This window comes from Octopus sinensis, unplaced genomic scaffold (assembly GCF_006345805.1).
Source record: "Octopus sinensis unplaced genomic scaffold, ASM634580v1 Contig10331, whole genome shotgun sequence".
Taxonomy (NCBI): Eukaryota; Metazoa; Mollusca; class Cephalopoda; order Octopoda; family Octopodidae; genus Octopus; species Octopus sinensis.
Window position 1 is genome coordinate 250,184 of NW_021832120.1, and position 72,089 is coordinate 322,272.

Sequence of the window (72,089 nt, forward strand, 5' to 3'; positions counted from 1 at the left end):
AATTATTTAATTAAATCATTTATTTTTTTATTAAAGTGATACTTTATATAAGATTTTGTAGGAAAAATATTTTTTCAATGGATTTGCTTAGGACTTGAAAACAATGTGAAAAATCTCCAGAAGTGGCTGACCCAATTCCGCAAAAAACGTAAGATATATGCTCGTGTATTAAATCATCGAATGATATATTTATAGAGTTATTTCACAGGATTTCATAGAATTAATTTTCTTTGAATAATTCTGCTTTTAAATCGTTTTCTAGCTCATAAAATTCCTAAGAGCCTGTAAAAAATTTAAATTGTGAAATGCTAATCCAACAGTATCAAAAAACTAACAAAATAAACAAAAAATCAACAAATAAAAAAGCATTAAATTATATTAACAAACATAGAGTAAACGAGTTGGCTTTCCGCATGGATTGAAGCCTGCTTACATCGAGGATGCTCAGATGATTAATGGTCGGTTAACTTTTACTATGAAATTTCACTTTTTTATTTAATCAACAAGTAGGAAGAACTCTCCTAAGTCTGAAACTGTCCTTGCCTTCCACGCCAATTTTATATGTCCTTAAATTTTATTTTATTCTGCAAAAATTTGCTTGTGTTTTCAAAAAATAATTTGTTCTTTAAATGTTTGTTTCATTTTGTTAACATGTGAAAAGCTTAGAGTAATTACGTGTTTTCTAGATAAGACGGGATATTTTCACAAGTCGAAAAGCTACAAAAATGGAATATGGGTTCTCTTAGCTATGCAATAAACAGTTTGTAATTGTACAATTTAAATATTTTCAAATAAATGTTATTATTTGAAACATACTGTTATATAATATTGGCTTTATAGTCGTTTTTATTTATTTATTTTATTTATTCAAAGACCAAACACGGGTAAGCCAGTTAATTATTATAATCCCCGTGATCCCCGATTCAAGCGAGGGAGATCCTACTGAAAGGTTCAATCCTGCCTACATGAACGGCCTGAGACGACGATGTCCCAGGGTCAGAGTTCTAGAAGTCTTTTTTTCGGTCGTTTTTATGAAAAGAATATTATAAGTAAACTATTTTCTATGTTTATTTAAATTGATTTTTTCATGTAAAATGTAATGTTAGTAAATAAAATTAAAGTGAAACTTAGGATGGCAAAAAAGTATCGAATAAAAAAAAATTTCAAATTCAGGAATATTCTTCTAAATCAGGGGTTCTCAACCTTTTTAGCTCAAGGGCCAAATCGATAATTAAGATTAGCTTCGCGGGCCGCACAAAAAATATTTTATATATTTTTATATTTTCCATTTTACTAAATATTGATTCGCATAAATATGTAGATTCATATATGCATTGTGTGTTATATTTTTGAATTTGTCTTGAGGAATTAATTCGTAAAAATTAATAATGGACGCATTTTTGAACAATGTCGCCAGTTCTATATCATGTTGTAAATTAATGAGTTCTAGTTGAAACTTTGCAGGCGCATCCTTAATTTCCACGCTGAATGGAGTTGCGAATATTTTCATTAAAGGAAGGAATTCTTTAAAATTCTAAAAATTAAATTTATATAAATGTACCCCAAAACGTGCTTCAAATTGATTAATTAAATCACCAATTATGGATATGTTTAACCTTAAGAATGAATAATTAAATTTAAACATTATTAAAAAATTAAAAAAGTTAGTTACTCTAGAGGGGCCGCAAAAAAAATCCTGGGGGCCATATGCGGTCCCGGGGGCCGCATTTGAGAACCGCTGTTCTAAATTATTTAATCTAAATATGCATCTTCTTAGTTACCTACGAGTATGTTTGTATATATATTTACCATAGAAAGACATATAAAATACATTTTTGAGATAAAATTGACTTTAGTAAACTTAGCTTTGAGTTTTATTAAAAAAATACTGTTTTTTGTGACAGCCCGGAATTCACAAATACCTGACTTTTTAACGTGTGATCAGTATTTTAGACTGATTCTAGTACTCGGATATTTACACAAAAATATTTCCTTTTAATAAATAAAAGACATTTCTTTTTTTAATTGTTTTCTTGATCAAATGGATTACAAAGTGAAGTCATTTCTATTAACAAAAATACGATTAACAAAAATATTTTTAATGTGACAAATGCATATACGGTTGTGGTATAGGTCCTATATCGCGATATCGCCCACGTTGAGAACCACTGGTATAGGAAAAATTAGCGTATGGCGTTCTAAGTAAGAACTACATTAAAATAATTTACTTTCAGATAAAAAAAATTACCAAAAAAATGCACGGAAGCAACAACATTCAAAGGCGGGTCAAAGTGCAATGGATAGCCAACAGATAGCACATTTGCATAATTAATAACAAATATGCCCGACCAAATAAACGTTTGGGCAATGCACAAAATAAGATGGGTTTATATTCACAAAAAGATACCGGACATACAATTAAGGGGCAGTAGTAGGTCTTACACACTAAATTGTCCATGGCTATTTCTCTCTCTTGTCTAGAAACTTTTGAAACTGGGTTTCGAAAGTTTACTATCTATTTAAGGGTTTCTGCATCAATGTCACAATTTTCAAGATTTTCCAGAAAAGACAGAGTGACAGACACTGTCAAAAGCAGGTCGATAAAGCAGAATCTTGTGCCTTAGATACAATCGAATTCAGTCGATAAATGTAGTCAGCACAGGATCGTCCGGACGAAAAATTTTACTGATGATGAGAGAGTCAGTGATTCTTTTCTATATGCAGCACTAGGCTTCTATAGATGATTTTTTCCAAATTAAACTTATAGGTCTATAACTCAAGACTTCTTGTTTAGGTTTCTTAGGTTTTTGAATTATTCAAATCTAACTTTTTTTCCATGAGTGTTGCGTTGCGCTTGCAAAGTTTTGCGGTCGCTGGGTTATAAATGTTCTTTCAAGGCAAACTTTAAAAATAATCCCTAGAAGTATAACCTTTCTTTGCCAATCCCTTAGGAGATAGATATAACTAAATCAACAAAACGTATTGTTTTAAAATTAGCGACCCTAAATGTTTTCTTATTGTGCCTCCAGAGTTGTTAAAAATAATTTTATTTAAAAACAAAAAAACCAAGTTAAAAACAAAATTAGTCGTAATAATCATATAGTATTACTGTTTCTTCTTCATTTAAAAAGATTTCTATTAAGGAGTTCTCCTCCTCGAAACAATATAACGAATCAACTGTATAAAAGTTATCTATTTCTTTGTTCATCTTTAGATTAGTTTAAGTTTTAATGAGCGCCGATAAAGTATTTATACTAGTTAATTAGGGGTGGTTTACGTTCGCTGTTTGAGTTTTTTTCAATACTTCCTCTTTCTATCTTGTAAGCAATATTTTATGAAATACAATTGTGTAGTAATTAATGATTAATTTGTTATTTACGACTTGCCTCTTTTATTACTCTCAATTTGTAACTTTAAATAATTTACTATTTTCAAAAAATATTATTATACAAAACTAAAAGTTGTCGTTTATTGCTACTGTAAATCTATTCAAATAAATAATTTCAAAATATATTTTATAATCTGGTATGAAGATTGGAATCATTCTCGAATGGAATTAATATTGAATGTAAAACAGTCGTTGTAATTATGGAATCATATAATCTAGTTCCTTTTCTTAATTATGTAATTTGATCAGACAATAACCGAATTTGTTTATATTTATATCTTACAAACTATTTGATTTTTAAAAATTTTAGAATCTTAAAAAATGATTTTTGTGTCAATAAGTTGCACAGATCACAAAATTTACTTCATATTATTAAAAAAATAGAGCTTATGTTTCGGTTCATTTTCATGGTTATAAAACATTCGATTACGAGCATTTCAAAAATGATCGCAGGATTTAACCCCCAAAGGAGACCCTTTCTAGAATTTTCTTAAGAGAGGATTACTGGATATAAGAATGTATGCACTCATATATACGACTTGTAAGTATCGTATTTGGTGACCAAACATTTAAACTATTATTTAATTGAAATCACTTAATTAGAGTAAACTAAATTTTCTAATTAGGAGTCTAGACAAAAAAAAAATTTAAGCTTACATACATTGAACTCTGAAATAACTTTTCTTATGACCTCACTTTTTACGATAAATTAATGTCGACGACAAAGAAATTCAATTTTTTCTACGCCTCAGTAAGACGAGAATGGGTCTTCATCTTTGCAAACAGTCCGAAGGAATTACTATTTTTTCAATTTTTCCTTTAAATAAAGCTTTAGATTAAAAAAAATAATATTTATCATTTTTTAACAAAAATCAAAAGCTTATTCAGTCACTCTGCGTAGGCCCTGGTATTCATGTCCTCCGGTAATATCATTTCTTAATTTGATTGTATTCGGAATTTAATGATCAATAAAAAAATAAACTTTATTATATTCGAGAAAAGCGCCTCAGAACAGGTTACATCCCAGAGACTATTAAAAAAGATTTCAACTACAAAAAATCCGCGATTAACACGTTTGTGTTGTGATTTAGTATTAGGTCTTCGAAGAATACAACAAAATTAATAGGAAAGATATATTAGTGCAATTTTAATGATAATTTCTACACGCTGGTAAGTCGGTTTTTATCAAATAGAATGGGATAAAGAGAAATTGTGTGAAATCGATAGTAATATCATATATCCTATTATCCAGCATGACATTTCTTTCACATGTTTCAACTTTCTTTCTAAAGAAGGCCGTCATACTTTTCGAATTTTCTAATCTTCATTTATTTTAAATTTTAAGGGGATGTTATCCCTACTTGGATCTAAAAGATCCGATTCTTTTTTATGGAAATTTAACAAATCTGGTTTTTTATTTTCTAAATTATCCCTTTTAAAAATTTATCAACTTTTATTTTGACCGATGTATTTACTAGCATGGAGTTGAATAAATTTCTTTTTGCACTTATATTTAATTTGAGATATTCAATAACATTGTTGTGTAACATTGAATTCCCAATAACCAACACTTTGGGAATTTAATCAAATTAAAATCTGCTTGTTTGTTAGAACAGGCCAAATAAAATTCATTTGTCAAATTAGCTTATAGTTATTTCCCGATTCTTCTGTACACGTGTAAACTTTTGATTGTGATGAATTGATCCTTTTTTGTTTTATAATTAAAAAAGTCACACTTCCTAACAACTTCCTCAAAAGTCAATTTTTAGGAAATATTACAAAAAATTCAATCGATTTTTACAGTGAACTTATTTTTCTGATAAAAGTACAATTTGAATTTATTTTAAAATTTAATTCAAGATCACCAGTCTAGAGAATTTGACACGTTAGAAGCAACAAGTTGATATAAATCACATAAAACTGAAGCTCTACTCCACGAGTCATAATTGTCAAACTCCAAACCGAGAAGCTTTCTCGCCATCTCCCTTAATGTCATCTTATTACTGCCAGTCTTTCTCATCATTGCGATTAATTCAGGACACAAATAAGTGTCAAAACAGTTAAAATAGGCAATGTTTAACTCCAGAGCAACAAAAAATTGACCAAGGTCATGACCAATTACAAGTTTATCCTACGAATATAAATCAAAAATATTATCACTTTTAAGATTTCTTCTATAATTGCACTAGCTTTGTGAAAAGAGATTGATTTATACAAATCTTGAGGACAGATTCCTCCATAATGAGTCCGAAAGTTTGTCACTGGTTGGTCCGGCAAAATAAAGTCTTCGAATAAAATATTTAAGTCTGGGTCAACGATAAGACAGTACGCTATAATTTATTTGAATAAACAGTAAGATACCTAGAGCAGATTTCCTGAGATATACTTCCACAAATTTCCAACAAACAGCAACGTACATCGATAACTTTAATTTTTTACTTCCTATACATACTATTGCTATGTAGGCTAACCAATTAATAATATTTAACTAATTTTTTTATAAATATATTATCAATGTTAATATTAACATATTAATTGTATAATTTATCTACATGGGGTATTTCCAATACCAAACTAAGGAATCTTGACTCCTTTCACAGAAAAAAGCTTCGTATCTTAAATGTTTTCCAACATGGAAAAAACCTTAAACAACTAAGATGACTTGGACAAACTCCGGAGGCCCAAAACTCGGAAGGTGTAATAAAATGGTTAAGAAAGTCGTATCGTGTGTGGCACGTGTGGGAATATGACTTATTCTGTTCATACGGGAAGTGCTATAATAATATTGACATAGTAATTGTAAAAGCGACAAATAAATTTTTTCTTAGAAATATAGTAGAGGAGTTACTGATGGGACCTATGTCTTGACCGCGGAATTCATCTTTCAGAATTTAAGCGACCAACATTTTACAATATGGTTTTACAAGGAGATAAAAGAATCATATAAATATAATTTTTTGTGTTTTTTCTTTGCTTAATATAATTCTGTGACGACCTAGGCCTTCACTTCATTCATATTTTTTTGGTTATTTTATTTTCCAGCTGATTTGATTTTTTAACATTTGGAAAAATTTTCAAGACGGCCAACAATAAATCTCAAAAAAATTTGCATTCCAAAAAACAAAATAATGTACGTTTATAAACAATCTTTAAATGGAAGAGTCTTTTTCCAACTAACAGGATGCATTATGTTAAAAAATGAAATAAATTTAAATTCAAATCATAAATAAATATTTTATTCATGTCGATTGCTGTGGTTTGTTCAAGTAATCAAAATAGGAGCATGGAAGCCCACGCTTTCTTAAAGCAAGTGCACTTTATTTTAAATTCCAGAAATAAAGGATACAAAGTGAGTTCATTTGGGACCGGAAAAAGAGTACGACTGCCAGGACCTTCAATCGACCAGCCAAATGTTTATAGCTTCGAAGTATCCTACGACAGCATATACAAAGACCTTATCTCCAAGGATAAAACTCTCTACACTCAAAATGGCCTTCTCAGAATGTTGGACAGAAATCGGCAAATAAAACAAACTCCCCAACGTTTTCAGGACTGTTTAGAAAAATTTGATTACATAATCACATGTGATGACGTTGTTTTTGATCAAGTGATTGAAGGTCGTCAAAATTTGTACTAAAAACAGATCTCCTTTCCCGGGAGTTTGATCTCAAGTCGACGAAATGTTACGTAATCAATGTTCCAATAACTGACAATCACGAGGATTCTACTTTGGGGTCATTCGATATTGCCGAATTGTGCGATATGGTCGATTTTTATTTTTATGATTAGGTTTTTTCGAGTGTTGATTTTGATGCTCATGTTGATGGAATTATGGACGATTTGAGAGTTAGGACTAAGCGAAATATTATTTATGTAACTTGTTTTTATTAGTTTTTGAATTTTAGTTTTACTGTTAAAAATATATTTATGTAGTTTTTTGATTTGTTTTTACATACGGTGCCCGACAAAGGTTGTACGCATTCAGAAATGATAATTTTGTTATGGCTAAAATGGCAGCTTGGGCTGAGTGCAAATGTGGTTGTTTATTTATTTAGACATAATTGATTCGTTTTTCGAAAAAGGTATTTTTGAGAGTGGTTTCAATTGGTCTGTAAGAGTGACGATGATGTGTTCTGAGGATATTGAGAGTATATGAAATTGAGGGTCTTACAGGTGATCGAGGATCCAAATGTTGGGTTTCTTGTTCTGGATATCAATCGAGGTGTGTATTCGAGAATCCGCCTTAATTCACGGTAATTGATACATAAAAATTCAAAAAATACTTAACTAAAACAATACATTTTTTGAATGCGTTTGATATTTCTAATTAGGTTAGTTCTCAGCTTGTAGGACGGCTGTACATGCATTAAAATATTTTATCTGTGGACCCATCATCAATAGCGTGCATTTATTGACTGTTAATTGCTTTATTATTTGTTTAGAATAAAGTTTTTACTTTATTAGTTTATGATAAATGTTTAAAGTTATTACTAATAATTTTTTAATGTTACATTACTTTCAAAATGTACATCTGTTGTAGTAACAGGCAACTAAGAAAACTCAATTTTATGGTGTGATGAATCATTCGGAAAACGAAGACAGTTATCAGACGTCGTGGGTTCAAATCCACAAAGGAGTATAACATTAATATTAATTCTTTGTTTTTTTTTTGATTCCGAAATGTATTAATAATTGAATATAAAAATAAAGTGTAACCATAAAATGTAACCAAACCTTCTCTAGCCATTAATATGTCGTCAATACATCCCTAATATATCCCCAAAGTCCATCAGATCATTCCACCTTTTACTGTCCGAGGAGAAAGGACACAATTCTCCCATATTCGTAGATGAGGACATATATTATTTATATATAAAAAACAATAATTATTACTTTATTGTGACAATATCACCTCTAGTTGTCGTTCTCACCCACACCAACACAAATACAGTGCTTTGAATTTCTATAATATGTGTATTCTAACACTATTTCTGTGATTTTACCGACAAGACTGTGATTCCCTAATCAAGACTGTCATGTTGGAGGACGTCAAATTTCACCAGTGTGTCTCCTTGGCTGATTTGAAGAGACAGTTGTTGTGTTGTTGTAGTGGACAGGCTAGTAATAGGAATAATATTGCTGGAAAATGGTTAAAATACTGCTTCCAGTGTCTTCCGATATTTGTGTGCCCCAGATTAAGGTCAGTAGAGGCACGGATCAGTACAATCCCAACCAGAACTGCCTTGTATGGACTTTTGGTTAACTTCTTTTTACTATTATTATATTTTTGAATATGCAGAAAATGATAAAATAGAAATTCTTCAATATCCAACGGATCAAAAATATCTGTCCTTTCTATTGGTATACTATCTTCTGATTTATTTTTCACTTTATCATTATTTAGAATTCCGGAACAATTTGAAATGATATGTTGCAATACATCTTCCTATGCCATTTTAACAAATATCTGAAACAACCCGACTTTGCTAGTGCTTAGGCCTATGTGTCAAAAAAAACTGACCTTTAAACTCTCGACTAATAGATTTTGAATTATGTATACGGTTTCAAAGCCAGTTCAGATAATATGTGTTTAAATCTTTTAATTAATAATTAATTAAATTAATTAATATTTTTAAGAATGCACCTATAACATTATAAATTATAGTATCTTAAGTCCACGCTGCTTTTTTTTGTTGTGGTCAGTTTATTTATTTGTTTTCTTATTTCTATTATTATTTGAGGTAATGGAATAATCTGTCACCAATTCATTAATATTTTATAAATGAATTGTTGATTTTTGTATTATATGGTTATACTCCATGACTCTCTGATACACATTTATATTTCTTTATTTAAAAAATATTTCTCTGTTAACGGATTTCTTTTTTCAAGGGGAAATTTTTTCCTAATTCTTTTTATCTACTAATCATTTCCTAAAATTATACTGCAACTCGCTCCAGACTTTTTGCCAAAAAGAGACACATTCTTCATCATCAAATCCATACTGCGTCATTTCCTCTTTCATTGTTAATTCTTGATAGAATCTTGTTTGATTTAATTCGAAGCACTGATTTTAATGATTTCCAATTCTGCAGATAATTTTGAAATTTTCTTTTCAATATTTTCTACCCATTTGCTCTGTGGTTTGTTTCTTGTGGTTAGAGATAAATATGCACATTGAGCAGCATATTGAATATCAGAAATGCTATTGATATCATAAGGATGATTATCTTTCGTAATATAATATATCGCCGAATTCAATCCTGTCAATATATCAGTTTTCAAGTATTTATTTTGAATTTTTGGAGTTGGTTTGCGTGAATCCCTTGGAATCGATTCAATATTCTTATATGTGTTTAAAATCCAGTCATACCACCAAATAATGTGTTTTTGTTAATTAATGTCACCGGTTGAGAGTGATAGTAGGCTGAGAACGATATTAAGAAAAATTCATTTAAAGAAAAACAAGTCTTTTAATTGCTTCCTAAACTGGCCAAGTCTCTGCTATCTTCTTGACTTACATAGCCATATTCAGACTTCATTATCATACCAGTAGGTGAGAATCCTTTGACATAATATATTCTCGTATCCATATGTTCATTGAGCATATAATAGAGTGGCTTGATGCATAAAGTCTTAATTGTCTTTTAGTTTGATTCCTGACAAGATGTCACTGGTTATGTTTATGCATGTTGGGACATTGTGAGAATACGGAAAATAACAGCCATTACTGATCCGTGTACAAAGAAACCTGTGCACTGCGGTTCCTGTCCTCTTAGGAGCTTTAGTGAAAATATCCTGAGTTTAGTTTTGTCTTTGCTAATCCAGTAACTCTTTTTTTAACATTCTCGAGAATTGTCTCCAACACTTTTTGTTTTTGTACATAATTCATTTGAAAAAGAGTTCTTCAGAATAGCTAATTAAGTGTCAGCAGTGGCTGCACCTCGGATTGCAAGCGAGTTACCTCGCAAGATTGCGATCGATATCCTCTGGTACAGCCAGCCGATTTGGCGGTGGTCCTTCGTGCACTTGTGGATGCACTTCCCAATTTCGGTCAGAAGCGACACTCCGGCCGTCCCTATCACTCCACTTGTCTCCACAGCAATCGGGACAAAGTGGTAATTTGGTGGGAGAGAGGCGTATTTCTTCCGCTTCGTCTCCTCAGCCCGACGGGAAGCGAAGCCGGGGGAGGACGCAGACTGAACAACGGTCCCGGGGGCAAAGGTGTCCGCGCAGGTAACATCCCAAACGAGACATTTCCCCTCCGAGAATGGAAAGACCGTCATTCCGTCTGGGCGCTTGCCGTCGCCACGGTCGAGGCCGGCAGGCTCCAGAACAGAAGGGAAGCCTGCGGCATTGAGGGCCTGTTTAACGACGTGGTTCAGGCCAGCGTGTCTCGGGATACGCCCGGTGCTTAAGCGGCACGAAAGGGGGTGGAGACCATCGGGGTCAATCATGTGGCCGCACTTGCACCGGTGAGGGTGGCAAAGGGGAATTCCCAGACGAAGACAGGTCCCGATTCGAGTCGATTCATCATCCAAGAGGAGGCCAGCGGTGGACAGAGGGATGGCTTTCAACCAGTCTCCAGAATGCGGGTGACAGGCTGCATTCAACGAGGCGAGTTTAACATGATCGGCGCTTCCTTTAAGGGACTTTGCCACTTCTTTGCAGCGGATGGAGTCCTAACTCCTCTGCAAGTGATCCCCCACACGGAAGGCAAAACCTGAGGCGGTCCAGGCAGCGAGGGCATAAGAAAATTCAGTCAGTTCAGAACGTTCAGGGGAGCGAAAAAGAACAGAACTGACAAAATTTCTTGATGCCGAGAGCGAAGATAGGTAGCATGGGTTAGAAATTTAAATTCAGTTTTGTTTGGTTTCTTGTGGTGTTTTCAATTTCTTTCATTGCATCTGTTTATCTCTTTCTTATCCTTCTATCTCTCTTATCCTTCTTCTCCATCCCTCTCTTTCCCTTTTTTTTTCTTTTTTTCCTTTTTCTTTTTTCCTTTTATCCTTTCATTTTTGTCTATCCCATTTCCCCATTTTTATTCTCTTTTCCTCTATTCTATTGGACTCTTCTGTAGCTATCCCCCATGTCATTTTGTTTATCTTGTAAATCTGTTAATTCTCGCAAACCGGGTCGCTCCTGCTCCTCTTGCAGTCAGTTTTTCCACCTCTTGTGTGTTAAACTCACTAAACGTGATTCGGCGTCAATCCTTTCTTGGAAGTGCCCCTCATGCCTCCTACACACGTGGATCCCTAAGCCTTCTCCCCACCCGGCGCCCATCCTGCCCGACAAGTTCTTGTCGCTTCTTTCCGAATCCCGAAGCCTCCGCGTAATCCCTGCAAGAATTCCCAAATCTGCACGAATCTGCGTTGCTGATACGCTATCCGACATAATCGATCAGTCCCTTAAAAGCAATCTTCCAGAAACTTGGTGCAAACTATTTTCGTTTCCTTCTGTTTGTCCGGGCGCTGCCTCTCGTAAAACGGAGTCAGTAAATAGGACGTCGGCCGCTCAGCAGATTAAAGACCGCTGCAGTTCGTTCATAAAGGCACCCTTCGACTTATCATGTATCACGCCAGACCACCCCTCGACCGCGAAATCTCGCGGGCCTCTTAAACAAGACGAAGGGGTACGCTTAGCCCGGTCAGTTAACAGCAGACTAATGCATGGAGATGTCTCAGCTGCTGTTCGCCTGATTTCATCCACGGCATCCATTGCTCCGCATACTGATTCCGTTTTGAATTCACTCCAGTTGAAACATCCTCCCGCTCCACCTGATATCCGTGAACCCTCTCACATAGCCAAATCCGAACGAATTGTTTCCTCCAGTGACGTGTTAGCCTGCCTTGGATCATTTCCACCGAGCAGTAGCGGGGGAGTAGATGGCCTTAAGCCGATACACCTAAAGGATCTTGTCGCGCCCATGACAGGGGAATCTGGTGCACGCCTCCTGTCCTCGATTACATCCTTGTACAGCAGAATTGTCTCTGGAAATATCCCATCTTTTGCACGCGATTTACTGTTTTCGGCCAACCTGACGGGACTTAATAAAAGTGATGGGGGCATCAGACCCATCGCTGTGGGAAACACATTCAGGAGGCTCTCTGCAAAAATTATCCTCAGTGTTGTCCTCCCTGATTTGAGCTCTCAGCTGCTGCCACATCAGTTCGGTGTCGGTGTTCGCGGTGCTTGTGAGGCTTCTGCCCTTGGGGTGAGGGAGTTGGTCATCAATGGCAATCCAAAAATTCCATATCTTGTTAAGCTGGACGTGCGCAACGCTTTTAACAGTGTTCGCAGAGACCACATCCTGGAAGTTGTGCACACCCGCTGCCCGGCACTCCACCCAATTGTCCTCTATCTCAGGCATTCTCAACCTTTTTTTGTTCATCGCCCCCTTAGATATTTTATCGCCCCCCTTTGAAATTTTATCGCCCCCTTGTCCACATACAATTTAAATTTTTGGGCATTGTCCCTTAATTGGTTGTTTTTTGTATATAACTCAAAAATCAAAATATAAATATAAATCAAATGTAAAAAATTGAATTTTTATTAAAAAAATATTAGTGAGACCCTTGATATTGATGTTTACTCGCTAAGTATTCTATGTCGGGTTTAAATCCCATTAAAACAGCTTTACTATCTACAATGACGCTTTCATCAATTTGTAATGAAAACTTACTTCGCTTCAGTCTTTCAATAAGGATTTCCTTTACATTGTCACCCATTTCACCAATTCTTCGACGAATCACCTGAACGTGTTAGTTAATGGTTAAGACGGTGATTTTGTTTGGCTTAAATAATAATAATAATCGAATCATTGCTAAGAGGTAGACTTTTAATAATTTTAGAAGCATCTTGATGCATTACATCCGATATTATTACTTCCAGTGATGGAATTATTGCATTTTCTGCGATAGTATGAAAACTGGAAGTTTTCGCAATAATTTCAGCAATTTTATAAGAAGCGATGTGCGCACCCACAACTGCATATAAATAAATGTTAAATAACCATCATGTACTGGCTTTGTGAATAACGATTTGATTTATCCGGGTGCTTGCGTTTTAGATGATCCTGTAATCGTGATGGCTTCATCGCCTCATTTGAGAAAGTACATTGACAAATAAGACAATAAGGCTGTTTTGTATCTTCAGTACTTTGAATAAACCCATATTTTAAATATTCGTTTTGATAATGACGACTTTTCTTATTTGAGCGAGAAGACATCTTAGATACCAAACAAGAATGTAAAAACAGCGTGCTATTTTAAAATCGCCCCCTTGTAAAAAATTATCGCCCCCCTGTACAAAATTTTCGCCCCTAGGGGGGCGATTCGCCCCTGGTTGAGAACACCTGATCTATCTTATGCGCGTTCCTCGAATCTCCTTTTTGGGAAAAATCTGTTGTCCTCAGCGTCTGGGGTTCAGCAAGGGGACCCATTGGGACATCTCCTATTTGCCCTCGCAGTGGACCATATTGCTCAAAGGCTTTTGTGCCCGCTAAATTTCTGGTATCTCGACGATGTCACCTTAGGTGGCTCGCTTGAAAATATTCATAACGACGTTGCTGATATTATTTCGGGTTTTAGCCAAATTGGCTTATCCCTTAATGGCTCCAAGTCGGAATTTACCCTGCTCTCCCTCGATCATTCTTTATTTCATCCTGCCTTCACGTCCCTGTCCGAGAAAGTTGTCGGTCTTTGTACATTGCTTCCCCGGTCTTCAAGCACTCCTAGGTATCGATAGCTTTCGATACCATCCAGAGTTCTGCAGCTCTCCAATGATTCTAGATTAGTCGCAGACTTCTGAGAGTTCATTTCAAGCCCCGCAACTTCAAAGTTCTCAACAATAATATCCATCATTTTAATGACAGTTTCTTCTTTCTGTGCAAGAATCTTTAGGTCGTCAACACAAAATAGGTGGTTCGTAAAGTATGCCAGCATACTGGGGTCTTCCTGACCAATCCACAGCTTGGGAAATTTTGAATTAAGTATTCTGCTCAGTGGATCCATTACCAGTACGAACAATTGCGGGGATAAGGCGTCTCCTTGTAGAATTCCACAATTCAATTTAACAGCCCCAATTCTCTTTCTCCCAAAATGAAGGCAAACTGTCCACCTCTCCACCAAGCTTTTTATAAAGTTGATTATCCATAAGGGAATTCCCGACCAGTCCAACACATTAAACAGGAATTCGTGATTCACCGAATCAAAGGCTTTCTTAACATCCACCCATGATGCACAGCGATTATTGCCATATTCTCGATTTATGCACTGATTGATAAGGGCTTGTTCCTTAGCACCCTGACATTGTCTCCTCGTTCCCAATTGATTTTAAGAGACCAAGCCGAACGCATCCACATAGTCAGAGAGTTTGATGTTTACACATTTTGTCACAAGTTTATAGAGAGCAGCCATGCACGTCATCCCAGGCTGAGAAGGAGAGACGTGGTGTGGTCGATTGTGGGAAGAAGAGGTAGTCTTTATGTGTGTGACCAGCTGACACTTTCGGTCGATATTTTTCCATTGACGTTGTTTTGACTTTATTGGACGTGTTAATTAGACTGACCTCAATTAATTTAGTTATAAATTTAAAGTTGTATAATTACTGATTAACCATGTCATTCCACTGATTGCACTCAAACGCGAACTTAACTTGTCCCTCAGGCCTTCTTGTGCAGCCAAACCAGAGATTATTAGTGGATTATTGCAATTCATAGTGAGATAGTCCAGCACTACAAATCGGCAGTCACAGTCCACCATAAGCCATTTGAATTTGTGATGAAAGTAGAGTGGGGTGACTGACCATGCAGAATGCCGTTTCTCTTCGACGGAACTGATCCCTGTGTCATTATCTTTTAAATAAATTTTCCCTCATCGTCGCTTCGCCAGTCACGGAGGTTTCCATTAAATCGAACCATTAAATCTCGACACAGACAGTTTCTTCTTTCTTTGCTTCTTCATTCGATTAGTTAGCTGTGACTGTTTGTGCTGGGTTTGCTATGCAAGCTTGGGGGTAAATAAAAAAAATTAAATCACAGACACCTCGAAATGGAGACGAGTGAATCAAACCAAGGTGGGGAGATGAATTGAGCTGATTGTTTTTGAAATATTGAGAGGGTTGACAAGTAGGTCATCAGATAACGCAAACTGCGAGGACGCCAGTGGTCATATAGAGAGACTTGGGCAGAAACCCAGACATCATGATAATCGGAGAACGACACAGGTATATCGTCTATGATCGAACCGGCTTCCAAATTTGGGAGAACGTCAGGCTGAAAAACGTGGATTGATTTACTTCGTTACAAAGAGAAAAGTCTAACCACCTCATCAGCATAAGAGGGGAAAGCCAGGAATATGCGGAAAAACCTAAGATCTGACTCACATGTTGTCGGTTTATTTGCCTTGGTGATTTGGAGGGCTTAGCGCATTCTAATTTTACGAAAGAGCGTATGGACGTATTGAATCAAAACCACCATTTCTAAAAGTAGCTATGAGGGCTCGCTGCAAGGACTTGTTTTGTCTGGAAGCTACATATTCTGGCTCAGACGGAACGAGGGAACGATCACGAAATACTTCCAGAATTTGTGAAAGTGATATTTTGGCTAGACTCAGTGAGCTTTGGCCCATACTCACCATATGATAGTTTAGGTGGGTCAACTGCATTATGTCTAAACCCAAGTAAAGGGGATGTCAGGTTTGATGCCACTCTGTCTGTAGAAGTTTGCGAAATGGAGCATGTAATAATGTGAAGCCCTCTCATTTAAGGCTTAAACACAACTTGAAGGACTAAGCTAACTGGGAGAGTAAAGAGTGGCAATAAACCTTGAAAAACAGTCTTAGGAGACTAACATGGACTTTTGTTGGCCCACGACGGAAACAGATAGATGATTGCCACTCTACCGCAAGTTTTGAAAAGGGATCTCAGCTCCGTTGGTAAGAAATTACAAAACGGAGACGAATTTAACAAAATAGCAGACGACGAATTATCAAATGCCAGAAAATTCATTTAATACTAACAAAAACTAGGAGGAGACGTCGTTTATAGACCAATCGAAGTATTATTCATAATCTAAAAAACACATTCCCCTAAATTCTAACCTAAAAAACACATTTCCCTAACTAACAAAATATTTTTTTGTTTTAAAAACAGGAAAAGAAATCGCGGATAAATTAGAGTATTTGCATTCACTAGCTACAGGAAGAAAGGACATCAATGTTTGATTGTTAATAATTAGTTTAATGTGAAAATTTTGTTGCTGAGATCGTTAAAGAGCAGTATAAAGATTTAATATTTGACAGAATTAGCCATCAATGTGTTCGCTGCAAAACGGACATAAATTACATATTTTTTGATAAAAGTCTGTGGTAGTCGGTATTCCTATAATTTACTCAGATTTAAATAACATTTTCAATTTTTATTAAAAAATAGATAATTTGAATTTTAATCATGCTATTGACTCAAAAATAAAAATATGAAAACGTATTCGCTGGGGAGGCAAATTTTAAAAATACAATTTACGATTTCAACAAAAATTCGTGGACGAACCAATCGTAAAAATTATTCATTATTTAAATATTTGTTTAAATCGATTCTGTACAACATTTTATTTTTGGAGCAATAAAAAGAAGCTTGATTGAGTAATTATTCAATTTTACATTTGATTTAGTAGTAAATTAACACTTCCAACATCGGTTCTATTTAAGCTGAGTTATTTGTTTAATCAGTAAATTCAGTGTCTAAAAAGAATTATTTGCTAGATCCGCCCAACTGGAAACTCGAGACGAAAAGAAATGCTCATAGATTACACAAATCACATGTCAGTTTAAAAATGTATCACAACCTCATGAAAACTCTGTTATTCAAATAAATATAATTTAATTAAAATTTTGTTCTTCAAGGAAACGTTGAGTGTCCTTTTCAAGTCTCCGGACATCCTCAACGGTCATTCCCGAATACTCGTCCTGCCAACACCAAATTCTCCGGTGATCACGGAGAAGAATCTGCGGAATAGCTAAAAATCATTTTTTGAATAACAACCATAATTGTGTATAAATTTCTCAATTTTATGAGACAAAAATGGATAGTTAAATTCGACAGTGCATAATTTGTACACACAAATTGCGACAGAACTGTCCAATTTCTCCATCCAGTCCATCGGAAGTGGACTCAGTGAGTTTTTAGTGGACACAAATATACGCGGGTCCTCACTTGGACAATAATATTCGACCTTATCTCGACAAATATCCAGCAATATGACCTGATTGTAAATAAATAAAGTCAGACATTAATTTTTTCTCGGTCATCTAAGTCAAAGACGTTTTCTGAGCTTCCCACGTCTTGGTCGACTATACGACTTTCCACAGTAATCGACAGCTTTGATAGGAGAGGACAACGATAGACAGTTTTAATAAGAGGATATGCATTCCAGGCCTCTTCTTCAATGTGGAGAGACTTTGGGGCGATATATGCCACCCAGCCTAAAAATTATTTTGAAAAGTTACCTGGGAGATGATCGGCTAATGAAAATTCCTTGACAGTGTGTTGACCAGTGCCACCATAGCCTTCCAAATATGGCTCGTTCTTAATTATTTTGATAGAACTGCCTTTACTGATGCTGTCTTCTTTACATTTCCTCTTTAAATAGTGGTGCTGTATAAAAACCTGAGCCATATATATTTGTCCAATTTTGAATAAATTTGAGGACAGAGGAAGGGGAATTCTGTATTCTTTAATCAACATTGATTAAATAATTATAACTTAATTAAAATATAAGTAATTATATAAAATTATTAAAAAAGTTTAGAAATTGAAAATTTTTTTATTTAAGTAGTCAATCTGGTAAAATGTCACAAAAATTTCAAAATCGGATTTTATAGATCAATTCAGTTTTTTTAAATACATTTTTAAAAAAGATTTGTAGACTATCGACACAAATAGTATATTACTGATTAAAAATATTCAAAAACATTGTTACTACATTACCCAGTGATATACTCGTAAACTCCAATCAAAAAATATAAAGAATTTCTTTTTAACATTTTAATATTTATATATGTTAATTATGTTTTAAATCTGGTTTGGGAACAGCATTCCGGAGATGGGTGATTATTTTTTTTAATTTCCGGAAAACCCTTTAATGGAGATTAAGTTTTTTTGCTAATTTTCAATCTGATTAAAAAAATGTTGTTTTAAGTTTTAAATAAAATATTAAACAAAATTATCGTAGCAACCAATGGGACTATTTGGTGAAAAAGGAGAGTTAGGAATCATTCAAAAAAAATCTCAGGCTTTAAAAAAAGAGGCAAGACTTTAAACTCACAATAGACGGCTGTAGAGAACAAACAATTAATTCTCATATTAAAAAATCATTCAAAAAATACAGACGTCGTCCTTGATTTAAATGAAGACATAAATAGGTACGTGACCTCAAACGAGTTTTAGAGCCCAATCACTTTACCAGAGAATCGAAGAAGTGAAGAAAGAGCTCGAATCACTTCCAGAAGTAACTTAATAAAGACTATTTAGGACACAACTGTAAAAAATTGGAGCAGAAAAATACAAACTGAAAAGGAAAAATTAACAACAATGCAGGTTTCTATGAAAATTCAACTCTTAGATGCAACTTGGGACAAATATTAAATATATTTCTGACATAACATTTAAAGAGAAGGCAGACTCACTTAAAGATCCCAAGAATGACAATCAAGATACAGAGGAAGCTCAGCAAGACCTACCTACACAAAAAACTGTCGATTCAGAATTGGAAAATAAGGAAACAACTAAAGAAAATGTTCAACTTTCAGAAAACACTGAAGAAAAAGAACTTGACAAAAATATTAGTGAAGCCGAAACTTTTGATGAAGAAGAGGAATCCGAACCGGAACTTGACCCTAAAAATAGCATTCCTCCACCGATAAACAATGAGACTAATACGGAAATGCAGCTACAAGTCAACAGTGAAACAACTCAGGAAATCCAGCCACAACTGGAGGGGGAAAATATTCAGGACATGCAGCCACAAGTCAACAGTAAAACTATACAGGAAATGGAACCACAACTAGAGGAGGAAAATATTCAAAACATACAACCACAAGTGAACAGTGCAAGTACTCAAGGAGAAGAAAAACAAACAAAAGAAAACATAAATGTCGAAAATGATGAAATATCAAATATGATTGGAAACGAAATTTCAAAAAATGAGATTTTAGAGACAACTGTATGTGAGGATTCGAAAGAAGTTGAAAGTAAAGAGCAGAGTGATGAAAATAAGATTTTGATTGAAGAAACTACAAAAGTAAACATAATTTATTTCAATTTACAGACATTAAATCAAAATATAAAGACAAATGAGAATGAAATAAAATATTTAGTACTCCAAGACTGGGAAGGGGAGGATGTAGAGGATCTTGAAGTGACCAAGGGAGAGATACTTACTCTCGTGGACAAACAGTTATCTATTCCCTCATGAAATGTAGAGATGATCCCTGGTGGAATATGAAAAACGATTCAGGAGATGAAGGCATTGTCCCAAGTAACATTCTCAAAATATTTGGAAATGATTTGGAACTAATTCAAAATAATAGTGAGCAGTAATGTTGATTATTCACAGTACAAGACGGAATTCAAGACATCCAAGGTGACGTGAAAGAGGAGGACTTGAAAGAACATGTGCACAGAACAGAGTCTTGTGTACAAATCGAGGAAGGGTTCGCAGAAAAAATAATATCAAACTCAATGAAAAACAAAAAAATTAACGAAAAAGTTTGTTAGATTGAAATAAATGACAGATTAAACTTATAAACAATCTCCAGACTGCGGACAGAATTCCCGAATACTGCCATATCAGTCACTTTGAATCACTCGAGGCAGGTTGACTTAATTTAGTGATGTAAAAGATGAAAAACATGGAACTGCTTGGGCACTTCATCCCCGTCTGGGGAAATCGTCAATCACATTTACCAACTTGGTTCATGACGAGGTTATCAATTCTGTCATAAATTTGACAGATTACAACTAATAAAATAAAAATGGCATTCCAACGGATCATGAGTATCAAAAAAATAAGAAATATTAACTTCAAAGTTAGTCCAGGTAATTTTCCAAAATATATTTTTGATAAATTTTATTATTCAAAAACTTATTTTTTTAGAAATAACTATTCTTTCACGGCATATAAGATTTGCACTTTATGAAGACAATGTACATTCTTTAAATCTAAATTTCAGAAATTTGGGAATATTTTGGCATGTGAGAGTTCGAAACAATCTCCTGATAAATGCACGTGGTTATTTGTCAAAAAAGTAAAACAATTTTAATTCGATTTTAGAGAGTTGGATCAAATTGTAGAACAAATCCAGTTTTTTTCGTCAATTCTAGTGCAGAAAATATTTTGTTTGAAGTCTGCATGACAATCACGTGTCCGGTTTATGCCGAGAACGATAAATCTTAGGACTTTGGAGAAATTGAGATATCCTGTGGATGGGGACGACTACCCTTGGGACATATCCCTAATGGGTAACTATTATTTGTCACAATATATAGTAATCATGTAATTCGAATACAGGGGGGATTTCTCTTACAAAAAGGATCTTGTATTCCAAGTAATAAACCAAGTAATTTTTAAAAAAATAACATGAATTAAGGGCGTCTAAGTGCATTTCTTGGGATAAATTTAAATCTCACTGCTGAAATTGTTGTCAGATTGACACCTCTCAGAGGCGCATATGCAAATAAATTAAAGTTGAATGAGATTTAATCATTAAAGGTCACTTCCTGTTAACTTTATTGGTTCTTCTTTGTGGATTGATCTATTGGAGAAATATCGAAAAATACAGTTGAACGAATTTGTTACTAAAGGAAACTTTTTAGAGCAACCTAATGGTATTTTTGATTATGTAATATTTCTAGATGGTTTTCTGTCTCCTTTCTTAGTCTTAATTCCGTCGTTGTTCGACCAATATGACATTTGGGATGTCTTTAATGTTAATTTTTTATCAATCACATTTAGAATTTATATGAAGAACGTATTAAAACCATTCAAAAACCAGACCGGACCGAAGAACTGAAATATTTGGTCTTGAGATTTCTTTATCCTCTTTTAAGCATCGAACAGATGCCGAAATATGCATTTGGCAATATCTCAACTCTGAAGGTTTAAGTCTAGTTGAATATTTTTAGAGTCGAGAAAATATAATTCAATTCTTTGTAAATTTGTATCGTAAAGAAACTTCCGGCTCACTATTTCTGAGTGAATTAGGACAATATAGTTACAAACCGTTGGAGGTACATGAAATGTCTTATGAATTGTTACAATACTACACCAATTAAGTTATTATTTGTTTGCAAATAACATAAATCTTGTTCTTAGCATTAAAAATCATCTGTGTCAATTAGAGTGATTCTATACTTAAGATTCTTGAAATTCCCAACGGTTTAATTCTCTAAGTATATAAAAAAGCCTTATCGTCAAAATCGACAATTTCGTCTCCGAATCCTAAATATATTGTCTCAATTTGAGGTTCACTGGTGACGGTTTTACTCAGTGACGGTCTACCTATACGTTTCGGGAACCTAAATTTGCTTTTGTTCAAACCAGAGCCTGCTTTCCTATTTTTTCCACCTTAGCTTTCAAGAATTCTGTTTGCTCAGTTCTAGTTTTTTTTCCGGAACTCAATGAGCTTTCAGAATACTCCTCCGCCTGTTTAGTGTTCACTTAACCTTTGTTTTCCTGCGATTCCTTCAGTCCAAAAGAGCTGAAACAAAATTTTCTACTTAAATACATTAAGCAAACTTCGCTCAAAATCAGACCAACTTTAGTTGGCCTCACTAAACTACACTGGTCAGCAGCATACAAGAAACTGGCTCAAAGCATTTAAAAATCCTAGCACATGATTACTACTAGACGATGAATCCCTACGAATTAGTATCTGCTTAGGCATGGGCTTGGATATCTGCCAGCCCCACCAATGCCGGTTTCATGTAAGAAAAGTTCTGGTAGAATTTCTTGTCAAACTCTACTTAACGACGTTTTTATGAGTGCTTTAGAGTCGGCAGGTTTCCTTTCCGTTCTAGAGCCTGTCGGTCTTTTCAGGAGAGACAGTAGGCGTCCCGACGGTGTGACTATTTTTTCTTTAAAGAAGGCAAGTTCTCGGTTTGGAATGCCACTTGTGCCGACTCGTTATCTGCGACGATGCTATCAAAGACCGTTAGCAACCTGGGCTCCGCCAATGTTCAGTCAAAAACTTTTTTTTAAATTCAGTCCCTTTTATTTTATGTTTCATGAAGGCCCACACGTGCTCGATTGGATTCAAATCGGGACTTTGAGGAGGCCATTGTAATAACTTAATTCGGTGTTCATTAAAAAAATCTTTAGCCACTTTGCATGTGTGCTTTGGATCATTATCTTGCTGATAAATTGGAGACCGGATTCCGGTTTTCTCCAAAAAAGGCAACAAATAGTCCGCCAAGATACTTACATATAAGTTCCCATTCATAATTCCCTTTATCCAAACAAGTTCCGAAAAACATTCCGATGTAAATGCGCCCCAAACCATCACGTTCCCTTTTCCAAACTTGACTGTTGTAGTAACATTTTCGCTTAAAAGCCTTTGTCCCCTTTTTCTCCAGACAAATTTTCTTCCATCGGGATTAAATAGATTGAATTTCGATTCATCACTAAAGATAACTCGATTCCAGAACACATTCGGCAACATGTTCCACTTAATGCACTGAGAAAGTCTAGTCTTTTGTGTTTTTTCGACAGATATGGCCTTTTCGTAGGCTGAAACGTCGATATGTTCAGTCTTTTCAAATAGTTCCTCACTGTCTGTGATGTGACAGCAGTTCCCGTTTCAGAACGTAAAATTTCCGGACATTTTACAGAATTGAAATCAACGTCAGTTTTTTGTTCACGTTGAATTATTCCGAGATCATCAGAGTTAAGTTTAAATCTTCGTCCTGAGCCTTTTTTTCTCTGAAAGGAATCATTCATGGTGAAGTTTCAAATGACTTTCAAGATGGCACTCAGAGATCTTCCGGTCAAATTTCTTATTTCCCGATATGACTTTCCGACTTTATAATACGTAATAATTTTTGCTTTTTCTTGTAATGTAAGTTTTAAAACCATATAACAAGAATCAACACGTGTAATAAAATAAAAAATGGTTTAAAAAACTCTTTTGTTCTCTTTTTTATTTTATTTTGTTCTTTTTTTATTTTGTTTGGACAAAACTGGATTTAATTACGGTCCGAAATATAAGTTGTTTTATTTTTTTAAAGCTAAAGTTATGTTTGTCTTCTAAAAATTCTATTTTTGTTAAAATAAATCAATCATTCAATAGAAAAAAATCGAGAAAATGAGTGTTCCGTTTTTTATTTGTATCGCTGTAGCATCTAATTTTGTTTTTGGACTCTCACTCGTAATAAAAAAATTTTCTAGATAATAATGAATTTTTGTTGCTATATTTTATAAAGTTGTTCTATTTTACATTAAAATTTTGTTTTCAGTCTTTTTTTGTTTGGTTTACTTTGCCGAATTTTATAAATAAGGATTTTTTCTCATTCTAAAATAAATTTTCTGTCTTAAGTATGGAGAACATGACTTGATAAATTCAATTTTAATAAAATCATATTTTCAATTTTTTTCATATGAATTTTAAACGTAAAAGAATAATTTAATAAACAGTAATACAGCATCCTCATTAATGGATTGACTGAGTTTGGTTTAGTTTTGATGCTATTTTATAAGATTTTCCGACCTTTAACATTAATAGTTCAAGCATTAGTGTTGACGCATCAAACATTAGTGTCGAAGCTCTAAAAATTAGCTTTTAAACCGCATATAAGTAAGCATTAACGTTTTTACGGAAATCAAATAACATTTGTAAGAATTAAAATTTTATTCAATAATTATTACATTCTGCTCAGCAAGGGTAACATATTTGAACATTTTTTGATAAAATAAGTCACAGTGTTCAATAATTATTTCATTAATGGAATTGATCAGCCTCGTATTATCTTCATCAAGAAAACTCTCAATCACAGCTAGCAAGGCCGAGCTGGAAGCGCTGACTGAGCACATTTGTAATGTGAGCAATTGGATCAGGAGCAAGACTCCGTCCTTGATGCATACTGTACTTGTCGGGAACGAGCTGATAAATGGGACCTCAAAGAGTTGAAGCGTGTCGGGCAAAGAGAGAAGCTAATTCTCGTTTATCTGAGAAAGCTCTGAACTCATGAGTCTTGGTGTCAGCGTAAGGGAGAGAACAACCTGTTTGAGTTTAATCGCAGGCTGTTCTACCGGCGATTGCACAGAGAGAGGAAGGAGTGTAAATTAACAATAAATTTTATCTAAAAATTTTATTAGGACAACCTAAAATGGAATAACAATAAAACCGAATAAACATATTATTGATAATTAAAGAAGTGAAATTAAGTTAAATTAATTTTGCGGGGACAAATTATGTTATTTGTCAGTGTAGGACGACAATTCTTACATCTACTAAACTAAACTGTTAATTATTAAAAACCGTAGGCCTTCACGAATTTCATTTCCACTCTTTCCAACAAGATGGTATGATTTGTGACATATATATTTTTATTGCAATTACTTCTTTTCGTACTCACAATTCTAGAATTATTAACTTGGTTTACGAAATTGGTTGAGCACTCTTCTCCGAGAGGCACATTATCTGTGACACAGTTAAATGAAGTCTATAATGAGCCAGTAACCATACGCAATTTGTGCTGGCTTGAATTTGAACAAAATGAAAATTGTATGAAAAGGCATGTATCTAAAATTACAAAACAAAAATACAAAGAAGAGAGAGATGGAATCTGAGAAAATGCATCGACGTGAATATAGTTAATTTTTGGCATAAAGCCAGAGATCTAAAATTCGATATACATTAGATTTACATCACAGACAAAGATTTGTGTCCGCCAAAAGAGACATCTAGTATTTGGGTCAGAGTATCGGTTCGACAGTAACTAAAATAAGATTTATATAATACAATTTTTTGAGAGAAAGTAAATTAGTAAATCTGGGAGGGTAAGAGAAATTCACTCTTTTGAGAAAGACTATATAAGTCAATTATCATTCACTAATCTTGAGTTGTATTTTGCAATCGGTTCTGTAAATATTAAATATTCTGAGGTTACAAGTGATTGTCTGTATAGTTACATATTTATAGCTCAGGCAATAATTGATTAGTATAAGCAGAAAGGTATGCATTTTACTAAAAAATGAATATTTATTTGACCTAAATGACACATTAATTTTACAAAATCATAAGTAATACCCCTATAATTTTATTTTTATAATTAATTTTAAACAAAATCAGGCAAATTCGATTTAGAAAGAAAAAGCTTTCAGAATACTCCTCCGCATGTTTAGTGTTCACTTAACCTTGGTTTTCCTGCGATTCTTTCACCCCAAAAGAGCTGTAAAAAAATTTTACTAAAAACAAATTTATTTATTAACAATAGGAAAATAGTCTGTTAGTTTTTTCCTTTTCATTTCTAATATTTTTCTGAAGTTACAATTTTTTTTAATTTGTAATTTTCGTAAAGTAAATTCTAATGTTTTTGTATTATTTTTTTTATTTTTTCTAAAAGATATTTAGAATTTAAATTTAAAACACGCAAAAAATCGGTTGTATTAATAAAATTATGAAGATTAGTATTTGTCACGGACTTTCCCTGTTTCCAGGGAGATGCAAAAGCGTTAAAAATCCCAATCACAGCGGAAGAGGTGGAACTAGCGATAAATAAACTGAGGAACAACAAGAGTGCTGGGCCGGACAACATAAGCACCGAGCTCCTAAAATATGGGCCAAAAAAACTCAGCGACACAATTGCAAAAACCCTAAATAAAATTTTCGAAACTAATACCGATCTGGGACTTGGAAATGGATTACTAATACCCATACAAAAACCGAATAAACCAAAAGGACCAGTAGAAAATCTCCGCCCGATAATACTCCTGAATTCGATACGCAAGGTGCTGGCAAACGTCGCACTAAGGCGGATAAAGGGTGTGGCGGATCAATACCTATCACCGAGTCAAAGTGGGTTCCGAGATGGGAGGTCTACGGCAGACATTGTATGGAGCCACAGATGGCGCTGCGCAACGCACCAAAGATTCAAGAGCACAACGACCGTGCTGGGAATAGATCTCTCCAGAGCCTTCGACTCAATAAACAGACAGAAACTGATGAATGTGCTTGAGCAAATACTGGATGAATCATCGGTTAGGATAATCAGACTACTACTTGCGAACACAAGACTATCTGTGAGGACAGAAGGAGCAACTTCCAGCAGTTTCAAAACAACGACTGGGAAAACCCAGGGTGACTCCCTCTCCCCCTACTATTCACCATCTACCTTGAATCTGCACTCCGCGATCTCCGTAAATGTTATACGGGAGACATAGAAGAGGCATCTAATGCCGATGATGTGGATTTCGTATCACGGGACGTGACCGCACTCCAACACCTAGTAGAAAATGCACCTATGGAGCTTGGGAAATGGGTCCTCAGCGTAAATGTGAACAAAACTGAGATTACGGAAATCAAAAGAGAAGATGATACTACCCATGAAAGATGGAGACACACTAATAAGCTTGGATCCCTACTGGGAGACGCTGAAGATGTACTAAGGAGGAAAACACTGGCGAACTCGGCAATGGCGAAACTGAAGAAAGGATGGCTAAGAGCCAAAGGACTTGGAGTTGGCATCAGATGCAGGCTCTACAACGCGTTTGTGAAACCGATCTTGCTGTACAACGCTGGGACATGGGGATGTTCCTTCAACGATCTACGGAAACTGGATTCATTCCATAGAAGGCAACTAAGAAGCTTACTCGGAATGGAGTGGCCACGTCGAATATCAACCAATGGTATCTACAACAAGTGTATGTGCTCCTGTATCAGCGGGGATGTGGTAGATGCCCGTGGAGGCTTTTCGGGCATGTACTAAGAATGAACCCGGACGCACCCCTAACAAAGCGATGGAAGACTACTTCGACAAGATGCGACATACCCTTCCGCGGACGACCTAGATCGACACTTCCAACTGCCTAAACAAAGACCTAAATCGAGTGAGGAAAAACCTAAAGACGGGGGACGACCTGGACGAATTGAGATCACTCGCATACGACAGAGGAAAATGGTAAAAACTAACCTTAAATATCGTTACATTGAGTGTTGCACATGCGGGGCTATAAACATTATGGCTTTCGTGAAAGTGCTATAATAATAATACAGGAAACAAAATACAACAGAGCAATCCAGCACGTAAAAAAAGAACTCATGATCAACTGAGTCAAATGCCTTTTCCAAAATTCAGTTAGAGCATTATTTCGTGCAGCATGAAATCTACAAGTACCCTTTTTTAAATGAAAAATGCTATGGATCTATCCAAAAGTTTGAATTTACAATACTTTAAACCAGGGTTTTTTAACCGGGGATTCATGTCCCGAGGTACGCGAGAAGATCCAGGGGGTACGCGGAACATTTTTTAATTTGTTATTATTAACATGATTTTAATAATTTAATCGATTTCGATAGCATGCTTCATTTGTTTTTCGTTATGGTTAATAAAACGCGTAAATGGGATGACTCATATATGCAATATGGATTCACCAAATCTTTTGGAACAGACAATGTGGATAAGGCGCAGTGTATGTTGTCTTTAGAAACGAATGTTTAGAATCGACTCGGCACATGATCTTAACGTATTATCAATGGAATGCAATATTTTATATCGTATAAAACAGGGCCTGCATCTCAATAAGTATAATAGTTTGAGGACGTGAATGCAATATTTGAGGAGGAAAAAGGTCTCCATATTTTATATATTCTAAGTATTGCACTAAGGAAAATAAACTTACTTTTTTGCAAACTCAATTAACAATCCTAGCTTTTTTGCCATAAGATAATTTGTCCCTTTGACAACTTGATCGTTGTAGCTTTCAATTTTGATCTGTGGACGACTATATATTCTATGGCGTTCATAATATTGTCATTGAATAAATATTCATTCAAGATAAAATATTTATTTTTGATCTTTCTATTTATTAGTTAAAGGACTCATTCAGTACCCTATACGATTTCAAAACAATATTTACATGATGCATCTGCGCGATTTTTCTTAAAATAAGATTGTTTTGTGAAGCTTATACATTTACACTAGGTCATGTTTATATATTAAACTTCATTAAAAATGAATTTTTTTAGTTTATGATTACATTTCATAATTCGAACAGCAAATACTGTTCCATAATCATCCAATACATTGCATTAGCAATGGAGCAACTGTTTCTATTAATCTTTTAGTAAATTCGTTAAGATTTTTAACAGGAATAATCTTAAGAAGTTTTACTGTAATGCATAGTTAACTCTTATTTAAATAAACACTCTTAATAGTGTTTAATCTAAAAACAATCCACAACCGCCGAAAGTAAATCCAAAGTAGGTCTTTCCTTCGAACAGTCATAGTAGTCAATAACATACATATCTTACATCAAAACCACACCGATCGACATACCAGTCGTGACGATCGAAGGGTAATTGATACCTAAAGAACTAAACTGTAATATTTCTAATTCTTCTCCAAAAAATTTCTAATTCTTGCACGCAGAAAAATATTGTCACTTCTCCCCCGGAAACGGCGTAAATTAGGACTAAGACAATCACTAATATATTTGTTCCATATTTAAAACTTCGCGTGAAGGCTTTCATTTGAGAATCTCGATAACCTAACAATAACACGGTAAAACATTTCAGAAGATAAATAAGTCCAATTTTTTGAATCAAAAGAGGGCATTGGAATACTTGACGTTTCTCATTTTTTGGATTACAGAAATTCTGAGAAACTGTATCCTTACTAAGATCTGGAATCTATTTTCTAGGATTTCATATTATTGACAACCATATTCCGATCATTTACAATCTCTATATTGTTCTGTGCAATTGGAAACCCTCCTTCTGATGGGTTAGAGATTTCGTATTATTATTCAACTTCTCTTTTGATATTGGGCAAAAAACTTCATTAAAATATAATTAATTAGAAAACTAAGAAACAGAATTGAATACCAGCTTCGTTAAAAGACGCATGTGACGTAATTACTGTAATGTAATTTGTCACCGGCCACAACTGTTACTACCGCCAGATGTGTTACACACCAACATCAAATTGTCAAGTTGAAAAAACTTAAAACATGAATCCTTTGGTATATTTCTATGAAATCAAAGAAAACTTATAAATTTTTAAAAATATTGATGTTTTTTTAAATTACAAATACACGTTAAAAATGCGTTTAGTGCAAGTAACAAAGGAAGACTTAGAATTACTTAAGGAACTTAAGAGCAATCCTGAGCTCGTATTCGTCAGCAGGACGCTTTCGCGGATGCAAAGATCAAGACTACTGAAATTAGCAAATAAATTTGATTTTTTGGATGGAGCTCCATATATCACTAAAGATGGACTTAAATTAAGATTTTTCTGCAGCGATGAAGCTGAACTTAAAGATAAATATATTGAAGTTTGCATAATAAATGTTTATTTCAATTGGCTGAACATAATTTGAATCATTTTGGTCGAGACCGGTTGTTTTCAAAATTGGCGCGCTTATACCACGGAATATCACGTGCAGAGATCAATCGTGTCATAAAACGAAAATGATGACATAGATGACATAGAATATTTGGAAGAGGAAAGGAATGAAGCGTATGTAAATATTCTGTTGGCAGCTGATAAAATGGCTCAGAGAAGAAAATGGAAGTATGACGAGGCTACTTTTAGTGTAGGAGAGATAGTAATCTTAAGGTATTTGGATGTATAAACATGTAATTTAGGCAAGATAATGACGCTAACAAACGACAATATCCACTTTATGATGGATTAGAGATGGTGAAATACACAATTGTGGCAAAAGACGATTTTGTAGTAACAATACACAAAGTGAGACAGGTGACATGTATGAGAAAATACATGTTTCACGCTTAATAAAATTGGGATATCCTTCTTTTTTGTGATTCCTTGATAGAAAACGTTTTAAACTAATAAGAGGCTTTTAATTTTTTTTATTAAAAAAAAAGAATAATTATTTATAAAAAAAAAGATATGGATAAGCCAAAATTAAATAGATTGCTAAATAATTAAAACTCATATTTTACACGGTATGTTGTTTTTGGGAAAAAATTCATGTTTCAGTCCAAATTTTTCTATTCAGAAAAGCATATTTTTGCGAACAATTAGGTTATGCTTTGTATTAATTTTTAATTTTAAAAGTTTTTATTTCTATTTATATGAATTTTTAGTGTAACATATCTGGCGGAGTAACAGTTGTGGCCTGTGTGACATAATAATTATTGAAAAAAATTTAATTGTTATAATTTTGGTGACTTGTTCGAAAAATGTTTCTTTTATCTTGGGAAGTATTATTGAAATTGAAGTGGGAAAAATCAATCCGTGGAAGAATGGCTGAGAATAATTAGAAACTGTGAACAATCGAGGAGCCACTGACTGAGATGAACCAAATAGAGAGTGAAACACTTGGCCATTGAAGGCCGAGTTTTTAAATGGAAGGTCTCGATAAGCAATGTTGCTACTTCCGCCAAATACAGTATTCATTGAGTCAAAACAAGGCCTCTTATTGGAAGATAAAGGAAATCGCAGAATATGTGGTTCATTTTGGATATCCTGACAAAGAGAACGTACTGATCCTTCTATGAGGACTAAAGAGGGAGGTTCATTCTCAACTTCTAAATTATTTATATCTTTATCCTCGTCAGAATCTTCAATGACAATAACATCGTCTTCATTTTTCAAAATATTCGCCACATTCTCAGTTATCGGAGTAGGTTCTTTATGTTCAGTGGTATCAGAAATTTCTAGGAAAATCAACAATAGCAAGTAACCTTTAGCAGGTTCCATTTTATCTGAAACACGGTGCCAAAGCCCATTCTCATCAAACCTAACAGATCTCACGTGAGTTTCAGTCTGCATTAAAATGAAGGAGACGTATCTTATGGAATAATATAGTCAAAACACAATACTCGTCAATCTTCACGTAGCAAAAGTCCATAGGCCGAAAACAGATAGGACAGCGCCAATTAGGTCTTTTCTCATTCATTGTGAGAAAAGTATGGGCATCAAAACATTGAATGTGGTCACATTGCGTTGACCTGACCGGAAGAGACAAACGAGTCTGGATATCTACACATGTAAATGAGAATATTGAAACAGGACATAAGAGAGTGAGGAATATATCAGTCACAACAGGTTCGTCAGTTTCATTGCTTCCAGAAAGACGTTCAGTGACTAAAAAGTCACTTTATTAGGTCAATACTCCATTTCTGAATCTGTTCAGTTGTTATTAGAGATCGAGATTGTATTTTATTTATTAAATCGTTAACTGATAATTTTTAACAACAAAAATTCCCGCGTAATATTGATCCTAAAAATAAATATAAAAATTACTTTTTCGCTAGAACTGTTACGGACAAATAAACAATTTGTGCTATTAGAACGTGTGATTGTCACCATAGTCACATCAACAGGAATCCGCGGGCGTTTCCGTACTTCGTTTTGTCGCTTGATAGGGAGGTATGGCTAAATAAAAGGTCGACTTATATAGAATACTGGAAGATCAACAGATTTTGAGTTGAGTTTACACGTTAAAGTTGACGGATATTTATCACGCAAAACATTTGATTCAAAACGCCAATTCTAAAATTATTAATTTGAACTGAACCTAAGTTGTACTTGAAATTCAGTCCTCAATCCCATATAGTCAAAGAATCTGTATTATAAAAATGAAATATCAAAATTATTTATATTGAATAAATATTATTGATAAACATATTTTAAATTTTTTAAAAAACAATTACTTTAAATCTGGGAAGGTATTGTAAATTGACTCTGCAAAAGTAAATAAGTTTCTGCTGTCGCCGTCAGTTATATTATCACCTGAAATAATGTATGACAGCAATACCATTCTTGATTAAGGTGGGAATAAAAGTGCGTAAAGGTTTTCATAATAAGGAATGTCTTCAAATTTAAGAGAATTCAAATCTATCGGGGGACCAAATTGTATTGTAGGAAATATCGTTTTTATTGGAAACTAGCTCAGCAGTTCGCTTCGCTCACTGCGAGCTAGCTCCTGCGGAGGCCCTGCTCGCTACGCTCGCAGTTTCCTTAAATAACTATAAATTTATGTAGATATATAAATGCGACCTGCTTTGATATAACCTTATTCTAAGGCCTGTGGATAAACGATTGTTTGCAGTCCGTCCATCCTTGGCAAATATAAATAATTTCTCTTCTACCTACCCTTGAGCACCCCACATACAGCTGGCCATGTGAAAAGCACTCGTTCTCTAAAAATAAGCCTACTACCTTTAAAGACTGTCCTGGGCCTTGTTTATTGTCATAGCAAAACTTATCTTCAGCGGAAATTGTAGTCTCTTAAATCTATCGCAGGCCCTTTCATGGTCCATAATAACGTCGACCGATTTATATATTCTTTCTCTGCCAGGGATTTTCATTAATAAATCTAAATTTATATTAAGTACCTCATCATTAAGTGGAGCTAATATAGCTCGTTCACGCAGCCAGTCGAAATTCACGTAGTGTTCAGATAGTTCGGAATAGACGGCATTCAATAATTCTTCTGCTGTTTCTACGAAAATACATAATTCTTCGGTAGCCTAATTTTCTGGTCGTGCATTCTGAAGTGATTGCCCCATTTCCAATATCTAGAAGGATTTGTGGGAATATGCTATTAACGCCTTGTAAATGTGCATGTACATTTACATCTAAGCTTACCTTTTTCACGTGTGTCCACAAATATGACGATTTGAGGCAGGCATTCAATTCATCCGCAGGCGTCCCTCTTTGAATAATTGGCAGCGTCTGTCTAAAATCACCTGCCAATACAACTAATGCTCCCCCAAACAAATGGTCGCTACAATTCTTGATATCTCTATATGTTCGGTCAACTGCTTGAATGCGCCTTTATGAGCCATCGTACATTCATCCCAAACAATAACCTAGAATGCATAATTCTATTACCCGTAGTTGAGTCTAACAGCAGTCCTGACCTGTTCAGCTGTTGTCTAAGTTCCCTCACCATTTAAGCACATCTTCCCTCGTTTCTCTTTTTTTGTTATATGGTTCATATTCTCTTGTTTGTTAACATTCTCAGATCTCTCTTTATAGGACATTCTTATGATTTTGTAAACGCGAATCAGTAATTTATATAAATTTTCTACGTAAATTATTTAGTGAAATTTATGTAAAGTGTATTATCCAATCAAAGCCATTATACTTAATTGCCTCTATGTTTAAAGGAATTGAAACTTTAGCATAATCGAACTTGTCTGTTTCGGTAAAGAAAATGATAATCAGCTTCATCTTTGTAGTATTATAAGGAAAAAAATTAAAGCCTGTTAAATCAAGGAGATTTAAATATAGGCAAATTGAAATTTACATGACTAATTAAATTTTATTTGCCTCTATCTTTTAAGAAATCTAAACAGTAGCATAATCGAATTTGTCAGTTTCGGCAGTTAAAAAGAATCAATTATGTAATCTCTAATAATTTTTGCTTTTTCCTTTTTAGTGGTTTTCAAAATCTGATAATGCACAGTCTATTCATGGTCGATAACAATTAGAGCTTTTATTTTATTTTTTTAACGAAAATTTAACAAAAAAGAATTTATGTCATCGAAAAAGATAGCTAAGCTAATTAATGGCCTCACGAGGCTTGAAGGTTGTGGAGGACCTCATCATGTGAGTCGAGGACTTCTTGTCGTTCATTTTAACAAAAACGCAGAAAATATTTTTTTTTAATTTTTGGCTTGAAGGTTTTGGGGGGACCACATCATGTGAGTCGAGGACTTTCTTGTTGTTCATTTAACAAAAACGCAGAAAATATTTTTTTTTAATTTTTGGCTTGAAGGTTTTGAGGGACCACATCATGTGAGTCGAGGACTTTCTTGTTGGTCATTTTAACAAAAACGCAGAAAATAATTTTTTTTAATTTTTTGGCTTGAAGGTTTTGAGGGACCACATCATGTGAGTCGAGGACTTTCTTGTTGTTCATTTTAACAAAAACGCAGAAAATAATTTTTTTTAATTTTTTGGCTTGAAGGTTTTGGGGGACCACATCATGTGAGTCGAGGACTTTCTTGTTGTTTATTTTAACAAAAACGCAGAAAATAATTTTTTTAATTTTTGGCTTGAAAGTTTTGGGGGACCACATCATGTGAGTCGAGGACTTTCTTGTCGTTCATTTTAACAAAAACGCAGAAAATAATTTTTTTAATTTTTTACCTTGAAGGTTTTGGGGGACCACATCATGTGAGTCGAGGACTTTCTTGTTGTTCATTTTAACAAAAACGCAGAAAATAATTTTTTTAATTTTTTACCTTGAAGGTTTTGGGGGGACCACATCATGTGAGTCGAGGACTTTCTTGTTGTTCATTTAACAAAAACGCAGAAAATAATTTTTTTTAATTTTTTGGCTTGAAGGTTTTGGGGGACCACATCATGTGAGTCGAGGACTTTCTTGTTGTTCATTTTAACAAAAACGCAGAAAATAATTTTTTTTAATTTTTGGCTTGAAGGTTTTGGGGGGACCACATCATGTGAGTCGAGGACTTTCTTGTTGTTCATTTTACAAAAACGCAGAAGAAAATAATTTTTTTAATTTTTGGCTTGAAGGTTTTGGGGGACCACATCATGTGAGTCGAGGACTTTCTTGTTGTTCATTTTAACAAAAACGCAGAAAATAATTTTTAATTTTTTAGCTTGAAGGTTTTGGGGGACCACATCATGTGAGTCGAGGACTTTCTTGTTGTTCATTTGAACAAAAACGCAGAAAATAATTTTTTTTAATTTTTGGCTTGAAGGTTTTGGGGGACCACATCATGTGAGTCGAGGACTTTCTTGTTGTTCATTTTAACAAAAACGCAGAAAATAATTTTTTTAATTTTTTGGCTTGAAGGTTTTGGGGGACCACATCATGTGAGTCGAGGACTTTCTTGTTGTTCATTTTAACAAAAACGCAGAAAATAATTTTTTTTAATTTTTTGGCTTGAAGGTTTTGGGGGACCACATCATGTGAGTCGAGGACTTTTTGTTGTTCATTTAACAAAAACGCAGAAAATAATTTTTTTTAATTTTTGGCTTGAAGGTTTTGGGGGACCACATCATGTGAGTCGAGGACTTTCTTGTTGTTCATTTTAACAAAAACGCAGAAAATAATTTTTTTAATTTTTTAGCTTGAAGGTTTTGGGGGACCACATCATGTGAGTCGAGGACTTTCTTGTTGTTCATTTTAACAAAAACGCAGAAAATAATTTTTTTAATTTTTTAGCTTGAAGGTTTTGGGGGACCACATCATGTGAGTCGAGGACTTTCTTGTTGTTCATTTTAACAAAAACGCAGAAATAAAAATTTTTTTTAATTTTTGGCTTGAAGGTTGGGGGACCACATCATGTGAGTCGAGGACTTTCTTGTTGTTCATTAACAAAAACGCAGAAAATAATTTTTTTTAATTTTTTGGCTTGAAGGTTTTGGGGGACCACATCATGTGAGTCGAGGACTTTCTTGTTGTTCATTTTAACAAAAACGCAGAAAATAATTTTTTTAATTTTTTGGCTTGAAGGTTTTGGGGGACCTCATCATGTGAGTCGAGGACTTTCTTGTTGTTCATTTTAACAAAAACGCAGAAAATTGACTTGAAGGTTTTGGGGGACCTCATCATCGAGGATATTCTTTCTATTAAAATTTTTTGACAGGAAGGTTCTTAGAGGATATCAACCTTTTATTGTGCCTCATTATCGAATAACTACAAAAGGGAAGGTTTTGACAATTTGATCTGGTTTGTAACAATTTGAATGTGGTGTGCACAGACAGACAGACAGACACACAGACAGACAGACAGACACACACCATACCATTTTATTATTAAGATATAGCATTATCCCTATTGCTAAAATATATAATTTGTTATCTGGTGTACTCAAAAATAGATTTTATTTCTTTCAGAAAATCAGGATTGTAAACTCTTTCAAAGGATCTCATTGGCCATCATGCGCGGGAATTGCCAGTCGATTCGCTGCGCATTTTAACTCTTTTCGTTATTAACAATAAGTTTGTCATTTAAAAAAAAAAAAAAAATTAATTATTAATCAATGGAACTAGTTTAATTAAAATACTAAAAATGTATATAGAATAGAATAGAATAGTGTTTATTGAGCGAAAGAAAAAGAAAAACAAGGAAGAAAAACATCGGCGGGGAGATATAAAACAATAATTAATATATATGCATATAAAACAATAATTAATATATAATGCATATTAAATTTATTTTTGTTATAAATAATTAATTTATTATATGAATTTTATTTTAAAAATATAAAAATTGTTTAAATAAAAAAAAAAACTTTTATGTCCTTGGATCGTGTTTTTGTTAGCCCCCTTGGCTGAGGCAACGAGTACTTCTGGCACGACACAGTTGAAAAATGGGGATCTCCTACCTTTCTTCGGTCTTGGCGTGGCGTTGTGGGGTCCACCATGTCAGTTGGAACTTCCAATCGGATATGGCAACGCTCAGGAGGCACTTGATGCCTACCGAAAAAGGACTCAAACGAAAGAAAGACCGGCGACAATACCTCTTCGGTCACCACCCCCGCGGGAGACTAAGGCATACGGTCGGTGGGGACGGTGGGGCACCTGATCATGTCGGTGTCGATGACTGTGGTCTCCCTCCAAGTCATCTTCGAGTACATCAAGGCCCTGTTTTCGGGGAAAATAGAAATAGAACTGGATGCAGTGTCGATCGGAATTTTATCGGCCACGATTGGTAGATTATCAGCACATGTGTGATTAGTCTCAAAGGCAGTCCTCTTTCTCCTTCTCTTCCAGAAGAAGACTCCTCCCTTCAGGACGATTCAAAAGGACAGCTTCAACGACGTCCTCAGCAACTCGTTTACTTTGATTTGTGTGTTCGCTGGTCAGTCGATGTTACTGAGTTGTAGTCACCCAAGGAGTGCGCAACTGGAACCCCAACTGGAAGTATTTGGACCCCCTGGTGGCCATTGCCCTGTCCTCCTACATTGTGGTGGGGTGGGTCCTCGTCTCTCTCGGTCTGCAGTGTTGCCCATTTAAGATTTGGGGAGGAGTGAGTGGAGTGACTGCAGACTCTCACTTCATCCAGCGACTGGCCTGGGTGTCTCAACCACCACGGGACATAATCAGCATTGACACGATACGCGGAATCCACTTTGGGGACAATCTAATTGCGGACGTGCACATTGTCCTGCCCCCTTCCATGGCAATCAGCACAGCCCATGACATTGGCGAGTCACTCCAACTCGAACGGTTCGAGGATGTCCAAATGGCCTTTGTGCACCTCGACTACGAGTCCGACCACCATCCGTCCGTCGAGCATGTGTTTAAATGATAGTTGTATCTTTTATTCAAAAAGGCCGAGTTGTTAGAGCAGGTGAGGATGGTGATGAATACGCAGATTAACGTCCTCTGCGGGAAGTGTTAGGACATGTGCGTGGACAAAGTGGATCGACCACTCTCGGCCGGCAACAACAACTGTCTGAAGGACTGTGCCACCAACTTTGTCAACTCTACCCTACTCATTGCCCAACGATTGGTCAATAACACTAAATAACATTTACAAAATTGTCAGTCGAAAAGAGAACAAACCCGGGAGAGAGAGTACTGGCCATACTCCTCTGCAGGGATAAGGGCGGACAGTACTCTTGTATATACTGAATGTTATGTTGTCGCACACATTCAACTCGTCCCCCCACACATTCCACTGCAGACACGGCCGCTGGGAGTCATCAACACTCCTCACCCACAAATAATGTCCGAATTTGAGTTGGCAGACGTGCACGACTTGGGTGGCCACCACATTCCTGGTCATACAAAAACATACTCGTCGAAAGTGTAGACCCACACGGCTGCTGATGTGGCAATGGCCAGTGCGTGGTAGTGTCTCCGTTGTTGGGGGCAAACACACAGTCCAGAGGGGGCGAGTCGGGCAGTTCAAACACTCTTTTACGATTGCCTTTCAAATCTGTGAGGACGACCGACCCACATTCGTCCCCACCCACAGCCACTGCCAGCAGAGGGGGGAACATTCTTAAATAGGCAGCCCAAGGAACCTCGAGTTACTCCAGGAGAGAGAGCGAGAGGGAGCCTGTAGGTCGATGGAGCGGAGAACAACCCAACTGTCGAGGAAGGCAATGTTAGTGCTTATCATAACATTAACCAGCCCGTCAATACTCAGACCGGCCTCACACTTACGACTGCCCACAAACCAGTGTCAGGTCGTAGGGGAGAACTTGGTGCAAATGACTGACTTGTTCCAGTACCCCAGTCGACAGCAGACCCTCCAAACTCGGGTAGTCCTCTTATTTGATGGATTTTTCTCGTCTGCTGTGGGGGAAGGAGGTGACCTTTTTCCTGGAAAATGAAGACTTTGAAGTCTAATGCGCCCGAGGCAATGACACTGCCGTAGTGCTCGGGTGCCCAACAGGCTGTGAGGACGCGGCCATTGTGGTGCTGGGAGTGGGGGAGGCTTAGTAACCCGCAGTGTTGTACTGCATCTCCACGTATCGCCTGTCCTATCCCAAACCTTGACTAACGAATCACTGGAACATGTCAGCATTCGCGTGCTGTTGAAATTGAGGGCAATTGAATTGATCACATCCTCGTGTCCGGATTTCACTTGCGTTCCACAAGGCATTATTATTTATTTATTAACTCCAAGATCACCGAGAAAGATAGGTCAGAACTAACTAATTAGGTGATCCCTGCCTCCAACCACAGCCGTACTTTCCTTACATGATCTTCTGATGACCCGACCGTAATCCGGAAAAGCCTTCTCTTTCTTCTGCAGAGGAACTCAATTGGAGTGCATTTCTTTATAACCGACCGAAATTCCTCTGCATTATTATTCTTTCCAATATATTTAATACATTTTCTGAAGTGGGACGAGAAATGGCTTTTTAGCCTCTCACAGTACAGTTATAATTAATAAAGTAAATAGTTTAAATAAATAAGTGTTGTTAGTTGAATGGAGGACGAAGAACAGTTTAACGACACAGTGCGTGAATATGTGGTGGTTTCCCAGTGTGACCCTCCTAGGTTGTCTTCCTAATGTGGATCACCGTCTACCTCGCCTCCTTCTACACCATCGGGAGATATCGCACAAGTCTGAAAGTGCTCTACAGGACGGATGACCGAGTGACCCACTACTTGACGTACCATTGTGTCCCTCCTTCAGTTTCTCCATCTGCTCACTCGTCCTCTCCTTCGTCCTGACCAGCACTCTCCTCCTCCCCCTCTCCATTCTCAACCACGAGATCACTCACAAATACCCCTCCTTCCCCACTCTGTTCCGTCATCAATTGTAGTCAACTGTCTCCACTCTCTAGGTTTGTGGTACTTTGTGTCCTCCACTGTGGGGGTGCCCTACCTTCTCCTCATTCCATACTTCCTTCTCGAGTCGGCCCGATTCCGCGGACCATTCAGAGTAAGGACTACTCCACATTGCAGGGCATCCTCGGGAGGGTGAGTGAGGCCGTCTGCGTGCTGTGCCTCCTCGGTTGGGTCCTTCTCCACATTGCTTTCATTGTGCAGGACCGATATTCCAAACACTACTTCTCTCACCTCTACGAACAGTTTTATTCCATTTTGTGTCTTCTCGGAGTCGGTTTCCACCTGTGTAAGTCACCTCGGCTTGTTGTAGTCTGCGCTCACCGAGGACTGTCCTCCCTCATGCCATTTCACACGCGACGGACAGTCCGATTGCTTTATTTCACTTATTTCGTTTATTCCGCGTTTGGGAGTGTCCGTGATGGTGGTCTCTATATGACTGACCACGTAATCCTTTATTCTGATTGACAGGGGGATCACTTCGTGTCCAAACTCGGCCCTTTGGTGGATGTGGGAATGATTTTGTACGCTTATTCGGTCACCCAAGTAGATATTAAAGTGTGTGGTACACATTGGAAAAATATGTGGCGGAAAAAATAGTTGAGTACTCAGACTGTGGAAATTAGAAAGAAAATGACTGGAGTATGAGGCGTAACAGTCCAACTTTTGAAATGTTCATTTTAGGAGGCCGTTAAATATTTGCCAAGTTGGAAGGCTCAAGGCTACAATGTGTGTAATTTTTGAACAAATGCTTAATGTAATAAAAGGAGAAATCGTTCCAGGAGATTGGTTCTATATAGGGGCGGCATATTTTATCCCGATAAGTGAAAATTCAGTGTCCACAAAAAAGTAAAGACTTATAACAGGCATGCTGTTGCTATATAAACTAATGACCAATTGTGTAAACATCAAGCTTGATGCGTTTGTGGAAGCCTCCGCCCTTCTCTCAAAAAATCAATTAAGAACGAAGAAGCTTTGTCAAAGGGCAAAAAAATAAGCTTTAGTAAACAAAGATACAGTACGACCCCGGTTTGGGGCAGACCCCATGGGTGGGGCACCCTCGGGTTTTGGGGCACCCCCGCTTTTAGGGGCAGTTTTTGAAAACAGTAAATTTTTCATTCTATTATTTATTTTTGATGACCCCGGTTTGGGGCACTTATTTAATTTATTTAATTACAAAATGTTAGTTTATTTATTAATTATTAATTAATACTATTATTTCACGTGTTTATTTTGACTTTAGTATGGTTCGTAAAAAGAATTCAAAGATTAATTATGAAACAAAAATTAAAATCGCTAAAGATATAAAACATGGTCAATTTTCAGAAAGAGATCTTGCTAAAAAGTATAAAACGAGCAAAGGTATCTTTTTTAACTAATTATTAATTACAGGTACTATTTCTCGCATTAAACAAAATTTTGTTTATTATTTTGACGCGGGATTAACTGAATCCGATAGAATCAAGGAATCACATGATCCAAATAATGAATTAGATAGATTAGTTTTTGAAACTTTTCTACGTCTGAGAGATGAATTTCTTCCAATTTCTGGAACTATCTTAAAACTGATTGCAAAAAAATTATCTAAAAAGATAAATTATGAATCATTTAAGGCATCAAATGGATGGCTAGACCGGTTCAAGAAAAGACACGAGTTGCTATTTAAAACTATAAGTGGAGAAAAGAATTCATCTGACCTTTCTACGGTTTCCAATTTTTTTGCTGATTATGACAACTGTTTGGAAACTGTAGGAAGTGAAAATATTTTTAACTGTGATGAAACAGCTTTATACATAAAGCGAACGCCGTCGAAATCTTTTGTTCAATTTAATGACAAATGCAATGGAATTAAAATGAGCAAAGAGAAAGTTACCCTTCTCCTTTGTTGTAATGCACTTGGTGAAAAGTTAAAACCTCTATTAATTGGAAAATTCAAATCTCCTAGGTGTTTAAAAAATTTTAACGCTGAGGATCACGGAGTACTATATGCTGCATCAAAAAATTCGTGGATGACTAGTGATATTTTTGGAAATGGTTATGGAAAGTAAATCAAGATATGATCAATGAAAAGAGAAAAATTGTCTTAATACTGGATAATGCGAGCTGTCACAGAAATACAGAATATTCCAATGTTTATTTACTTTTTCTTCCCAAAAATACGACCGCTTTAATTCAACCCCTAGATATGGGAATAATAAAATCCTTCAAGTCCCTCTATTTCAATAAACTGATTGATTTTACTCTTATATTTGAAAAAGAACAGCTTTCTGATTTGAATTTGAATAATGTCAATCTTAGACAAGTCATTACAGTTGTCGGGGAGGCATGGAAAATGATGTCAGAGACAACGATAATTAATTGCTGGCAGAAAATAAATGAAAACAGATCAAAAATTTCGGATAATGTACAGTTGGACGAAGAATTAATAGATGACGTGATTTCAGATGTTATTTCAATGGATTCGACAGATATTATTGAGGACAAAATTACTTATGATGGATATGAATCTAAAAAATCATCAATTAAAGAAATCATAAACATCGTGAATTCTCTAGAAGATAATATTTTCAGTACATGTCCACAATTTTTGAAAATCTACTACGAATTTAGAAAAAACCTATCAGGAGAACTGAAAAAAAACCAATTCGGTGAGAAAATTACTGATTACTTTTAATAGTATTTTTTGTTGGATTTATTAAAATTTTTAAATTTTATTAAGAAAGGACTATGTTAGAATTTTTATTAATATTAAATATTTTAATTTATAGTCTAAAATGCAATAAAAATCTATTGAGGAGAAAATAAAAGCAAAAAATCTTTACCCTCACATTTTGGGGCACCCCCGCTTTTTGGGGCACTATGATAAAAATGCTGCCCCAAACCGGGGTCGTACTGTATAAACAATACGAATGATTAGAAACTTCATAGTGCATAGATCGATGTTAAAAAAGCATTCGATTAAACAGATCACGACTTCTGAAACAGATTTCGGAAAAGTCTGGTCCACCTGGATGGATTGTCAAGTTTGTTGAGCCGATATTCACCAGATGTAAAGTCAAACTAGAATTTAATAACAAGTAAATTCGAGATGTACGCATCGAGAAAGGAATCTTGGAAGTGGACTGTTTGTCCCCCGTGCTATTTGTCCTTGTATTAGACCCTTTGAGTCGTTTATTATTTCATAACTTCGGAAAAATCTTCATAGGGGGACGTTATTTTTAACAAATCACTATCTTTTCATCAATTATGTCGAAAATTTTTTCGAAAAGTGAGAATTTTTTTGTTAGAATGGTGGAAGAGGTGAAATGGCATTTGCGTCCAGCTGACTTTGAGAAAAATCTGGAAAAGTCAGCTACGAATGCCGCATTGCTATCAACGTAAGCAAAAGGTTTTGAATAAACGTTAAAAAACTTGAGAAACCCTGAGCTAGACTATTATCTGGTTCTAACGATCTTCCGTGTTTCAGTTTTAGTGATCATACAATTATAATAATTAAAAATTAATTTTTAAATCATGTACATTGAACAAAAATAATAACATCGATTGTCGATTAAGTCAAGTATCTCAGAAAAAAATTTGTTCAAATCGGCATGCCATTTGTAAAACATGCTTTTCGGATCAACGATCGAAGAAATAGAAGAATAAAAATCATAGGATAAATCACGGATAACACGATGGCATAATTCAATATCAGGAAATTCTTTGTAAACATTAAATTCCGCTAGTGATTCAAATCTAAATTAACATAAAATTGAAAAACTAATATACATTGAAGGAGTGAAAGTTGAATTTTTTGCGGATATTAAAAACAAAGCTATATACCAAACAATACAATCATAATCTGTTTGATGTTCGACCCCAGGCAAAATGAGGCAAATCCATCTTTTGATTAATTTAATACCATATTCTTTATTTCCTATAATGTCCAGATTTATTATTTCCTGACTACACTAATGAAGTAAATTAATGAATAAATACGTCAAAAAATAACCGAGCTTTAATAACTGCATCTTTCAATGATTGGTAATTTAATGAAACAAATTTAACAAAAACAGAATTCAATAATAACGAATGACCAATAAAGATTACTAAAACCTTAGAAATTTCATGAATTAACTCATCAAAGTGTCTTAAATAATTTATCCTAAAAAATATAAATTAAAAAATAACATTGATAAAATAGAAATGTATATTTCATCCAATCTATGTTTTTCGACAAATGATATTGACGTCCATAAGAAATAAGTATCAGATACATTAAGTACTAAATATATATTTTTTATAAGAAATAACAAGAAAAAAATACATAGCACATAAATGAAGCCATGTTTTACTTTGATTTTTTCTATCCGAACTAAATAATAAAATAAAACTACCGATTGATAATTTTTTGCAAAATTGCAACATTTTGTTCTTGGGATGAAATCCTTTGACAGATTAGACCCATAAATTCTTCTATTATAATAGATAATTTTCTGATATCACAATTATCAATAGTTTCCTCCATACTTTAATTAAAAATAATACAAATGGACAGAAAAATAAATATTAAAACATTTCCCGTAAATTGCGTGAAATAAATTCTTACCGTGATAGCTGTTTCTAGAAAAATCTGGTTTTTTGTTAAAATAATAAATTCTACTAGCGTGTGCCAGAAAATCTGAGTATATGAAGCTGAGAGCGAACTGTAATAAATTAATATTAAGAAAGAACTCAAAATAACTATAACTATTCAATTGATCAAAAAAAATGAAAAAATAATGTCACCGGTTTTTGCTGGCACCCGGCATCTCCTTGGACCGCCCTAAAAATCGACTAAATCGCTTTATTTATATCTAATTATTCCGTGATAAAAATACATTTTATTTTTGTCGCGTGATAAAATCTCAACTTTATCCCAAAAGCTAACCTAACTTTAACCTCATCCCTATCCCTAACTTTATCCCTAACCTTATCCCTAACCCTAACCCCAACCTATCCTTAACCCTTATTTTAACACAAGCCTTATTTTTTATAAACAAAAACATTAATCAATTTTATAAAGTCTCGCAATGTTTGTTCCTTTTACGACAAATCCTTCTTCATCTTGAATATCAAAATTCATATTTTCTCTGGCAATAACTTTATATTTTTTGTATCAATTTGATCATATAATGGAGAATTTCTATTCTGTGGATTAGCATCAATATCTTGCCGCAATAGAACATTATCCCCCGCCTTAATCCGCATTATAACACGTGATAACCTTCGAATTTCCATTTCCGTTTGTTTTTCATTTTTTCTCCTGCTTTCGTTAGATTCTCGTATGTTGATAACAAATTTTTTGCAACAAATGCAATTTTTTTTGCATTTTCATTATCAGTTACTTAATTTTTAACAAATTTAATTTTAGCATCAGCATCTTCTCCATTAAACGCGCAGAGAGCTTCCATTTCTTTATCACTTGGTGCATAAATGCCTCTTACTCCCATAAAGATATTGAAAGGAATATGCTTTGTTGTTGCATGTCGTGAACGATTATAGTCGTAAACAATTCCTTTGATAATATCTTTATAGACGCCAAAAGTTCTATTAGAACTACTTGTAGATGAAATCCACCTTTTGATAGATTGATTAAATCTAAAAAGTTTGGTAATTTATTTGCTGTAGGTTACCTTTCAACCTGGCCCTGAATCCAAGGTGCTCTAGGTCTTCAACAAACATGTTTTATTTTCATTTTTTCGCAAATTTCATTTACATAGAAATTCTTAAATTCCCTCCCGTTATCGGTTTGTAGAATGACTGGGGGGCCAATTATGTAAAAATATTTTGTAATAACGAAAAAATCTCAGCACCAGATTTATTTTTGGCTAGCTCCACAACTCCAAACTTGGAAAAAGAATCAATAAGTATAAATACCTATAAATTACAATTTTGAAAATATAACCAAGAATTTGAATCATTCACTTCTGCATATCGGCGCAGATCAACAGTTGCCAGTTAGCCTGGGGCTTCCATGCCCTTAACCTGAGGGTTCTGGGTTCGATTCCCAGCGCTATCTGGTCGAACTGGATTTCTCGTTCTTGACTTCTTTCCTATTAGAAAAGGCGTCATGTGATCCACCCGTTGGGAGGCGCCGTTAACAAAAGGATCATTTGCTACCCACACACCCATTGGACGTCCCTTTGGGTCATCCTTCTGGATGCCTACAAGACCGTTAATTAGTTTGGTTTACTTGTGTCTGTTTGGTGTTTAAAATAAATAAATAAACAAAATCGGCAATATATCTATCTCTAGGTCTTCTTGCAATAATCGGCGTTATAGGTGCTTTAGTGGCCATTAATTTTTTAACTATAAATAAATTTTAATGTTTTTACCTGACAAAAGACTCAGTTATTGATAACTTGCAAGTAAATTCGAGATTTACGCATCGAGAAAGGAATCTTGGAATTGGACTGTTTGTCCCCCATGCTATTTGTCCTTGTATTAGACCCTTTGAGTCGTTTATAATCTCATAACTTCGGAAAAATCCCTATAGGGGGACGTTATTTTTAACAAATCACTATCTTTTCATCAATTATGTCGAAACTTTTCTCGAAAAGTGAGGATTTTTTTGTTAGGATGGTGGAAGAGGTGAAATGGCATTTGCGTGCAGCTGACTTTGGGAAAAATCTTGAAAAGTCAGCTACGAATGCTGCATTGCTATCAACGTAAGCAAAAGTTTTTGAATAAATTGGTGGATATAAGTACTTTAGAGTTTAACTGAGAAAATTCAAAAAATTGGACATGCTAAAAATAATTCTCAGAAAATTAATCACGAGAATTGAAAAATTAACATGTAGAAAACTGAATGGAGTAAACATGTTCAATGCAATTAATGAACACGCTTTCTCACCGTACAGCTATTACATTGAGTTAGTCGATATTGAGCCAATCGAATATGAAATAGTGGACGATAGAATCCTTGCAAAATTAATAGAATACAAGATACCCTTTTGACCGGCGACCCTTTTGACCGGCGATCACCTTATTGCTGAGAAAAAGATGGAGGGACCTCACCACCTCGGTAATCATTTGAATATCTTCGCATGTCTTTAGATTGTCGAAATGGTTTCAAGAATCACAAGTTGATATAAAATGGCGAATAACTTTTTGATTTATATCAATATATTTTTGGGAAATTAAATGGCACATCTTGGAAACTCCAGGATGTCCGATAGAATGTTCTTTAGTTAAAATTGAATTAATTTTGGATTTTTGAAAAGAACAGACAACAGTACAAAAGTTTCCATTAAGTGGAAGAATTAATTCTCCATTTATAAATTTTAAATTCTGACACTTTCGGCGTAACGTACGTCTTTGATTTTCATTGAAATCATTAGGATACTCATTATATTCAACATAGTTCATTATGTTCTTTAATTCATAGGGTGTTTTAAGAGCTAAACTTGAAAGATATTTTTGAGATTTTGTTTAAATTATCCTACGTTAAAGTTTAAATTAATTATGATTTTGTGGAGCCTGTAGTTTATGATTTTGTGAATATAAGATCTACAGGAGGTGAAATCATGAGACCTTAATTCACCAGTAATTTTATTATGGATATGCTTAAACATGCACCCGACTGGAAGGCATGTGGATGTGACGGAATGTATAACTTTTTCATCAAGAAGTTGGACTCTACATGCGTTTCTGTGTAAAAAGATAATCCGAATAATTAACGGAGAGTAAATGCCTGATAACTGGTTGACATTGAAAAGGCCTCCGACTCGGTGTGGCACGACGGTCTCCGGAGGCCTCACTAAACTACACTGGTCAGCAGCATACAAGAAACTGGTTCAAAGCATTTAGAAATCTTAGCACATGATTACTACTAGACGATGAATCCCTACGAATTAGTATCTGCTTAGGCATGGGCTTGGATATCTGCCAGCCCCACCAATGCCGGTTTCATGTAAGAAAAGTTCTGGTATAATTTCTTGTCAAACTTTACTTAACGACGTTTTTATGAGTGCTTTAGAGTCGGCAGGTTTCCTTTCCGTTCTAGAGCCTGTCGGTCTTTTCAGGAGAGACAGTAGGCGTCCCGACGGTGTGACTATTTTTCTTTAAAGAAGGCAAGTTCTCGGTTTGGAATGCCACTTGTGCCGACTCGTTATCTGCGACGATGCTATCAAAGACCGTTAGCAACCCGGGCTTTGCCAATGTTCAGACTGAGAGAGTCAAAAAGGACAAAATACATTTGTATCTCGGATGCTTTTGAATTTGTCCCCTTACAATAGGTGCAAAAAAACCGTTTTTTTAAATACGGCATATTTTGCAAAGATAACCGTGATTTTTCTTTGTCGATATCGAAAGGGATCATTAAATTAACCCTAAATCAATTTTGTTATATTTTTTTTGTATTATGTTATATGTCTAAATTAAAATTTTAATTACGCGAGCGCAATAAAAAACCGTTTATTCTGGTGAGTGTGACATTTTTTACTTTTTTTAGAATTTTAACCCTCGATAAAATTACGAATGCTTGATGTAATAACAAAAGGAAAGATTCTAAGCTTGAATGCGTTAAATTTGGATTACTAAAAAAATATCTGACGAGCTTAATATCCCGCGATCAACTATCGCTGACTTCATCCGAAAATTTATTAAATATGGTACGACTGAAAGAATGAAAGGTTCGGGGAGACCAAAAATTCTTAATAAGGACGATATCCTTATTTTACTCAACCTGGTTAAAGAGGACCCCCAAAAAAAAGCTGATTGCTTAAGGAATGATCTCCGTAAAATAACCGGAAGAACAGTCGGTAAAAGATCCATCGCAAATTATTTAAGAAGGGAGCAAATATATGCTCGTGTATGTAGAAAAAAACCATTTTTGAACAAAATAAATAGTGAAAAACGCTATAACATGGCAAAGCATTTCATTACTGTGCCAAACACTGAATAGATGAGGACAATTTTCAGTGACGAATGCAGTTTCAAAGTTTGTAATATTAAAAAACGGCAATATTGTTATCGGAAAAACAATACAGGCCTTCAAAAAAGCAACCTTTCGCCTACTGTAAAATTTGGTGGGGGGAAAGTTATGGTCCGGGGCTGTTTTTCCTATTACGGAATGGCCTCGCTTGCTTTTATACACGGGAATATGAATTCCGCACTTTATATCAACACACTATGTAACCATTTATGGGAATCTGCAAAAAAATGGAGCTTTTTAAGGCAAAAGCTTTTTAAGGCAAAAGGGGACCATATTGAATACTAACTTTAAATAATCAAAAATAAAACGGTTTTTTATTGCGTTTGATTTTTTGTTAGTTATAATTTGTTAAGTAAAAATGATTACAAGTTCAAATATAAAAATAAAACTAGTGTTAAAAAATGATAAATTATTCAATTCTTTAATAAAAACAATATAGTTGCATAGTAAATTTTTGATATTTCGAAAAAACGGTTTTTTTTGCACCTAGTGTACCTTTGAAACCTCTGGAATCGTGGCAAGGTCGCCACTCAACTCCTCACTGACATTGGTAGAAGAATTTCTTCGAAAACAAACGACCGGAGAAAGATGAGTTGGTTTTTCTAGCGAATCTAGGTCGCTGTGCTCTGCAAAAACTAGACTCTCGACTATCTTTTTAGCTACTTACCTAGTAATAAAAAAATTCTCTAGATAATAATGAATTTTAGTTGCTATATTTTATAAAGTTTTTCTATTTTAAATTAGAATTTTGTTTTCACTCTTTTTTGTTTGGTTTACTTTCCCGAATTTTATAAATAAGGATTTTTTCTCATTCTAAAATAATTTCTCTGTCTTAAGTATAGAGAACATGACTTGATAAATTCAATTTCAATAAAATCATATTTTCAATTTTTTCATACGAATTTTAAACGTAAAAGAATAATTTAATAAACACTAATACAGCATCCTCATTAATGGATTGACTGAGTTTGGTTTAGTTTTGATGCTATTTTATAAGATTTTCCGACCTTTAACATTAATAGTTCAAGCATTAGTGTTGACGCATCAAACATTAGTGTCGAAGCTCTAAAAATTAGCTTTTAAACCGCATATAAGTAAGCATTAACGTTTTTACGGAAATCAAATAACATTTGTAAGAATTAAAATTTTATTCAATAATTATTACATTCTGCTCAGCAAGGGTAACATATTTGAACATTTTTTGATAAAATAAGTCACAGTGTTCAATAATTATTTCATTAATGGAATTGATCAGCCTCGTATTATTTTCATCAAAAAAACTCTCAATCACAGCTAGCAAGGCCGAGCTGGAAGCGCTGACTGAGCACATTTGTAATGTGAGCAATTGGATCAGGAGCAAGACTCCGTCCTTGATGCATACTGTACTTGTCGGGAACGAGCTGATAAATGGGACCTCAAAGAGTTGAAGCGTGTCGGGCAAAGAGAGAAGCTAATTCTCGTTTATCTGAGAAAGCTCTGAACTCATGAGTCTTGCTGTCAGCGTAGGGGAGAGAACAACCTGTTTGAGTTTAATCGCAGGCTGTTCTACCAGCGATTGCACAGAGAAAGGAAGGAGTGTAAATGAACAATAAATTTTATCTGAAAATTTTATCTGAAAATTTTATTAGGATAACCTAAAATGGAATAACGATAAAACCGAATAAACATATTATTGATAATTAAAGAACTGAAATTAAGTTAAATTAATTTTGCGGGGACAAATTATGTTATTTGTCAGTGTAGGACGACAATTCTTACATTCTACTAAACTGTTAATTATTAAAAACCGTAGGCCTTCACGAATTTCATTTCCACTCTTTCCAACAAGATGGTATGATTTGTGACATATATATTTTTATTGCAATTACTTCTTTTCGTACTCACAATTCTAGAATTATTAACTTGGTTTACGAAATTGGTTGAGCACTCTTCTCCGAAAGGCACATTATCTGTGACCCAGTTAAATGAAGTCTATAATGAGCCAGTAACCATACGCGATTTGTGCTGGCTTGAATTTGAACAAAATGAAAATTGTATGAAAAGGCATGTATCTAAAATTACAAAACAAAAATACAAAGAAGAGAGAGATGGAATCTGAGAAAATGCATCGACGTGAATATAGTTAAGTTTTTGGCATAAAGCCAGAGATCTAAAATTCGATATACATTAGATTTACATCACAGACAAAGATTTGTGTCCGCCAAAAGAGACATCTAGTATTTGGGTCAGAGTATCGGTTCGACAGTAACTAAAATAAGATTTATATAATACAATTTTTTGAGAGAAAGTAAATTAGTAAATCTGGGAGGGTAAGAGAAATTCACTCTTTTGAGAAAGACTATATAAGTCAAATTATTATTCACTAATCTTGAGTTGTATTTGCAATCGGTTCTGTAAATATTAAATATTCTGAGATTACAAGTGATTGTCTGTATAGTTACATATTTTATAGCTCAGGCAATAATTGATTAGTATAAGCAGAAAGGTATGCATTTTACTAAAAGAATGAATATTTATTTGACCTAAATGACACATTAATTTTACAAAATCATAAGTAATACCCCTATAATTTTATTTTTATAATTAATTTTAAACAAAATCAGGCAAATTCAATTTGGAGAAGAAGAGCTTTCAGAATACTCCTCCGCCTGTTTAGTGTTCACTTAACCTTGATTTTCCTGCAATTCTTTCACCCCAAAAGAGCTGTAACAAAATTTTACTAAAAACAAATTTATTTATTAACGATAGGAAAATAGTCTGTTAGTTTTTTCCTTTTCATTTCTAATATTTTTCTGAAGTTACAATTTTTTTTAATTTGTAATTCTCGTAAAGTAAATTCTAATGCTTTTTTATTATTTTTTTTATTTTTTCTAAAAGATATTTAGAATTTAAATTTAAAACACGCAAAAAATCGGTTGTATTAATAAAATTATGAAGATTAGTATTTGTCACGGACTTTCCCTGTTTCCAGGGAGATGCAAAAGCGTTAAAAATCCTAATCACAGCGGAAGAGGTGGAACTAGCGATAAATAAACTGAGGAACAACAAGAGTGCTGGGCCGGACAACATAAGCACCGAGCTCCTAAAATATGGGCCAAAAAAACTCAGCGACACAATTGCAAAAACCCTAAATAAAATTTTCGAAACTAATACCGATCTGGGACTTGGAAATGGATTACTAATACCCATACAAAAACCGAATAATCAAAAGGACCAGTAGAAAATCTCCGCCCGATAATACTCCTGAATTCGATACGCAAGGTGCTGGCAAACGTCGCACTAAGGCGGATAAAGGGTGTGGCGGATCAATACCTATCACCGAGTCAAAGTGGGTTCCGAGATGGGAGGTCTACGGCAGACATTGTATGGAGCCACAGATGGCGCTGCGCAACGCACCAAAGATTCAAGAGCACAACGACCGTGCTGGGAATAGATCTCTCCAGAGCCTTCGACTCAATAAACAGACAGAAACTGATGAATGTGCTTGAGCAAATACTGGATGAATCATCGGTTAGGATAATCAGACTACTACTTGCGAACACAAGACTATCTGTGAGGACAGAAGGAGCAACTTCCAGCAGTTTCAAAACAACGACTGGAAAACCCCAGGGTGACTCCCTCTCCCCCTACTATTCACCATCTACCTTGAATCTGCACTCCGCGATCTCCGTAAATGCTATACGGGAGACATAGAAGAGGAATCTTATGCCGATGATGTGGATTTCGTATCACGGGACGTGACCGCACTCCAACACCTACTAGAAAATGCACCTATGGAGCTTGGGAAATGGGTCTTCAGCGTAAATGTGAACAAAACTGAGATTACGGAAATCAAAAGAGAAGATGATACTACCCATGAAAGATGAAGACACACTAATAAGCTTGGATCCCTACTGGGAGACGCTAAAGATGTACTAAGGAAAAAAACACTGGCGAACTCGGCAATGGCGAAACTGAAGAAAGGATGGCTAAGAGCCAAAGGACTTGGAGTTGGCATCAGATGCAGGCTCTACAACGCGTTTGTGAAACCGATCTTGCTGTACAACGCTGGGACATGGGGATGTTCCTTCAACGATCTACGGAAACTGGATTCATTCCATAGAAGGCAACTAAGAAGCTTACTCGGAATGGAGTGGCCACGTCGAATATCAACCAATGGTATCTACAACAAGTGTATGTGCTCCTGCATCAGCGGGGATGTTGTAGATGCCCGGTGGAGGCTTTTCGGGCATGTACTAAGAATGAACCCGGACGCACCCGCTAACAAAGCGATGGAAGACTACTTCGACAGATGCGACATACCCTTCCGCGGACGACCTAGATCGACACTTCCAACTGCCTTAAACAAAGACCTAAATCGAGTGAGGAAAAACCTAAAGACGGGGGACGACCTGGACGAATTGAGATCACTCGCATACGACAGAGGAAAATGGAAAAAACTAACCTTAAATATCGTTACATTGAGTGTTGCACATGCGGGGCTATAAACATTATGGCTTTCGTGAAAGTGCTATAATAATAGTATTTGTCAAAATTAATGTTGATTAATCAAACGGGCGGGAAGCCGACGCGATCGAGAAAGAGTTAGAGCGTACTATCGCGAGGGATATCCGCTCGAAAAACCATCTCGATTCGCTGGCGTTGCCTGCGAGAGCGGACATGCGGGACCCGATCTCCTGAACGAAGCTGATTGCCTTACCGCCCATGGAACCTAAAGTCTCAACCGCAAATGGGAGGAATTGGAACTTCTCAGTAAGTGAGGAGTACTTCCGCATCTTTTTGCATTCCGCGGTTGTGGCGATAGATCCAGGGGCGGATGCGGACATTAGCAGGTTCTGAGGCGAGAAAGAGTGGGGTTGTATTAATTATTTTTTAATCAATGGATTTGTATTTGTAAAAAATTTAAAATTCTTGTCGTTTCTGTTTTTCTTGAATGCCGATTGTTCTTTTTTAAACATTTCCTGGACCGATATTTATCCGAAGTCAGAAAACAGCATTTTTTATGTTTTAATGTCAACAATAGATTTTCATGACTAAACCAAGAATATATTGCTGTGTAAATTAATGGTTACTTATATAAAGTTTAAAAGCTAATTTTTAGAGCTTTGACATTAATGTTTGATGTGTCACGATTTTTCTTTCAAATTTTAAAGTACGGTAAATGCATAAATAAATGTGAAGTGCACAACTGAAGTACTTAGTATTAAGTGCATAAATTAGTGTGAAAAATACTTTTAGTAACTTTTAATAAACAAATTTAAAGAAATTTTTTGTTCAGCCTTCTGCGTGGTTCCGTTTTCTACCTGGCACATCATTTTTTTGATTTTGAGTTCATACAAATATTAATTCCGGTAAAAACTTTCTGACAAATTTACTCAAAAAAATGTTTCCAAACCTAAAGAACGATGTAATAAACAGTAATAGAGTGTGCTCATTAATTTTTCTAAATTGATTGATTGGGTTTAGTTTAAAACTTCATTTACCTTACATTTAGGAATTTGAGAATTAGTGACTTTATAACTTCGGTTATCCTTCATTTTCCAAAACACTGAAAAACAAATGTAATATTTTAATTAAAATAGAATTAAAAAATTAGATCATTTTTAGTGTTAGTATTTGAATTGGTAGTGGTTTTGATCCCTCGAAAGAATGGATTGAATATTTCATTATTATTATCTACAATGTCTTCTGCCTTTTAGAATAATTAAAAAATATTACATTTTTAGAAGCTTTTATGTCTCTATTTGATATAAATATAAAATTAACCTTTTAATTTGCCCGCTTTTGACAAACACAACAATGCTAAATAATACAGCCAAATAAATCATTATTTATCTAACGATAAATTGTTTAAATACTATATTTTGAGAAAAATCGAAAATCATTAATTTATTTCACGATTAAGTTCGCATATACTCTACTAAACTATCAAAAAACTTGTACTTTATTCAAACTAATAAATTTGATAAAATAATTTGATTGGGAAAAATCTAAAAGTCCAAGAATTAAATATTAAAGCCGAAAACTAAAAATTGGGTTCTTTTTTTAAATGTCAAAATTATATTGGAGGGGTAGACATGCAAAGCAATCTGTCATTGATTGGTTTCGTTTTTCAATTCCTATACTTTTCTGAAGGCGATATAACATTTTTTTCTTCCTATTTTTTGTATCCAATCTTCACTGAATTTATCTTTTGTTTAAGTCAAGCTATTATTCTCGCATCATTTTCATTAAAAAATGAGTTTCTGCTTTTTTCATGATATTGATTTATCTTGGAGTTTAGCTTGCATTCTAAATTGGTATCTGAGTGCTTTATAAGTATGCAAATTCGTCGTAGCATGTTCCAGACATTTTATAATCTCATATTAAATAATTCCCATATCTTAGAGAATATTCCAATTCTTCACTAACTAATCAGAGCACAAAGGAAATGATCTTCACGTATTTCTTTCTCCCAAACAATCTGATTTCGCCGTGAGTATCCACAGATAATGGTGTCAAATCTTTATAGCATTTTAGATGCTGGAACCTACCAAATGGACAGCAGTCAGAATCTTACCCGTAACCTAAGTCACTCTAGCCCGAAACCTAGCCACTGTGCCAAATGAGATACTTGTATAATTTCAGATATTTAAAAATATGATTTTATTATGTGACATAGGCAACGCGTTACGCATGGGCAACCGGTTACATTTTTTGACCTTGTAGATGTCAAAATTAAATCCTTTGATTATCAAAAATAATATTTTTATGGGCCAATTATAAAGTTTAACAATGCCTTGTATTTATTTAAATTAGTTTTTGTTCATGTACTTAAATAATTTTAAAAAGTTATTTTTTTTAATGTTGGTAAACCTAAACTTATTGGAAAATTTTTAGCGTGCTAGATTTGTTTCTTGTAATGGCTTCATATAGAGGTTATGTCAAAGATTCTTCAGAGTATCGAATTTTAAAAGATGCTTTGGAAAATAAATTCCCGGAAGATTTTTCTATGCAAGCAAAATATAGACTTGTAAAAAAGATCGAGAGTTTTACAATAATCAATGAAAGGTACTCTAGATTTACGATTAATGCGCAGATTGTATCTCAAATCTGATGATCCAAAGCTCGTCATTACTTTGGACAATGAAACTGAAATGGAGCATGTAGCTAAATCTCTACACGAATATTCACACGGAGGAGTAAACAAGATTGAGTATGAGTGTCGACTAAGATACTTCATTGTTAAAAATGACATAATCAGGAAAGTCATTCGAAATTGTGAAGTATGTAAATTTGCCTGTCCATTGAAAGTTTTAATTCTTTTTAATTTTTAATGTAGGTTGGTGATATGAATCATAAATACGAATTTAGTGTCGGAGATAAAGTTTAGATAAATAATTATAGATAGGTTCGAGTTAAAAAATGGAACAAACCCTTCGTTGCGGTTGGATAAATTCGAGTCTCCATTCTATTCGACGGCTGAAATAATTAACATTTTATCAAATAATCGAGTCGAGGTAAATCAATCATTTTTATTTAATAGATAAAATATGCTAAAGGAGAGATATGGACGGTACCAATGGCAAGACTAACAAAATGATTAATTTTAATTTTTTTTGTTAAAATGCATTATTCTTTGAAGTTATTGAATGATTAATAATTGACATCACAAGGTCAAAAAATGTAACCGGTTGCCCATACGTAACGCGTTGCCCATGTCACATATTACATTCTATATAAAAACATTCAGCTTAAAAACATTAACTAAGTGTAGTATTTTAAATTTCGTATCTCACACAATTTATTATTGATCTTAATCCGCTGAGTTTTGGTAACACCCAGAAGCCCCTAAAGGCTCTTCCCAAAGGACCCATTACTAACTCTCCCCGGAGGGCACCTTCGCTCGCCGACGAGACACCAGGAACCCTTCATCAATAGCCAGATTGAAATACTCAGAATATCGCAAAAAACAGTAAACAATACTCCAACTAAACATCAACGGTGTCAGAAGGGAAATCTTGGAACTCCGTTCTCTGTTTGCTGATCTGAATATCGATATGGCCATTATACAAGAATTAAAGATCCTTGGAAATTCTCCAACTTCTGTATTCCCAGGATATAAGCTGATCGTGGGTCATCATTCTGTACAAAAAGAACCTAAAATGTACCGACATCTCCCTGAAGGAAAAAAGATTACTGGGAAGTGATTATAATACAGAAATTATTGCAATTTCTCTGAAAACATCGAACGGAAAAACTTTATTGTGAACTTAAATGTTTATCCGTCTAGCTCCTGTCTTATATTGTACTTACACTATCGAATCTCTCTCTTCTAATAGACGTGATTATTGGAGGAGACTGCAAGCACCCTCTGTGGTTTGCTGGACAAACGTCGGATTCAAGAAGAAAGCAGGTACTTTCGAAAATCGGTTCCCTTACTGTCCTGAATGACCGTACAAAAAATTCGAGAACCTCATACAGGGCAACTGATAAGGCGACCTCGCCAGACATCACCCTCTGCTCTCCCGCCCCGTCTGCAATAACATTTTGGTCTTTATCCTACAATTCCAGCAATGACCGCAATATTATTATCTGGAGAATTATTCCTGAAGAAATGCTTAACCAACTAAAAATACACGGACTGGATTCTTTGCCAAAAGCTTACTAATATTTGGAGAATTTTTTTCTGGACAAAATAATTGCTTACATCGGGGGTGTCAAAGATACGGCCCGCGGGCCAGAGCTGGCCCGCGGACGATCTCAAATGGCCCGCGGTAAAATTTAAAAGTGTATTTAAAATCTAAAATTATTATTTAACACCAAATAAAAATACAAGAAAGTCAAAAGTGAAAATAACAGGATTACTTCAACAGTTTGAGACACGTTTTGAAATTTTTCGTGAACTTGAAAAAGAGTTTACTGTTGTTCGATCACCATTCACTGCAAATATTACACATCTTGCAGCTAACTTACAATTGGAAATTATTGATTTGAAATGTGACTCAGATCTGAAGAATAAATTTACCATGGTGGGCTTAGACACCTTTTATAAATATCTCTTGCCGAAGTATCCCAACTTAACAGCCTTAGCTGCGAAAATCTTGTCAATGTTTGGAAGTACATGTAAACAACTTTTCTCTTTAACGAACATAAACAAAACAAAATTTCGATCAAGGCTCACCCACACTCATCTAAGTGAGATTCTAAGATTGACGGTAACACAGAATTTCACTCCAGATATTGACGCTATTATGAAGAAAAAAAGATGTCAAGTTTTTGGAACATATTTTAATTATAAAAATTAATAAATGTGTTGTTAAATGATTTTAAATTAAAATTATAAATTAAAAATCATAGTACGAATTTTGTTAAATCAAAAATAAATAGTCTGGCCCGCGGAGCCTAAAATTTTTTTAATCCGGCCCGCGGAAGAAATGAGTTTGACACCCCTGGCTTACATCAACAGTTATATCTTGGTGGCTCATTCTATGTCTGCTCAAAAACATCAAAAATCGAGAAGGGTTGATAAGGCACGCCTAGAAAAAGAAAGGATCCAACTCAAAAATTCTGCCAATCCAACTTTGGATATTAGACTCCGATTGAAGGCATTAAAAGAGGAAATGAGAAACAATGAGCTCTTTTCCCAGAGAAGAAAATGATCCCCAGTGCTTTCCTTCATGAACAGAAAGTTAGACGGCATCAATTTAGAAGGCCATCTGGGAAACGGCCTGCGCTGAGAACAAGCTATCGGAGGATGACCACAGCAAAAAGTATCTCAACAATCTTATGAAGTTCTACGTAAAATTTCGTAAATACCGCCAAAGGTCGGTTCCCCTCCCAATCAATTGGAAAAAAACCAAAAAGGGAGGCTGAAACCAAATACTTTACATATAACGATGTGTATAATGTATTAAGTCAATCATGTCAAAACTCTCAAACAGACCTGATGAAATCCCAAAGATTCTTTTAAAGAACCCCGGAAACCACGGTATTGCTCATTTCCAAAATTTACAATCATTCTATCAACAAAACTGTATTCCTTCTCTGTGAAAAATTGCTCATCTAAGCCCAATCCTCAAATCGGGAAAACCGAAAAAGGAACCGATCTCCTACAGACCAGTTGCCTTACTCAGCTCCACCTCAAAGGTGCTGGAAAAACTTGTTCTCTGGAAGATCAAGGGCTATCTCCCTGAAAAGCTTTTCTAACACGGATTTAAAGAAGAAAGATCTACTCTGACACACTTATCCAATTTGACTAGCTTTATTCGGCAAGGATTCTCACAAAAACCCGGTCATCAAAAGACCGTTCTCTGTACTATTGACCTAAAAAAGCCTTCGATTCAGTGTCGAGAAAAATTCTTAGCCAGAAGAAATTTATATCAAAAATTCCAGTTCATGAAAAAGATATTTTTCCCTACGCTAACGACATCCTAATTCCCCCTAAAGATCGAGACATTCTGGCTGCTGTGTCAAGGCTATATATTACATAACTATACCATTTTCAGTTCAAGTTTGACATTTTTTATACCAATTTTGAAAATGCGACGTTCAATTTTGACATTTTTTAGATCAATTTTGACAATGCAACATTCATTTTTAGATCAATTTTGACAATAGATCACTGCTAACCGCCTATCAACTATCTCAGAAAAGTCAGCAACCTCCTTTTTCATTTCCGATAATAGACTTGGGAAGAAGTCAGTGTTTTTTAACCTGGAAAACAACGAAATTCAGTTTTGCCGGACTCAGAAAATTCTAGGAGTTACGTTCAATGCGAACACGTGCTTCTCTCCACACGTGGACAACGTATTAACAAAATGCAAATGGAAGACCAACGTATTTAAATGTCTCTCTGGACTTGAAGTTTGGAAAGCACCCAGCATTTGGAAGTATATACAACCAGCACATCGTGCCTTGTTTTTTGTATGGGGCAACTTTATTTCTTTGTCCAATAAACGGAAGATTGAGGCTAGCCTGAAAAGAGCTCTAGCACTCACGGAGACAAGTTTGCGACTTCTACGAGCATGGAAGACGAGCTCTACGAGCTTGATGCTATATGGACGATCAAATGAAAAAGTAAAAAAAAATGCCCACTCGACCACTACGCACGTACGCGGTTACTCGTGAGGAAAATTAGACTCAAAAATGTCCTATCTTTCGTGTTCCTAATGGGAAATTGTTATTTTATGTTATAAAATATTTTAATTTTTTAATGATTTTCCGATCATGCTGGGGCAATAAGATAATTTTTTTATAGTTTTTTAGAAACAATTTGAATGTAAAAAGATTTCGTTTTAATTAGAAACGTACTATTTATATGATTAAAATATAATATTAGTTCAAAACAATAGGCTATTAAATATTCTCTATTGATTACAAATTGATTTTAATGATCGTCGTTCTGCTTAGTACATAGCACTAATATGAAAAGTAATGTTAATGATAGAGTCGGATAATTTACTCCCGACATTCGTACTAAATACTTCTATTCGGTTCAGATTTCCCATTAATGAGATCGGATTATGTGAGTCATTCAATTTTTTGTTAACTCCAGATCTATTATACACTAGTCTTGTAAGTTTTATCTTTGCAATTCTCGGAATGGTGCTGTTTTAAATAATTTTAATAGACATTGAACCTCATCACAACAACTACTTTGATTACAATGAAATACCATTCAAGTAATTACATATACATGCTGGCCCTTTCTGTGTCGGATTTTTTTTTCGAATTATGCTCTTCGGTCGTGTATGGAAAGATTTTTATTGGGCAGTCGAGTTTTGTGATTTCTAAGAATTTTGTATCGCTCGTGGCTTTCTGGGTTTTTCAGGCAATTGCTTCGATGCTACGAGTATTAGGTTATTAGATTCTTGCAAGATTACCTCGGTTTGGATTACCCTGGCATTCACTGTCGACAGGTACGTTATGATTTGTCACCCCTACAAAGCTCAACTATTTTGTCGGAAAAAAATCGCTAAATCAATGATTCTATTTCTTACATTAATGTCACTAATTGTGACCATTCCACAGTTTTTTGAGTTCGAAACCAAGTCTATTTTTGGCCAATCTTGCTATAAAAATCAGTTGAGTCAATTTGGAATGAATTCTTTATATCACTACATATATAATGTTGGTTTTTACTTTATATTTGTTACAATAATTCCATTTTTAATCCTTGTTGTACTCAACTACATGTTGTGGAGGGCTGTAGTCAAGTGTAACCGAAGAAGATCTATTTTATCAAAAAAGGTATATAATTGAGCTTTTATGTACTAGGAAGCAAGTCACATAGACACTGCTGCGACATTGATAACAGTGGTCTTGATTTTTATGATTTGTCAATTCCCCTCGCTTATTAGGAACATAATTTACTCGGTTGATTCAATTTCGATTCTTGAATCTCGTTCTGTTGTGATTTTTATCGAAATAAGCAATCTAATGCTTGTCATGAACAGTTTTCTTAATGTCGTTCCTTACTATGTGTTCAACAAACGATTCAAAAAACAGTTTTTTATGATTTTGAATTATATCAAAAATTTTTTTATTACAAAATCCAAACGATATGAAACAGACTATATCCATGTTCAAAAATCTGAGACTCCCATCGCACCCATTTCTCAAAATATAAAACAGACGTTGAATGTTAAAATAACACATTTATATTCAAATCCCAATGGAATGTCAGATTTCCTATGAATTCTATTAGTTTTATAATTTTTACGAATAAAATGATGGCATTTTACAAAAATTTTATCTTCTTAATGAAATTATTGAGTTCACTTTACGATCTTGTATTCAGAAAAAAAATAATGATAATACTTAAGTTAAGCCGCAGATTACTTACTTTATCATTAATAATATTTAGAAAAAAAACAATAATGGCCGTGGATGGCTGTAATCAAATTTTTAAATCTTCAATCCTAAAAGCTTTCCCAGAACTTTGAAATCGTGATTGTTAGGAAAATTAATAGTATAGGCATTAAGTTTAATTATCTTTAATTAATTGAAGATTCTATGGAGCCTCTGAGAACTATGGAGTCTCAAAAACCCAGTGAGACGCAAAAATCTTCCAAACCCAATCAGCTGGTAACTGAGCCTGACAGCTCAAACCTCTGCTATATGCTCAGCATCGATAACCCAGCACTGGGGAAAATCAAATGATTCAATTTTTTCTCAAAATCGCCCAATGCGTCGAAAGCTCGGATTACTCTACAAAGGTCCGGATCTTTCCTACTCCACAAAAGTTGAACTCCGATCCTATAATCAACTTGGCCCAATACCAAAGCTAAAATGCACAGCCCAAGAAGACTAACTCTTGACAAGGAAAAATCTTGTCGCAAAGTGATGCTGACTTGGGCCAGGACTCGCACAACAGGGACGCCCTTTTGGAATTCTTTTGCCGTTGTGTGGGAGCCCTGACTAAACTCGGAGTGGGTATGAAAATGCTGCAAGAGCTCCCGCTAGAAGGGAGAAATTTAGCAACATAGTCCCTTTGAAAATCATCGCTGTGAATGCCCGATCTATTAAGAGACGACATCACGATTTCGTTGAGATGGTAAACAGCGGCCATCCTGACATTATTATCGTCAAGTGAAGTTTCTCCTCAACGAGAGAAAGCGGCTGAGAAATAAACTAAAACGTTGTGTTGACCCCACTGACAAGGGAGGACTTAAGAACATGATCTCGGAAATTGGTTATGAAGTCCACGTCGTGACAAGCAGCCAGGAAATGGCAGAAGGCTTGTCAAAACCTAGACCACAGAAACCCAAATTTCTGGGACTGTTTCCGCAAAGTGGCTAACCTCGAAGGAAAATCCTCACTCTCGAGTCTGTGCAACCAGTCTGGTATGCCCGCCTCGGCACAAGAGATTCGCTCCTCAGTCTTGAGACCAACAGAATTCAAAGAGATTCTATCTCTTATGTTTAGACATCATCTCATTAATTTATTGATCAATTTTGTAATAAAAGCTTAGCAAAAACACTTTATTTAAATCATCAGATGCATAATTGAAATATTTAGATGTAGCTTTGTCGGCAATATGAAATTGACAACAACTCAAAACAGACTCAGTACAATCTACAACAACAAGAAGCCTTGCCGTAAGATGAGTACGGAATGTTAACATCTCGCTTGGGCCAGCCACATAAGATCAAGACAATCTACACTAGCTAATGATTTTTTTAAATAAGGGTGTTTTTTACTTAAATCATTAAATGCATCATTGAAGTACGGGGATGCAGCTGATGATGAGGCGTATATTTAGAGTACTGTGATAAAAAAGATCTTAGGAAGTATGCGAGTTGATGAGGTGGTTAGTCAGAATGTTGGAAATCACCAGAATTATTACAGGCAGAATAGAGAACACCGAACGTATCATAAGTTTTGATAGTCTCTTAAAATCAACGATAGACTTGGAGGATGCGAATTTTTCACTGACAACGTCACCTACCCTTTTCAATTTGTCAGAGTCAGTCACAGCATCCACCGTGGCTTTCAGAGCTACAGTTATCGGTAGAAAGTAAATAGGCTCTTAAATCAGCATTACTTTAATTAAAATAATAGAGCCACGTAAAGTGTCTTTTTACTTTCAAACACAAATAAGGCATCTGAATTGTTAGTCGCTCATAAAGTGCATTCCAAAAAAGGAAAAAATAAGAAAAGGGCTTTCTGCAGTCTGAAATATAATTGATTGCCTAATATAAGCCAAACAGACAACCAAACAGAACTCACTTTAGCAAAAACGCCGATAAAAAAACAACTAAATATAAATTGGATGATGTCACGAAAGTCGTAAAGAGAGAATAGAAAATCATTATCAAAAGGCTGCGTGGCATACATTCAGATTAGTTCCATACTGAATAATTACAAAAAAATGAAGTAACGAGTGAAATTTGAACAGGCCAGCGCTAAGAATAAATTGGTGGCATTCTGATTGTGATAAATCAAATAAAACTGTTTGCTCACTACAAAAATGTGATGGCTCAGTTGGCAGATCTGAAGGAATCTAAAAATACAATGTATGCGATCAAGTTTTTAGATTTGGAACCAGGAAGCTAAAATATTGATTATAAATTTGTTTCTCGAGTTTTTAAAAACCAATAATAGAAACAAAAATTAAAATATTTTTTCTAAGCATCTTACATAAATACTCCCGTACATTTAAAAATACATTTTTATTTTGCAAAAAGCATATATAGAACTTTAGATCTCCTCTTTTCTACCAATCTTACGGCTCTCAGCAAGAGTGATGGCAATTACGCCCAATCGCAGTTAAGAACGTATAAAGACGTCTTGCTTCCAATTGAGCCAGGAGTTTTTGTCTTATTAATTCGGCATTGGTGTTAAAGGAGCTTGCAAAGCACTAACCTACGTAACCCGTCTGTTGTCGTTTTCCAAGCTAAAGAATGTTCCCTTTCTTCTCAAATTTTATATCAGAACGCTTTCAATAGCATTATGAGGTCCCATATGCTCAAGGCAGTGTCCGAACGCTGGTTTTGGATGACGCTGTTGCGTTGTCGTTACAATTTCTTATAAATACTTTGTTCACTAAAGATGGTCGTATTCGTCCGGTCACATAGTCAATATCGTATTTTTTTACAAAGTTGTTTTATTTCAGAATTTCTAAACCCTTTGCCAGTTTGTCAAAATAATATTGAACATTATCAATAAAGAGAATAAGTGGCTACGCGTCATCTAATAAGTGGCTACGGCTCCCAATAATACAATACGCGTCATCTAGGATTCCGCAAATCTTATTAGCTAATCTGGTTAAAGCAGATTTCACTATTGAAAATTCTAAAAAAGAATCCTACAAAACAAGAATCTATTAATTAAATTACTAAATTACCCAGGAATAATTTTTATTTCGTGTCAATAGCGTCTTAAGTCGATAAGATCTACAATTTATCGTTATCTTAGGTAAGAAGTAAAAATAGACGTTATTAATGTTTTAGTCGCAAGGAATCGTTTTAACTAGAATTAATAAAATTGGTAATTTAAATCGAGGTCTGTCTCAATCTGGGATCAAATTGTATCATTCTGGGATCGGTGCTAATTTGTGATGGCGTTGTGTCGAAAAATTTTTCATAATAACATTTTTTAGAGACATTAATCTAAATAGGACGTGATAAGAAGATTGTGTATTTAATTTATACTTTACTTTCGTTTAATGTGTCAAATGACAGAGGAGGACGTGCGCGTTTCATTCCACGTATCAAAAATCGTTGATAACCTAAATAATGTGGGAAGACTAAAAAGATCTCCGAATGCATTTCATTCACTTATTGTTTCTAATATAAAAATGATTTACGCTCCTTTGAGAATTAAAAAAATTGTAAAGTTAAGTTGTGGATATTATAGTTCTAGAAATCAGCTCATGCTTAAATTTTTCGCTGACGAGGACCGAAGTAAGACTCTTTCTGTCATAATCGTATGTTTTAATTAAAAATAAATTATCACAAGAAAGAAGAAATCAAAATAAAAACAAAATTCAGAATAGACTTCTCGTGGGATAAACAACTTAGGGAAATATCAAGTAACTTATTCGTTTCACTATTTTCAGTCCGATTTGGATCTGGTATTTGGTCATATTTTGATTTACTTCGAGGATTAATATTTTTGAATTTATTTTCTGGCTTTATTAATCTCATGTTTGTATATATTCCTAACTATTTAATTTATAATGACGACGACCCTTATTTATTTGATTTTCAAAATCCAACAAAACAATTCGCAACTGCCAAAAACTGCAGTTTAAAATACCGTTTCAAAAATACTCAAGTCAGTCTGATGTGGTCAACTTTAGACATTTTTCGGTCAATTTTCATATGGATCGTACAAATCAATATATTACAAAAACGGAATGAACTACGACATATCGATAGCATATTTGATATCATTCATCATTTGTTATTTCATTACACTAGTGTATCTTATTTACAGGCTAGACTGTGATTCATAACATTTTCAGGTCGAATCTAAATCATAAACATTCCAATATGATCAAATGGGAAGAAATGTCCCGAAATATATTTTCAGAATACATTTACTGCATTGATTTATCAAATACTGGCTTTAACATGCTGGGACGAACACAATTTGAACTAATTAACAAAATTAGAGTTAATTACTAATTGCTTATTTCAGATGCGGCTTGGTAAAATCGAAAAACTTCAAATACAACACAAAAAAACATTGAAAAAAAACGTATTAATTCACTTGAAGAGATTTTTAATTAATATGTCGATATTTACTATGTTAATAGCATGTGGATATGGAATATACGGAACAATAGAATTATCATCGCGGGTTTACTCTGCTATTTACAAGTTTAAAGGATAAATATACGCAGAATACATCACATATTAATACTTTTGTTCAATATTCACCTTCTATTCTGATTGCAATGCTCAATATAATTATTCCTAAATTGATGGAAACGATATCTACCTTTGAAGAATACAGTGCTAAGACTCAAGTCACTCTCACACTGGTCAGGTAAAAAACTTGTCATTATTGTAGGTCGATTCTTGTCAAATTGTCGTCTCTAATTCTGGTTGTATATTCACTGTTCATGCTGATCAGATGTGAGCCAAAAAATACATGTTACGTGAGTATGGGCAAGTGTCATTCAATACCGGTGACAGAAAATGTCAACATTTTTAGTGTTGGGAATCATATTGTGCAGACCAATTTTATAGATTGGCAATCACTAGTTTTGCGATGGGAATTTTTGCCGATTTTTGTGTAAATTTTGTCATTAAGTTGTATTCTTATTTTATCCTATAGAACGGTCAGTCATCGTAAATATATCAATAAATTGATAAAAGCTCCTAATTTTTCTTTATTTACTTGTGTCCTGGACTTGGTTTACTTACAATCTATTACTTGGTTATTACTTAAGCTGTATTTTAGGCTGGCTGCTATATTTTCTCCTCTTTTTCCATTACTGATTGGAGTGGGATTTATTATTCTGTTTTATTTAAAATTGGTTTGAAAGTTTTATTTGATTTAGTTTGGACTATACAAATTCTTATCGATCCAAGAAAAATCCTACACATTCATTCGTACCATCGACTTGTTTTATAAATTGCTATTGTCACAATTCACTATTGTGTCTCTACTAGTGTGGTATATTATATTTGAGTAATATTTTTGTTTTTTACTATAGACAGCCAGTTTCTAAATCATGTGGACCCTTTAGACAATATACGACGATGCTGGGCACTTTAAAAAAGTCGTTTGACTCAACAAAAATAACACAAATTATCACATCAAAAACATCTGTACTGTTCATAATAATAATTCTTATGTATAAATATTGTGTTTTTGTTATTTTTAGAATTATTATCAGTCAACAGAAAAGTAAATTGAAACATGTCACCAAAATTCTAAACAAAGCAAAAAAATCTCTTAACGCAGAAAGAAACAAAACTGATATAATTAACTCTCCTTTCTGAACTTTTCTTTTCCTGCTAAATAATATATCTCATTAACATTAACAAAATTATCTTTATATTTTAAAAAATTTAAGGTTGATTTTTAAGTTAAAAAATTTTCGCCCTACTCACATACGGACACCGTATAGAACAGATCTTTAAATTGGATGTTGAGCTTCCGCGTTTAATCACCTACACTACAATAAACAGAAACTACAAAGAAGAATAACTAATCATCTTCCTACCTCAAATTAATTAAAAATATATGTCGTTAGTTGTTTCACCATTCTCATCTTCGATCAAGTACATGTTATTTTGTTGGTCTGCCACAACATATTTGTCTTTTCCTTTCTATCATTCTAACTCCAGCAATAAAAAGTTTTGAATACACTTCTTCACATGAATCTTCGATTGCACTATGCACATTTAAATAATAATTGTTCCATTTCAGCTCCGTTATTGGATTCTGATTTTGAGCATCCATGAACAAGTAGAACGGAATTTTTCCGATTGTAGAATGTATTTTTATTGTAATCATAAACAAAGTTTTTATTGTGATCATAAAAAATCATAAAAAAGGTAAAGAAAGTCAAAAATATTCAATAACTAAATAATAAATCAACAGGAGCCATATTCATTGATCCAGTTCACATACTTGACCAAATCAGCTGATGATACAGTTTTGTTTAAATTTTTAATGGCACTGCGGAGATCGTCCATCACCATCGGGACATTCATTTCGTCCTTTAAAATGAATTTCTTCTCGTCAACAAAAATAATGCTGGGCACATAAAATCTGGCCTATTCGATCAAACAAAAACAGCCGACCATATCGAAGAGTAATTTTAACAACTTTTGAGACTTTTCGTGCCACTTTGAACTGATTGTCGAAGAAGAAATGTTAAAAAATATCATCTGACATTCAGTCGCCACTGCCTTGGCCAGCAATGTCTTTCCATTACCTGGCGGACCCACCATAAGGACTACCTGCCCACTAAATATGACCAAATCACCTTATAAGGACGTTTTATTCCAGTAAACAACTATGGAAAGTGCTGTGGAAGGATACTCCCTTCTCTGAGCAGTCTCTTTGCATCGGCCAGCCGAAAATATCAATTACACACTGGTCGTGTCCCTCCCCAATTAAAATCAACGGGCAAACCTCTCTACTTGAAATTGTACCGTACTACGCACATTTATAGACTTCATCAATTAAAGAATTATTTCTGTTTGGAAGATGATTAGTGGTCAGATGTAATAAAGAATAATTGGTGGTGGTTGTTTTCTGTTGGGATTGTCGTCTAATGTGTTTTCTTTTTGATTTTCTGTGATTTTTTTGATTTTTTAAAGAACTTTGCTAAGCTTCACAATACGCATAAGTTTCTCAGTTTTTAATATTTAAACAGTATAATCTTTCTCTAAAATATTTAACTAATTGTTAATATTGATGTACAAAATAACTATTTATATATTTCGTTGAATATATCGAAAGTTTGTGTTTTTATACAATCAAATTCCTCACTCATCCACAGGTAAATTTTTGCTTTTATTTTTCCGTAGGTGTTAGTCCGTTTCACAGATACCCCGAATTGGGGCAGACCCCAGGGGTGGGGCACCCCCGCATTTTGGGGCACTTTTTTTTGGCCAACATTTTGGCAGAGTAAAATGGAAGATCGATAAAAAATACGGAAATTTTGGGGCACTATAAAATTGTAGGGAATGAAGTAAATAAAATTATATTTTATTAATAAATACATAATTTAAATTTACACGTTTACTTACATTTTTTTGTTGTCAGTGGTTATAAACTACGAAACAAACAAAATTAAAGATTGCTAAATTGATATCGAAGAAAAAATTATCTGAAAGACAGATAATTCAAAAATATAAAACTAGCAAAGGCATGATTTCACGAATAAAAAAAACAATTGTGCTTTTTCTTGAACAAGGAACTGTAAACACGGATGAAGATCCTATGCCTTATTGTGAGAAATCGAAATTTGATGATCAAGTTTTTGAAATATTTCAGAAACTACGGGAAGATAAAGTTCCAATATCAGGTCCTTTTATAAAGAAAATCGCCTTATATACGGCTTCAAAGATTGGATTTGATTTTTTCAAAGCTTCAAACGGCTGGCTTGACAGATTCAAAAAGCGTCATGAACTGAGATTCAAATCAATTTGTGGAGAGAAAAATTCATCTGACTTAATCAATGAGTTTTTTAAAATCCTTGACGAGAAAATTGCGGAATATGGAAGAGGAAATGTTTTTAATTGTGATGAAACAGCGCTTTATATAAAAAGGACACCGAGAAAGTCGTTTGTCGGAATAAATGACGATACTTTTGGCTTTAAACAGGGAAAAGAAAGAGTCACCGTACTTCTTTGTTGCAATTCTATGGGAGAAAAACTTGAGCCATTGATTGTTGGAAAATTTAAAAACCCTCGATGTCTCAAAAATTCTGCTAATTTCTAAAAGCTGGGAAAAACTTGATCCGAGTTTAATATTTAATTGTTGGAATCAAATTGAAAAGATTCGTGATTCCGTAAGAATTGAAGATAGGATTACAGAAGAATTAATCAACAATGCCGTAAACGAAACATTGGATGGGGAAAATGACGAATTCGTCGATGATATTTATAACGAAGGTTTAGAAAACGATAACATGGAAACAAGTCTAAGAGAAACGCAAGATTCTCTTGATCAGTTAGAAAAGAACATTTTTCACATATCTCCTGAAATGCTCAAAGAATTTTACGATTTTTGACTTAATTTTATGAAAAATGTAAGAAGTAAGAGGAAAACTGGGGATAAATTAACTGATTATTTTTCTAAAATTGATTTTTGATGTTTAAAAATCTCTGTTTTATTAAACCCCTGTTTTTGTGGCACCCCCGCTTTTTGGGGCACTTGGTTCCCCAATTCGGGGATCGGACTGTAATTAGAATCTATCAGAAAATTTTTTAAAAAATTATCGACTTGTACATAATTATTTTTTAAAAAATAGATTCTAGATCAGAAAATTGTTGTTAACATGAATATTTAAGTCAAAAAAACGAAATTTGATTCACAGCCAAAGCTTGAATGGTTTGATAATTCCAAGATAAACCGAGGTTAGAAACATCCTATGCCGTAATTTTAATTTTTATCTAAAACAAATAGATCCCAATGATTATGAAATTACAAACAGAATAAAATAAACGTTCTCAATGCTTGAATATCATCTAGGACACAATCCACCTGATAATTTTCTTCAAAGTCTGATAATCAAACACCTGGAAAATTTCAAGAAAAAAATTGATGATTACTTTCCTGATAAAGATCCAATTATAAACTGGATCTTTCAACCTTTCTTGACTTCATTTAAAGAATATCAGGAACTCAATTATCAGCTTAACTTGATTGTCTGCTCAAATTATTTTCAAATGTACTTTATTATTGGATTTTTTGTATTCTCATTAATAATTACTTCTACATAAATATTACTTCTTATTTTTTAATCTCAGTTGCGAAAGAATTCCCCATTTTGAGTAAAATTGCATTGGAATCAAAACTTGTATTCACAACTACTTATCACTGTGAAATGGCGATTTCATGGCTGACTTTTCTAAAACAAAAAATAGAAATAGACTACACAAAAATAGAGCTTGACATAAGTAAAATTATTCTGATAATTTTCATGTTTTTTTGTAATTAAGTTTTAATAAAAAAATCTAGCTATTAATATTCATGTTATTTTAAATAATAAATAATCAAAAATTTATAAACCTTCCCCTGACGAAGCCAAAAATTGTGCGCTAATAGCAAAAAAAATTATTTTATTTAAGGTGGTCCCAACAAAATTTTATAGTACAAAAGTGGTCCCCAGTCTAAAAAAAGTTGAGAACCGCTGCTTTAAATGTTAACCAAACGGGACGGTTTCATTTCCTATTCGAAAAGACTGGATCACAATGAAGACAAAGTGGTTTATTAGGATCTTGAAGATTTTAATAAATTCAAGAGTAAAATGTTCATCTTTATACATTCTGACTTTTTTGAACACGACCCATAAAGATAACTAGAAATCACGCTTAGAAATTTAAATAAATTAAAAATTATCGATTTGTAACATAAGATTTTAATTTTTCAAATATTAGCAATCAATCATCGCCCACCGTTGAGAACTACTGATCTAGAAGATATGGAAAAAAATGTAATCAAAAATGTTATCAAAAATGTTAATATCTCGAGACTTGCTAAAATTTTAAAATAAATAGTTGAGTACTTTTGTATGTTGTTTACGGGGTTTTGGAATTAATTTTAAATAAAGCTGTTATTTAGAGTTGCTCTTAACACAAGAAATTGTAATAAAAATGTATTAAAGATTGTATTAATCATAAAATCACAATAAAATACACTGGGGCCGTATAGGGAACAGTATCAAATTAACTTTTAACAATTAGGGTTTGGTTAAAGTCTTTCGAAATCGAGTTAGGATATTCATATTTCAAAACTTAAAAATTTTTTACACATAAAATTGATTTTTTAAAGAAAAATGCTTATTTTAAAATGGAAGACCTCTAAATATAATAAAAAAATGATAATTAGTAAATAATTTTTTAAAACGATGTTAGGTTTGTTTTTTTGTCAATCTTAGTTTTCCGGAAGTCATTAAAACTAAATAGATTTAAAATTGGACTTAGAAAAAAGTAAGATACTTTTTATATAAACGTAATTGATATTAATGAGATTTTGATGTGGTCCATTAATATCACAGTCCATTAAAGAGCCGGTGACTATTCCGTTTAGTAGATCTACTTTTACGAGAAGTATCGATAATATGGCACAAGATATCGATTCTCAATTAATACA

The 72,089-nt window shown here is 34.5% G+C and overlaps 2 protein-coding genes across 2 annotated transcripts; both read left to right on the top strand.

The window, feature by feature from the left end:
- The first annotated feature begins 19,007 nt into the window (after window positions 1-19,007).
- On the top strand, window positions 19,008-20,546 carry LOC115228336 (serine/threonine-protein phosphatase 4 regulatory subunit 2-like). The gene is made up of 2 exons (XM_029798940.1): window positions 19,008-19,685; window positions 20,541-20,546. The coding sequence occupies exons 1-2, from the start codon at window positions 19,008-19,010 to the stop codon at window positions 20,544-20,546; spliced, it is 684 nt and encodes a 227-aa protein (XP_029654800.1).
- Window positions 20,547-41,918: 21,372 nt separating this feature from the next.
- LOC115228337 (tigger transposable element-derived protein 6-like) lies at window positions 41,919-42,536 on the top strand. Its single transcript, XM_029798941.1, has one exon. It carries the CDS (start codon window positions 41,919-41,921, stop codon window positions 42,534-42,536), a length of 618 nt encoding a protein of 205 aa, XP_029654801.1.
- The last annotated feature ends 29,553 nt before the right edge of the window (window positions 42,537-72,089 follow it).

What these genes read in the sequence shown, in the direction of transcription:
- LOC115228336 (XM_029798940.1), top strand. Translation starts at nt 19,008, where the DNA reads ATGCAACTTGGGACAAATATTAAATATATTTCTGACATAACATTTAAA.
- LOC115228337 (XM_029798941.1), top strand. Translation starts at nt 41,919, where the DNA reads ATGATCAATGAAAAGAGAAAAATTGTCTTAATACTGGATAATGCGAGC.